This window comes from Geotrypetes seraphini, chromosome 2 (genome assembly GCF_902459505.1).
Source record: "Geotrypetes seraphini chromosome 2, aGeoSer1.1, whole genome shotgun sequence".
NCBI classification, from domain to species: domain Eukaryota; kingdom Metazoa; phylum Chordata; class Amphibia; order Gymnophiona; family Dermophiidae; genus Geotrypetes; species Geotrypetes seraphini.
Genome location: NC_047085.1, coordinates 56,755,739 through 56,816,686, shown reverse-complemented (window position 1 = coordinate 56,816,686; position 60,948 = coordinate 56,755,739). Strand labels below are relative to the sequence as shown.

Here is a 60,948-nt window from a genome sequence, read left to right as displayed (position 1 = left end):
ATGTGATTTTCTCTTGTTCTTAAGTGTCTGGTTATTGTGGGAAAGTGTGGTTAACCATATCTATGATATTCTCTTTATCTGAACCTCTAACATTCAAATACTGTGTTTCCCTGAAAATAAGCCCTAGCATGATTTTCGGGAGAGGTCTTAATATATCCCCAAAATAAGCCCTAGTTGCAGGCAGCAGCGCTTCCCAACCCCCATGCACCCTCCCCTTGCCGAACCTTCCATCTCTTTCTCTCACCTTCCATCTCTCCCACCCATGCTAACCGCGAGACCGTCATACCATTACCTTCTTCCAAACGGTAGCATTGCAGCAGTAATCTAAACTGAGAGGGGACAGGTTTAGAACAAATGCTAGGAAGTTCCATGTGTCAGCCACCAGAGGGTGGCTGACACATGTAACGCGCTTCCAGAGGTTGTGATAGGCCAGAGCACATTACAGGGGTTCAAGGAAGGTTTAGATAGGTTCCTAAAGGATAAGGAGATTGAGGGGTGCAGATAGAAGTAGAGGTAGGTTATAGAAATGGTCAGGAACCACTTCACAGGTCATAGACCTGATGGGCCGCCGCGGGAGCAGACCACTGGGCGCGATGGACCTCTGGTCTGACCCGGTGGAGGCAACTTCTTATGTTCTCCCGCCGGGGCATTTCTCTGCCGCATTACTGATATCATCAGCAACACCCCGACGGTAGAAGGCCCGAAGCAGCTCATTTAGATTGCTGCCACAATGCTACCGTTTGGAAGAATGTAATGGTATGTCAGTCTCACGGTCAGCATGGGGAGAGAGAAATGGAAGAGGAGGGAGAATTGGAAGGGTCGGCAGGGGTTTGGTTGCGCGATGGGGGCGGGGGAAAGGGGATAGAAAGATGCTGTGGGTTTGTGATGGGGCATTGTTTCCCCGAAAATAAGACACTGTCATATTAATTTGGGGCCCAAAAAATCCACTAGGTCATATTTTCGGGGAAACACAGGTAGTTGTTTTTGGTGCTCATGGATTGCATTTAGAGATGGAAACTTATAAAAGGCAATTAACAAATTTACCCTTCTTTTACAAAAACGTAGTGCGGGTTTTAGCGTCGGCAGCGGCGGTAACTGCTCCGACGCGCATAGAATTCCTATGAGAGTTGGAGCAGTTACCGCCACTGCCGGTGCTAAAACCTTCGCTATGTGTTCGGAAAAGAGGGGGGCTAATAATCTTCCTATGCCCTCTAATTCCAGGGCAACCTTTCAAATGAAAGAGACTCGATTCATGCGCATTTTACATTACGTAGGAATTTAAACCTCTGTATTGTATTTCTCCTCTCCCGCCTTTCCTCCAATGAATGAGGTTAAGGAGATGCAGAATCATATCTGGCCTCAAACTGAATAAACAAAGTCTTAATAGTTTCTATTTATTTTTGTCAAATTTAGCACTACTTTTTTTTTTTTTTTTATTGAACTTGAAATCGATTTCTACATGTCTCAAGCCCGCTATTCAAACACACTCGTCACTTTAACAGGTACTGCTAAATTTCCAGGGTCAATATATAAAGCAATTTAAGCAGGCAGGAGAGGATCTTTCCCACTTGAATTGCTCTGTGCAGGCCAGGCACTAACATTTAGCAATACTTAACTGAGCAGCGCCACTGACTATTGACTCTGGCAAGCTAGTTTGTAAGTAGGCCAGAGAGAAGCACTCCAGAGGTGGGGGTCAGAGAGAGCAGGTGTGCGGGCACTGGCGATATTCAGTGCCTATGCTTACATAGCTAAATAACCAAATAGGACCATATAAATGGCAGGCTTACCTTTCTTCATTTAGCTATGCGGGTGCCAGCCCGGCTGTCAACCAGCACCTGCACCACCTTGTTTCCCAGCCTAAGCGTGTCGGTCCTCCCTCCCACTCCCTGGAAAATGCCAAACAGTTCCTGCACCACTCCCATGCCTCCTAGAACATCAAGACTCTCCTTCTTAGGATTGTGGCAGGCTCACCAGCCCAATTTCTGGTGATTTAGTGGAGCAGTGGGCTGGGGCAATGCCCATTCGCTTCTGCTTGGGGTGGCTGCCTTCTTAAAATGGCTACCACAACCTCTAGTGGTACTTCGAAGTTCTGCGAGGCTGCCACTAGATGAGCCCATCATGATCCTAGGGGGTGGAGGCTTGATTTTCAGAGGGGGGGGGGGCTGGGAGGGAGGGAGAAAGGAAGACCAGAAGGGGGTTTTGGAATGGCCAGAAATATTCATTTGGGATCCGGCTAATGTTCTGCTGCGATGTTCATATAAGTGTCTTATGTGGATCCCAGCTGAATATCAGCCAGGAGGTTTAGGAAGATTCAGCATGGTCATTTCAGCACAACCATGTGAAACGGCTGCATTCAATTAGCAGAGTTGCCTTTGCAGCCCTTTCAGTACACCCCCAAACACCCCAGTAGCAACTCAGTTTGTTAGGGGGGAGATGTCCCCCAAGCCCCCTAAACACCCCAGTGGCAGCTCCTGCCCCAAACAACACTCCAGCATCAGCTTTTTCAGTTCATTTGGGAGGGTCATTCCCCCCAAACAACACCCCAGTGGTAGCTCCTTTGCAGGAGGCCCCTCCAAACAACACCACAACCCCTGCAATATGGCATGGCTCCCTACAACCCCTCCCCCCCATAAAAGGAAATGACCCTGTCCCCATCTGGCCCAATGCAGCCTGAGGAGGATGGAGACAGAAGATGGATCCAAACACCAGGCCTGGGAAACAGCTGCAGAGTCAGAGTAAGAACAAGATGATTCAGCACAACCGTTTCATTGCTACAATGGCTGCGCTGAATCATCCCATTCTACAGCCAGGACCCATATAGGTCCAACACAAAACAAATTAGTCCTAGATATTCAATGCCAGTGCCCAGACATGGCCCATCATTGAATATCTGGGACTAATCCTGCCTGCGATGGTCAGTGTTTTTAAAAATTTGCTGAATATTGACTGACTAGGAGAATGTTGACCGACTACAAATTAAAGCATTGTAGCACATGTTAAAAAAAAACTGATATGAATTAAAACTTTTGTTTAAATGTGTGAGATGAATTGAAAGAAAAATAAACTGAAAATCCCAGCTCCATATGACTCAGGGGCAGATTTGAGCCAGGAAAGGAATCAATCCCAAGTTCTTCTACATGGCAATTGCACTGATATCTTTCCCCCTCCCCTCCCCCCCCTAAAAAAAAGTTCATGACACAGTTGTACATAGTTTATAACACATTTTCACATAATGAAGCAAGCACTTTAAAAGGTCATTCATTAACCTGAATGGAAAAGAAGTGTACAAATAAACAAACCTAAAGCTGCAATCAGATTTTTTTAATAGTGTTATCCTATAAACCGTAATGTATAGTATAGTATAGTATTTCACCCTTTTAATTCGGAAAACTATACGTTATTCACCAGCAGCAACTGAAGAGGTAAAATATCCATTAACAGGCCTCAACCTCACAGCAGTTATCTTGGCTTGAATCCTTGCAATAGTTCCATAAAAAATGTATGAATGGATAGTGTTTCAGTAAAACGATGTATTAAAATCACTATCATACTAATTATTCATGGTGAGTATCTTCCTCTGCTAATGTTTGCTCTGCAATATTTTCATTTGCTCCAGCTTTCATTCTGAAATTGAAGGAACCGTACAGTTTTGCAGATTCTTGGGAAGACGAAAATCTATTCCTTTTGTACAGTTCTCCTTTCCACATTGATGCCATTAATAAACTAGATAGCACTACCCCACCAAGGGTTAAAAAACACAGCCCAGCAATCACACACCTATCTAAATGGGCTCCTATGTAAGCACTTTTCCTCTGTAGCTGTTCCATTTCTCGAGCCGATATCGTATTTGGATCCACATTTACATCGCGTGGTACTGCATAGGAAAGTATAACTAGTAAAATCCCTGTCACCAGAAATGTTACCGCACTAATAAACCCGTAATCTACAGATTTTCCAGCAGCTTCTGATATGGTTTCATCCTCTGACATCATGGAGAGATCGTGCATCCCTTCTAGCTGGGTTTCTCTACAGGAAGCATCATGGGGGGGCAGTTGACAGCTTCCAATAGGAAGTGAGGGACTTATAAGCCCCACGTTGACATTTTCATCAATGTATGTAAAGGAGGTCTCTAGTTCCTCAGCACAGCATACGTTCTTCTTCTCTGAAGGGCAGAGATCGCCAGTAGGTCCTACCCATTGCGAGGATATGCACTGGCTCTCGCGGCAAAAGGTCGATCCACTTGTTACAACTTTCTCATCATATTCATAGCAATTATTTAAACTCCATTCCACGTTGTTACACACATCAGGTTTCCCATCACCTTTAGTGATATGCAAAAGCTCCACACCAGCCATTTAAAATGCTTTCACACAACTGTGCTAAACAGAGTCATCCTCTGGGAACTCTGTGGAAACATAATAATAAAAAAGAATAGTTCATTTTCTCATAACATCAGTAGGAGCTGCAAATAATGTCAACAGGTTCCATCTTACAGACATAAACAGTATCAGTAGCATAGTAAGGGGGGGATGAGGAGGTGGTCTGCCCCGGGCGCTATGTTGGTGGGGCCACCAGCACCTCTCCTCCTCTTTGCCCCTCTGCCTCTTCCCCCTCCTCTCCTCACCACGTGCATGCCCCCCTTACCCATACCTCTTAGTTGTTCACCGCCATGAGCAGCAACTCCGTGTTCCTCATGACTGTGTCATGCTGATGTCACTTCTGGGTGCCGCACACAGGAAGTGACATCAGAGGGAGAGCCACCAGGGTCACGAGGAGCACGTTGAACTTGTTACTCACGCCGACGAACAACTAGTGGTACGGGTGAAGGGAAGGCGGGCAGACACGCAGCAGGGGAGAGCGGGGAAGGAGTGGGGGGGCAGAGACAAGGGCAGGGGAGGGGTACCTCTTATCTTCGTTATGCCACTGAACAGTATAATTTAGGATGGACAAGTTAAAAGCTGAATGCTGGAAAATAAAAAGATTTTATTGTGAGTGAGAAAGGAAAATAATTTGCCCAACTCTGACCAACAAACCTGCTTCTTTGTCAGCATCTGCTCATGTCTGGGTACATGGTTAGATTCAGATTTAAGTGATGAATCACAAGTTTGCTGAGTAATTGCCTCTACTTTCACTAAACTACATTTTATTTGTTAGATACATTCTTTCTTCTCTATTGATGATTTATGAAAGACAAAATATGCCTACAAAATATGTCAGCAAGTTATTTGATGTAAAGCAAGGTTTGAGAAGGTGACTCTCTTTACATTGGTTATCTATGTCAACTCGAATAGAGTTCAAAACTCTGTTTGTCTTTTAAGATACTTCACAGAATATGCCCACATGTCTTTATCTGCTCTGATTCACTTATGGTTTCAAGTTTATTAGGATTTTATATACCGCCTATCAAGGTTATCTAAGCGGTTTTTACAATCAGGTACTCAAGCATTTTCCCTATCTGTCCCGGTGGGCTCACAATCTATCTAATGTACCTGGGGCTATGGAGGATTTAGTGACTTGCCCAGGGTCACAAGGAGCAGCGCGGGGTTTGAACCCACAACCCCAGGGTGCTGAGGCTGTAGATCCAACCACTGCGCCACACACTCCTCAGCACAACTTAATAAATTTGATATTCTTAGGCAGTTGGTAACTCAACTGTTTGGGGAGGCTAAGGTCTGGTGGGATTAGGGTGGGGTGGGATAAGCAAAACTAGGGCAAGTTAAAATCCTTAGAGGTGGGTAGAACACCAACGTGAGCAGTAAAAGGACAGTATGGACACTTTTAGACACAGCAGAGAAGGACCCCTTCTCTGTGTACTAACTGTATCCTCCTAGTACCTCTGTTACTGATGGTACTGTACATACTGAATACATCCCAGGAATAATGTACCAAAAAAAAAGAATCTGAACATAAGAACTGCCATACTAGCACAAGCCGTCAGTCCATCAACATAAGCCAACCCTAGCTAGATCCCAAGTAGTAAAACAGATTTTATGCTGCTTATCCTAGGAAAAATCACTGGATTTCCTAAAGCCATCTCAATAATGGCCTATGGACATCTCTTTTAGCATAGTATCCAAATCTTTTATAAACCCTGCTAAGCTAGCTAACTTTACCACATTCTCTGGCAACAAATTCCAGAGTTTAATTGCACATTGTGTGAAGAATCACACAATCAAAATAATGCACGCCAAATAATACAAAATATTGAGCAGAATATTATTTGCAGTATTCTGGAAATATGTATATGAAATGACTTTCACACTTGGCTCCCAGTCAGCCCTAGCTCCCCAGTCCAGCATCTTCCTATTGGTTATAGGAACAATGGTGTTCTGCAGCACTGTTACAGAAACCTTGTGTTTACTGGCAATCATAAATTTACCTATTAGTGTTTTTTTGGTAATTTGACAAATAGACACCAGGCTTCAGCTCTGCTAACCTTTAGGGCAGTGTCCTGCACACTTTCTCGAGCTGCAAAGCATTTGGAAATACGCAGGCGTCACCATGATGACATCACACACGTGTGATGTCATCACATCGATGTCGGCACATGCGTGAAGGCCCTTCAGACGGGCCCTGAGATGCCAGTGAGGGGTGCCAGCAAGGAAGAGGGCTGGAGAGAAGGAGAAGCGCCGGCGCCGGCTGATTGCCTACAGAACGTGCCTCTCACTGCGAGAGGCACATCCTGTAGGCAGTCAGCCGGTAATGATGCCTCTCCTCCTCCCCAGTGTGCCATGGCACACCTGAAATCTCAGGAGATATTTTAATGTTCCCCGGCACACAGTTGCGATACAGTTCTATAGGGTGATGCATGTTCCCCTCTACTGTGCAAAATACAAAAATAAGAATATAACAAAGGAACATAAGAATAGTCATACTGGGTTAGACCAATGATCCATCTAGTTCAATATCCTGTTTCCAACAGTGGCCAATCCAGGTTACAAGTAACTGGCAGAAACCCAAATAGTGACATCATTCTGTGCTACTGATCGCAGGGCAAACAGTGGCTTCCCCCATGTCTGTCTCAATAGCAGACTAAGAACATAAGAATTGCCATACTGGGACAGACCGAAAGTCCATCCTGTTTCCAACAGAGGCCAATCCAGGTCCCAAGTATCTAGCTAGAATCTTGGAGAGAGCGAGAACCAGAAGGCCTTGAGCGTGCGCAGATGCTCAAGGCCCAGACAAGAGGCAGGAACTTCGTTCACCGGCACCGGTACGTCCTGTGGGCTGCGTGCCAGTGCCAGACGGGGTAAGGCTGAATGCTGTTCGAAGGGGGGGAGGGGTTTGCGAGTGGGGGGGAGAGCAATGCCGGTTCTCAGGGGGGGGGGGGGTAGTGCTTGCAAATCAAGTCAACGCTTGGTTTGCGAGAATGTTTTGCTCGTCTTGCAAAACACTCGCAAACCGCGTTACTCACAAACCGAGGTTTGACTGTAATTAGAAAAGGTAAATGGCCAGAAAACAAAGGTAAAAAAAAAAAGAATTTTAATTTTAGGAATGAATTAGTATGGTAGTTGTGTTAATGAACGTTAATAAATACAAATAAAACTTAAAATGGAAACTAAGATTATACCTTTTCGAGGCCAAAACCTCCTGCCTCAGGTCTGGTTAAGACAGTTTAATTCCGTTATGGCATCCTCTCTTGACCTGAGGCAGGAAGTTTTGACCTCTGAAAGCATTAAAATTAGTCGAATATAAAGATATCACCTTATTTTCCATTTTGTTTTATTTGTATTTTTAATCTTTGTTAACATAACTACCACACTAATTCATCCTAAATTAAAGATAAATTTATTTTTTCTCTCTTTGTTGTCTCGCCATTTACTTTTTCTAATTATGTTGGTCCCAGTCTCTGGTTTCTGCTTTCCTTCATCTGGGTTCCCTGCCCATTTGTCATTTTCTTCTCTCCTTTTTTTTTCAGATTTCTTCAATTTATTTTTCTGCCCCTCTGTCAAGACTAAATTAATTCTTACTATCCCTCTTTTTTACTTTGTCTACCTACAGATTTCTTTCTCTTTCCAATACCCTGGCTTTCTCCTTCCTCTTATTCTCCAGTCTTCTCCCCCTTTTCCATCCAGCATTTTATCTTTCTCACCCTCCCCTTTTGTCCAGCATTTCCCCTCTTTCTTTCCCTGTCCTGCTCTCCCCATTTTCTCTCCTCACCCTGCTATTCAGCATCACCTCTCTCTCCATTTTCTATCCAGCATATCCCCTTTCTCCAACCTTCTGCCCAGCATCCTCTTTCTCTACCACTGTTCCATCCAGCATACTCCCTCTTTCTTTCCTCCTTCCATCTGATATCTTTATTGTTCCATCTTACCACTCATCTTCTCTCTCTCCCTACCCCTCTTCAATCTCTCCCCTACCCCTCTTTCTTTCCTCTCTTCAATTCATCAATTCCCCACTTCTATCCAGCAGCCCTTTTTTCTCTGTGTACATGCTTTTCCCCTAGATTTTTTAAGGGAAAAGCATGGCGTAAAGTCTGCATAAATGTTGCATTTATGTGCAAAGTACAAAAAATTGCCTTCAAAATGCAAGCGAGACAAGCTACACAGAGGGTTTACCCTCTCTCCTCATTCTGCTGCCTCTTCCTCCCCTGTGTTCCAGCAGCACTCCCATTCTTCCAGTCAGCACTGTTGAGAAAGGTTGTTACTTTATACTTAATCGAGGGCTCAGCTGAAAAAAGGTCACCTACAAGAGAAGGCACTGTAAATGTTTGTTCAACGGCCCTTGAAACATAATACATCTTCTCACACTTCTGTAAGGGGAAATAAAGAGAGAGCACAAACATTTTTGAGCAATTCTTATACAAGTCTTTTCAGACAAAAGAGCAATACAAAGTTCCCCCGTGAATTTGCAGTTTGTGAATCGCGGACTCACTCATTCGTGGTCTGCTCCGACCGCCTCTTCCTGTAGTAAAGTCAGGCTACACCAATCAGGAGCACACTGCAAGTGATTTTCTTCACCCGCCAGTGCTCCAGCTGCCCTCTCTTGCCTCCCCTTTGACAGGCGAAAAACCTCATTCACGGTTTGTCAAAATGCGCAGGGGTTCCTGGAACAGAACCCCCACGAATTTGGGAGGAGTACTGTACATGACTGCTGGATACCTTTTGGTTTAGAAGACACAGGTGCTTATTTTAGAAACCCAATTCATGTTTTAGATGTCTCCAGTGGCGTAGTAAGGGGGGGGGGCAGTCTGCTCCAGGCGCCATCTTGCTTGGGGCACCCCTCCTCCTCTCCGCCCCACCTTCCCACTTCTACCCCCCTTCCCACTCCTACCACCTTCCCACTCCTACCTACTCCCGCGCCCCTTCCCATCCCTCTCGCACCTTTTTAACTTCGACTTCAATGCTCTCTCTGACATCACTTCCAGGACCCACCACAGGAAGTGACATCAAAGAGAGCACCGAAGCCAACGCAGTCAGTAAAATGGTGGCTGCTTGCGCCAAAGTTAAAAAGGTACGGGGAAGGGGCGTCCGTGCGGCCAGGGGGGGGCAAGGAAGAGAGTGGGGGAGGTGTGCCACCGCCCCGGGTGCCGCTCACTCTCACTGTGCCACTGGATGTCCGAAAATCGGCATTTAGATATCCGTGTTGCAGTATATGGACATCTGAAAATGCAGTATGCCCGCATAGCAAAGGGAAATGGTTTGAGCCTGTTTGGGTGGGACATGGATGGGCTTAAAATATGCAGGAGAAGGAATCTCCATGTCTAGAAAGATGAATTCTGGGTTCAGGCTTGCCACTGTTTGCATTTACCCTGTGTTATCTATTAAAAAAGAACACAGAAGTACGAAGCTTGTATGGTACACGTAGGGAGTGTACTTAGCATCTGTACTGCATGTTCTATACAGGGAATGCTGAGCCCCCATAACCATCAACACGGAGTTGGTACATCCAGACACCCTCAAAACTCATGACCCCCACTTCTGGCTGCCCCCTGATATATCCAAAGTCCCATTCTGCTCCCATTAGGTTCTTAACCCCCTCCCAACACTCTCCCCATGGTTCATCTCCCTCCCAATCCTCCTCCCAAGTTCTGACCCCCCCCCCCCGAACCTTCCACCTGAGTTATGATCTCCTTCTTGCCTCCCAATTGAATCCCAATTCCCCAAAAACCAAACCCCATTCCAGAAAAAAGTGTGCCACCCTCCATGTCATACTTTTACCCATACCTCCCCTTCCCTTCACCCACTTGGGACCTACTTCAGATGCAGATCAGGCATCTCAGTGGTCCCAAACACAGCAATCCAAAATCGTAACACATATAGCTATGAACACATACACACACACACACAAAAATGCTCTTAAGGGAAAGCATGACAGTTCCAGAGGAATAATTATCATACTATATTAGAAATAAGCATCAACAAATAGCTTAGTTGTAAGCGATGTTTTGTTTTTTTAATGGAATATTCCACACATAATCTTATTTGACCAGAGAATGGACAATGCAGGAAGAGGCACACCCCCCCCCCAACCCCAAGCACACACACAGAAAACAGAGCCTGAAGGAGAAGAAATCAGAGTAGCACACCCCGATCAGGAGTACAAGAGACATCCATCCAAATATAGAAGAAAGAAGATGAAATACAAGCATGTGGAGTTCATTGACCGTCATAGAAGTTTATAGGAATTGATGCAGACCGCTGTGCATTAAACTATTGACTGCATGGCTTCTAATGAGCTTTCCAACAAATTGCTGTCATGCTGAAACCATTGCAGTTATCTACAGCTCACTGAATAAATGCCCCCCCCCTTCCTGTCAGTGTGTGAGCAGTGATTGGATCATGCACTCACAGGAAGGCGGGCATTAAATAAGAAGTTATTGGTGGTTTGTATCCCTCCAGTCCCACAATTCCTTGCACCTTGACCCAACTTCCCTCTATTTTAAAATAAAAATTCCCGAATAGCAGTGGTACAGCCCTCTTCCCTTCCCTTGACCCATCCCTCCTCCTCCTGAATTTAAAACATCTAGTCTAGTGCCCCCTCCTTTCCCCTGACCTAATTCTTCTTGCTATGACATTAAAAAAAAATCCTGGGTTTCTAGTGGTACCTCCCAAATGTCCCCTCCATACACACCTAGCATACCTTGAAGAGACAAGAGAGTTGCCCGCTCACTACTGCGTCTGGCGCTGCCATCTTGGAAAATGACAGTACTTGACCCTTCCCACTGCTAAGTGGGGTAGTCTGCCAAACAAGGGACATTTTCCTTTATTTAGTAGTCACTGTCAAGAATACCTGGTGATAATTTTCTTGGGTTGTGCTCTCTTTAAAACTAGTCTGCTTCAGGGCAGACTAATACAACAACATAAGTAGGGTGTTTTGTTTTTTTATTATTATTTCAGCAACATTAACAAGTATAGACTTATTAAGGTAAATCAGAGGAAAATAAATTTCAAATAAAGTAGGAGAAAAAAGAGTCCTTTACTATTCATTAGACCACTATTTTAATGTACTGTACACTCATGTGATTTCATCCCAACTAGCTACTACATCAAACCTATTTCTGAATCGCTCCCTGCTAACACTTGTATACTGCTGTGCATGGTAATTTTCACTCTTGCTTTAATGGAAAGCTAGAGCAGTAGGTCAACAGAAGCCCATGGAACAACCAGCAAAAAAATAAAAAGCCATCTGGCAATCCAGAGAGACTGGGAAACAGAGTTTGATTTCCACTGCAGTTCCTAGTGACTCTGGGCAAGTCTCTTAACCCACCATTGGTCCAGGTATAAAATAAGTACCTGTATATATGTAAAATTGCTTTGATTGTAACCACAGAAAGGCTGCATATTAAATCAAATCCCATCCCCTTTCTGACTTGAAAAGCAATACAGAGAGAAGAGGCCAAAGGCAGAATAGGAGGGGGGGGGGGCAGAGAACAGCAGCACAAAGAAAATAGACAAACATACAAGATTAGCAAAGAAGGGCCCAGATGCACTAAAGCCAGCCTTCGTCGCTAAACCCGTTTTGACAGCTTTAGCGATGATCACATTTGCCGACCCGATGTACAAAACAGCTCCCCGTGTATTTTTCCCCTTCGATCGCCCATTTTCCGATCCGGCCCTGCAAATTAACTAATGCAAACTAGCCAAGTGATTGATGCACTAACATCGCTTGGCTATGTACAAAGATTTTTTTAAAAGCAAGGGTTTTAGCGATCTGAAAAATAAAAAGACGGGTTTACCTGGGGTTTTTTTTTTTTTTCCAAAAAATGGCACACCCAATGTTTTTGGTAGACATTTTGCACTGTTGGAAAGATAATTTTAAAACAATTAATACTACGAAAAGTAAGGAATGATTAGAAATGTTCATACTATGAACCAATTTTCCTGAAGTTAAACCATATAAAGACTTAAAAACAAGACAAGCCATCTTAATAGAAATGTTAGAGCCAGAAAAGCATACTGAAGGGATTGGCAATCTGCAGACATAAAGTGGAGAAATCTAAGCGAATTTGCTGAGTAATGAGAATCTCTGTTCTGTGCCTGGGAGAAGCAGTGCTAGATTTGAAGAGTCTGTGGAGGACGGAGCCTCAGGGACTGCTTTCAAATACAGCAGTGAATTTGGAATGCTGCATTACTTAGAACTCAATTCAGTTATCCTCAAATGCAGCACAGTTTCATTTTTTCACTTCACCGTCCTGCACATTTTATGTTAGTCAATTTGACAACCTGTTTGGGAGCTGGAGCAAACACTAATCCCTCAGTTGAATGGCCATGCAGTAAGAATTTATAATCAGGAAAATAAATTGAAAACTTGGGATTGTCCCTTCATTTGTTTGTAATTTATGTGTTGATTTTGTAATCTGTATATGTTAGAGCAGAGGGATCATGTGAGGATATAAACATATATGCAAATCTTTCACACCTAGATATTCAGCAGGTAGTGGTTAGCGTTTTGCTGTCTACCACCAGATTTATTCCTGAATACTCAATGCCCTGTCCAGGCTTTTGCATTAAATATTCAGGATATTTTGAGCTGGCTAACACAGAGCTAGTGAAGTCAATATTTAGCCCTTGACTGCATAAGCCGTCAGTTGGTGAGGCTTGGCGATCCCTACCAGCTACAGCAAGGGAGATGCTCATTTTGAGAGAGCCTAAGCTCAAAGTGGGAGGCCCACCTCGTCTCATGGTTATGCCAGATAAGTGTTCAAAAGTACTTGCCGAGTTTAACTTTTTGTGGTTTCCAATTCAGTTTTGGTATTCATATTCTATTTCTAATTTGTGATCCATTGTTCTGTACTTGTGTTTATCTTTCTCTGCCTTGTGCCCTGGGTCAAACCTTTCTGTTCCCCTCCATGCAGCATCTCTCCCCCTCCCATACAGCATCTCTCCCTTCCTCCCCTCCATTATTATGTGCAACATTTCTTTCTCTCTCCTCATGCACCATCTCTCCCTCCCCTCCACCCTTTATCCAGCATTTCTCCCTCTCTCTTCTCCATGCATGTCTCCCTCCTCTCCACCATATGCAGGATTTCTCCCTCATACCCCTTTCTACCTCTTTGTTGCAATCCTTTCCTCTTCTGCAGCCCATGTTCAACAATTCTTCCTCTCTCCTGTCCCCCTGGGTAGCAGTTTTCCATCTCTTCCTCCCAGGGCTGGTTTTAGACATGCTGGGGCCCAGGGCAGAAATTGAGGAGGGGACCCCTCTTCTACCTGCCCATCTCCCATTTTCCCCACCCACCTTTAAATTAGTTCTTCATACACAAAAGAGGCAGACCTTCACCAAATATAGAACAATGGATCACAAATTAGAAATAGAAATATGAATACCAAAACTGAATTGGAAACCACAAAAAGTTAAACACTATCAGTAGCAAAACCATGAGAGGAGGCTAGGCCTTCCACTTTGAGCTTAGGCTCCCTCAAAATGAACATCTCCCTTGCTGTAGCTGGTAGGGATCCCCAAGCCTCACCAACTGATGGCTACTTCCTCCCCCTTCAACTTTCCAAGTTGCTGCTGCTGCCTTCCCTCCTTCCTGCCCCCATTTGGCTTTCATGCATGCATGAAAGCAGTGGCAGCTTGAGAATATTGTAATTAGCTGCAAAGTTTAGAGATTTCTGGTTGCTAGACTGGAGGAAGATGTTTTCAGTTGGCAGGGCTTAGATTTCAAGAGAAAATGGGATATTCATGTGGGATCTCTGGGAGAGTAAGAATCAGGGAGTGAATCATTGGTATGGGCATACTCGATGGGCTATGGCCCTTTTCTGCCGTCAATTTCTATGTTTCTATGTTTCTATCCCCACTAGCTCAAGGTGGGGAGAAACTTTGGTGCCCATCCACTAATTTTGGGCTTCAATCCTTCCCCTGATACAATACAAAAATAATTGTGATGCACATATCCCAAAGCTAATATATTCCAGTTAATAAATTCAAAATAAAACAATTTTTTCTACCTTGTCTGGAAATTTTGTTTTTCCATCATCTTGGTTCCAGTTTCTCTTTCTGATTTTTGTCTATCTTCTACTAATTCTCTTTCCAGTGGCTGCTGTCTGTTTTTTCTCATCTTCTCTCTTGCTCCATTTCCTCCTTATGCTTGTCTCCATCATATTGTTTTTTCCCTTTCAGCTTTCTTAACTTTTTCTTTTTTGCCTCTGTCCACTCAAATCTTGCCTTCTTTCTCACCCTTCTTCTTTTAAAATGTTCAGCTACCTCTCAATTCTCCATCTTCTCTCAGTCCCTAGCTCTCCCATTTCCCAGCCTCCTATTTCCTTCTATCTACTCCCCATTGCCACATTTCTACCACTGTACTCACTTTTTCTCACTCATCTTGTCATCTCCCTTTTGACCTTATCCACATGGCTCACCACTTTCAGAATCCCCCTCCCTCTCTCCACTGGTCAAGCTGTCCCTTTCTCTCTATCCTCTAGCATCTTCTTATCCCAGCTTTCTTCCCTCCTGCCCTTCCATAGGTCCATCTCTCCTCCTCTCTCTCCATGGTCCAGCAGTTTGGTCCCACTATTTTCTGTTGTTGTTCTTTCCTCCCCTCATGATGCTGAACAATGAGATGGAGGGGGAAAAAAAGAGATGCTGCATCTCTCTCTCTCTCTCTCTCCCTTCCACCCTCAGGCCTAATATTTCTCCTTCCCTTCAGGGCCGGATTTAGATGAAAAGAGGCCCAAGGCTATTCCACTTATGAGGCCCTTTCACCTCCCATTTTTAAGTTTGTAAATTACATGAGAGATAATAAAATACACCATTACTGTGATATATATCAATATGTTAAATAAAACATGTTGTTATTGGTACTAACCTTTATAAAAAAATGTGACACGGATAATAAATAAAAAAAAGTCGAGAACACTTATTTGGACATTTATTCTCAGCACCATATATAGTACTTGTAACAATAACTAATCCATTGAACCCCCCCACCCCCCTCCGATGCCAGCCTGCCTGCCTCCCATCCCCCTTCCACTGAAACCCCCCCCCACCCCCGATGCCAGTCTGGGCCGCCCTGTCCTGACGGATCCACGTTTTGCCTCTCTCCCCGCGGGGCTGGGCTTTGCCCAGCTGTTTCCGGACTGACGTCTTTCCCTCCCCGATCCTCCTCCCAGGGCGAGAAAAAGAAAGGGAGAAACCGAGTCGGCGCCCCGTTGCGACCGGAGCCAGTTCCGATCCCGAAGCGGAACCGAGGTAACCGGGAAGCGACTAAAACCTGAACCGGAGGCAGGATCGGACCGGGGACCGGCGCGCGCCCCCACCCGGGGCTGAGACCGATTCCCCTTCAGAGCCGGGAAAGGGGTGGGGGGGGAGAGAGGAGCAGCGGGATCCGATCCGGAGCTGGAGCACGTGTGCAATTCGGATTCCCCACCCCCAGCTGAATTTTGATGAGTCGCTGGCACAGGCGCCGTGAGGAGTGACACAGAAGCACACCTCACGCCACCAGGACTCACGATATTTCAACAGCGCATGCGCGCTCTAGGATTTTATTATTTATGATATAATCATGAAAATATAAAATAAAGCACGTAATATACATTTTAAAATATGCAAATTAAAACATATGTTAAGAACTTACTTAGAATTCCACTAAATGAAGATATTGTAAAAAAAAAAATTTTTCAATAGTCTATAAACACTTCACTAAAGTATTGAACCTACTGAACTCAAAAGGCGAGAATCAAATGATCGTGTACGCAATCCTAAAATAAGAATCTTTTCTAATAACATTAACACGTGTTTCATATTATTGAAGTAACACGAATATAACCAAACGTCGGGATATCAATAGGTCTGTTCGTTTGTCTGTTCCAATCTACACCAATCTGCACTTTATTTATGCAAGAACAAACCAGAGCTTAGTAGCATAAGGCACGTAAATATTTGCCATAGCAATCAGTGAACGTATGAACTATACTTTGGTGCAATCTAGTATATACAAACGAACAGGTCATAGAAGGGGTCAGAAACCACTTCACAGGTCATAGACCTGATGGGCCGCCGCGGGAGCGGACCGCTGGGCGAGATGGACCTCTGGTCTGACCCAGTGGAGGCAACTTCTTATGTTCTTATGTAATAGACCCAATGAGCCGAACGCGTTGATCTTAACCAATACATTTTAATGTTTGTTTATTAGTCATATGCGTAGAATTTCTCCTTATTTTCGGTTCAGTGTTTTAGTGTTCACTGTTTTTAGAATAGTGTAATTTTAATTTTGCTAACAATTTGAATGTAGGCCCCTCTTGATCTTGAGGCCCTAGGCTGAAGCCTAGTTAGCCTATAGGAAAATCCGGCCCTGCCTCCCTTCCATCCCCAGGTCCAACTTCTCTCCCTTTCTATTCCCAACTGCCCCATCCCATATCTCTCCCTGCCTACTTGCCTCCCTCCCTTCCTCCCCCAGGTCCACCTTCTCTCCCTATCTCTTCCCAACAGTTCTCCCTTCAAGTATCTCCCTCATCCTCCACACCACCTCAGGTCCATCTCTCTTTCTCTGTCCTCTGTTTCTGGCCCCATAAGTTCTCCCCACATGCCCAATCTGGCACTTCTTTTAATACCTTCCCCCTTCATCCTTACAAAAAAAAAAAAAAGTTAGTCCAGGAGGATTCAACAGCCCAGCATGTTCTCACCCCCGTCCCCCCTTCTCTCCTCGCTGGTCCGATATCGCTCTCACCTTCTGTCTTGCCGAAAAATCAGCTGGTCTCGGCAACGATTCAGAAACTTTGCCCGTGGTTCTCCTCCCTGCTTTCCATCTTCTGTGGTCTGTCTTCAATGACACAACTTCCTGTTTCCACCCGGGTGGACTGCGGCAGACGGAAAGCAGGAAGGGGAGCCAAGGGTAATGTTTCTGAATCACTGTCGAGGCCAGCGGATTTTTCAGCAAACAGAAGGTGAGGGTGACATCAGACCAGCATGGAGAGAAGGGGGAAGACATGCTGGGCTACAGGGGACCCCCAGAGACTTAGGGCAGCTGTCCTGTTTACCCACCTCAAATGCCGGCCCTGCTCTTTCCCAATGTGCAGCACCTCCCAATCGAATCGACCTCCCCCCCAATCAGCAGCAGTAGTAGTGGCCGGGCCGTTAGAAGCAGTTGCTATGAACAGGCTGTTTGTGGTCTACTCCGCCAGTGATGCAGCAGAGAGAAGGCCCTACCAGCGAAGGCTACAGGTAACCTGTTTAGAGCATTGCTTCTAACAGCTCAATCACTGCTACTGCTGCTTTAGGAGGCAGCCATCATGGAGAGGTATGTCAGGTCCATCAACCCAGCTGGTAGAAAGGAAGGCCCTACATCAGCACTGCTGGAAGGGAAAGTTCACTGACCATGACTCCAAGGCCAGGAGCACACCCTCATGGTCTGCATCTGGGGCGTCCCGCCCCCTTCATTACGCCACTGACTAGGGGACACTCAATGAAATTACCGTACATGGAAATACCTTTAAAACAAATAGGAGGAAATATTTTTTTACTCAAAGAATAGTTAGTTAAACTCTGAAACTTGTTGCCAGATGATGTAGAAACAGCAGTTAGTGTAGCTGGGTCTAAAAAATGTTTGGACAAGTTCCTGGAGGAAAACTTCACAGTATATTGTTGAGACAAGCATAGGAGAAGCCACTGCTTGCTCTGGGATTGGTAGCAAGGAATGTTGCATGAGGGGTATTCAATAATTTATCTACCTTGGTAGGAAAGAAAGAGTTTTCAACATTTTTTTGTTTTATTTTTCAATAGTCTCTTAATAGCTCCAAACACATCATCCATTTTTCTTGCAATGACTTTAACCCCTTTGAAACAAATTAGTCTGTTTGACCTTCAAACCAGTACATCACAGCTTGAAAACGGCTGTCCACAGAGAGATTTCTTCAAAACTTAGAATGAGGGAGCTAGATCAGGACTACAGGGTGGATGGTTCAGCTGCTGAAACCCACATTCTCGGATGGCAGCCTGCGATTGCTGTAACATGTGCACTGGTGAATTGTCATGAAGAAACAACACACCTGCTGCGAGTTTTACTCGTCTTTTTTCCTTGATTGACTCCCACAAAGCAATCATTGTGTTGGCTTAACTCTCACTGCCTATGGTTGTTCTTGTATGGCATGAACTCCAGAAGCAAAAGTCCTTCATCATCTCAGAAGACAGTTGCCATGACTTTGCCTGCAGATTTTTCTGTCTTGAACTTTTTTGGGGTGGGGGATGACTTGCGCTTCTACTACATTGACTCCATTTTGGACTCAGGATCCCTGTGATGGACCCAAGTCTCATCTCCAGTCACCAAATGATTAAAAAAAAAATCACTTGGTCTTAACGGAGCATCTCCAAGTTCTCCTGACAGCACTGGAGCCTGGTAGCCTTCTGTCATGGCATCAGCTTTCTTGGAATCCATCTTACAGTAATCTTGGACATGCCCAACATTTCATGAATTATTTTCCAAACTGTACCTGCCGAGATGCCTATTTGGCAGCTATCCGACAAAATTAAATCCTTGACTTTCTACCCCACTTAAGCTGCTTGCTCAAAAATTTTATTTTGTAGGATGATGGGGCAGACTCACCATAAACTGCAGTCATGTGTTCCTGGATCTCCTTTGGCTTTTTCACTTCTTTTGTAAGAAATTTTTATCACTGAATGGTGCTCCAAATCTAGCGGTTTCTTACTTGATTCGTATGAGGACTCTCCTGACATCCTGTCTCTTGGAATTTTAGACTTGCACTGAGCCACAACTGTGCATGAGTAATCTTGAGACATGTTTCAGCACACTTGCAACTTTCATACTCGGGTAGATAAATTATTGAACACCCCTCACACTACTTGAGTTTCTGCCAGCTACTTGTGACCTGGATTGGCCACTGTGGAAACAGGATACTGGGCTAGATGAACCATTGGTCTGATCCAGTAGGGTTATTGTTATGGTCTTACTTTTATAAAGGATTGAAACCTAGTTATCCTGATGAGTCAGTTCTTATTAAACTGCTACTGACTATGACATAGCCTGAACAAAGCTTAAGCAAAATGCAAGGTGCAATGAAGATGCAAGCAGCAAATAGCAGTCATCATTGAAGAATTCTACGTATCTTAGCAGTGCCCCTGGAAAGCGGTAACTAAGTGAAATGCTTTCCACTGTAGACAAGGAAGCACCAGCCTGTCTAGGCTGTTTTCTGATGAGATGGTTTGCTGCTGCCCTCCTGGTAACAGATTGCATTTTAATTTAAGCTTGTGTTCCATCTTTTCTGGCTCAGTACGCTCCTGCCAAATCATAGCAAACAAATTCTAAAGAAGATAAACAAGTTGGAGGAAAGGAAGACATTCCATAGTGGTATCAACCAAAAATTCATCGGCTAAAATCCTGTTTTCAACAGTAGCATAACCAGGTCACAAGTAGCCAGCAGTATCCAAAAAAGCAGGGCCATTCCTTATTGTGTACACCCAGGTATAAGCATTGGCTTTCCCAAGTTCATCCAGGAATAAGAAGTGGCTTTCCCAAGTTTACCTTCAGGAATGTGTCTAAACCCTTTGCAAACCCATGTCATCTAGCAATAACTTTCACGCCTTAAACTGTGCATTGAGTGAAAAATATTTTCTATGATTTGTTTAAAAATGTCTTCCATCGGCTTCATGAAACATCTTCCATTCTTCTTATATTATTAGTTTTATTCCCCATTTACCAGTTTCACTCTGCTGATGGTTAATATCTCAGCATAATATTCCCAGCTCACAGCCACGCTTTCTTTGCTCTTTTATATAGATTGGTTTCAGCTCGTGGGTGTAAGCAGCATGAAAGCTGCTCATCAGTGATCACAGATAGTCAATGCCAGGGCATGCATGGCTTCTGGCATTGAATATCTGAGTATCAGCTGTCACCCAGACGTTAACTGGGCACCAGTTAGTATTCAAACCGGTGCTCCATTAACTTTAGTACATAAACCTCCTCTTTTACTACGCCATGGTAGAGGTTTTTCCCACAGTCCAGAGTGCTTTATGTGTTCTATGTTGGCATGAGCTAACTGGTTATCACAGGGATAACACGTGAGCCCTCACCACTTACAAAATAGGCAGTGGTAAGTACTCATACGGTAATTTTTTTAAATGGCTGTGTGTCCGTGGCAAGAAAACAAAGCAAGGCAAGTTCGATGTCCATTCCAACAAATACCAGTTTTATTATGTAAGTTTTAATCCCAACAAGGATCCATCAGGGCATCCCTTGGTACTTGACACAGGCAATGACACTCTATCGACCACTTAGAAACTTACGGTCTGAAGGGACGATAAAACTAATTGACAGATTTTTAGAAAGTACATTACGAAAGTATACGAAAATCTGCTATTTCCTTAGCAGGGGTAACTTTATGGAGCAATTTAACTGGACCACTGAAAGCCCTTTTGGATTTCCAAAAATTTAAGAAGACATTAAAAACCACCTTATTTATGAAAGCATTTAATTGATTGTTTAGAGAGGTCTATGAAAGTATCACCAACGATATGCAACTGTTTATATTAGAAAGACTCTAACTTGAGTCTTGAGCTTATGGTGGGGTGTTATCCTTTGGATTCTGAGGCCATTGTTTGTAATTGTGTTGGTTCACCGGTGGTCTATTCGGCACAAGACTGAGTACTTAAGACACATGAAAATATTGTAGTATAGTGATAACAGAGTGTCTTACCTTTCTATATTTTGATACTGTTTATGTTATGTAACTGTTTTCTGAACGTAATTAATGTTTTGTTATTTGTCAGTATAATCTTATTGTATGTGCCTGCACTTTATGATTGCATTTTTGTAAACTGCCTCGGTATAGGCAGTTAAGAAATTTTTCTACATAAATAAATAATAAATCCTAGTTTCGGCATACAAATGTGCCTTCCTCAGGGGACACTAACCCCCATCTTTTACAAAGGTGCTCTAAGCTTTTTAGAGCACGCTAAACACGCGCTAAATGCTAATGCGTGCATGTTATCCTATGGACGCGTTAGCGGTTAGCACATGCGTTGATTTAGTGTAAGCTAAATCTGCGCTAAAACGCTTAGCGCCCCTTTGTAATAAAGGGCCTAAAAGATAAGAATATATTAAAATCATAAAGTGAACATGCACTGGATTGCCAGCCAGCATCTGTGGCTGAAGTGTCCTGCCAACTAGAGAATGACACAGTGGCAGCTACCTGCGGGTAACCGCGGGTAACCCGCCGAAACGGTTGGGGGGGAAGAAGTGCTCACTGCAGGCATGGGGACAAGGCCATCCAACGTCCCGTGGAGCGGTGAAGGGCCTTGTCCCTGCAGTTAAGGGAGAGAAGGCGCACAGTCACCGATCATGCGTGGCCCCATCCCTCCCTCCCTATGGTCAAATCAATCTCCCTCCCTTCCCTTCACGGCACTTTCGTAAAAAACTTACTGAAGCCGGCAAAGCCTGACTGCCTGCAGTCGCGTGTGTATGGGTGGTTGCGTCAGAGGAGAAGCTTCCGCCCACAAACACGCAACTGCAGGCAGGCAGGCTTCGCCGGCTTCAGTAAGTTATTTATGAAAGCACCGTGAAGGTAATGGGGAGGGAGGGAGGGAGATAGATTTGGCCGAAGGGAGGGAGGGGGTCACATGTGATCGGTGACTGCGCGCCTTCCCTCCCTTAAGTTTCAATTCTTTACTAACATGCCGTGAAGGTAAGGGGGAGGGAGGGAGATTCCCAGGCCGCTGAACGGCGGTGAGGTGGCGAGAGGGAAAGGTGGATGCTGCAGGGACGGGGCGGTGAAGGGGACAGCGGTCCAATGATGGAGGACAGATTTTTTCCCCTTGTCATTCTCTACTGCCAACTTAAGCACTGCTCTGGCAGCACAGACAAGATTCGCGAGGAGACCTCTTCAGCTGGCGGGGCTTGGCATCCCTGAAAGCAAAAGGTATACTTAATGTAGTGGGTTGGAGGGGAGGTGGAGAGAATACCTGGCCCCCCTCAGTCCACCATTGGGCCTCCTCCCATAGACTTCTGGCCATGCCTCTGCTTACCATGTGGGAAAAATTCATGTAATAGCACTCTAAGGATATAGTGAACCACAGCTTTGTAAAAGGACTCCTAAGTATGCAGAAAATTGTGTGCATTAATCCATACAATCACTTAGGTTGAAAAGTTCTAATACACATTTAGAAAAATGTTTGGTATGGGAAAGAGAGCAAAAAGTCAGATTTCTACAAACAATAACAAATTATTATTCATAATGACTGGTGTTGCCATTCAACAAATTACATATAATTGGAAAAACTGGAGTAGATTAAATTATAATTTTTAGTGGAATTCCTTATGTCATATATATAAAATGGAGAGATTTCTGGCAATACAGCGGGGTAGTTTCAAGAAATTTCAAGATGTTTGGGAGCCATTAACAAAATATTGTACTGATTAGATGAAATTTTCTTTTCCCTTAAATTTACAAATTCAGTTGTGAGGGAAGGGGAGAGGGATTTTATAGTTATGTATTGTATAAGTATTGATTATTTGATAGGTAAGGGGGGGAAGGGTGGAAGTTAAGTATTTATCACTGTTACCATTGATGATTATTAAGTGATATAGATATTGTTAATTTGTTTGGACATTTTATCACACTTATTGTAAGTTTGAAAATGAATAAAGAATTAAAAAAAAAAAAAAATGTGTGAAATGAGCTGACAAAATGCCCCAAAATTTGGAAAAAAAGCCAAACGAACTGAAAAATAATCAAACAGTTCTGACTTGTGCCCATTCTGTACTGCTTCCCACTGCATGGCTCCTCTTTCCTACCAGCGAGTTTGAGACCTTTGCTGGCACTGGGTGCTTTCTGTACCACCATACAGGTCTCCTGCAAAGAATCATATGGGTACTCTTCCTCAGTGTGAAATTTTAGTTTCAGAAGCACCTGCATTTATATAATTAAAGTTTTATGTTTAAGGGCAAACAGACAGACAGAACCTTGATAATAGATGCTATTGCTGGTATTTGAGGTTTTATCCATAGCAACTATTTGGAGCTAAGAGATATTCTTGACAAATAGAAGCCAAAACTATGATAGCTTTTCTAACACCCTTCTCTTTACTCCAGAACCAGTCAACAAGGAGATATTTACTCACAGTTGCACAGATTTTACTGGCCTTCTAGAAGCTTCTACATCTGGATGAACTTCTCATTCAACAGACAGCTTCCATTATGCTGTACTGGAGGAAGCGTGTGACATATTTCTTCTGTGCCATACTACCTTCTGTTACTTTACTCAGTCAAAATCCATACATTGAATGTAAATGTAAAAGAACTGGAAGGCCAATAATCTCGAAGGTTACCATTTCAGTCCATTCCTTGCTTTTTCTAATATAGCAACATAGTAAAGATAAAGATCAGTGTGACCATTCAGTCTGTCATTAGAACATAAGAATAGCCTTACTGGGTCAGACCAATGGTCCATCCAGCCCAGTATCCTACCTTCACAGAGGCCAATCCAAACCACAAGTATCTGGCAAAAATCCAATTAATAGCAGCTTCCATGCTACCAATCCAGGGCAAGCAGTGGTTAAGTCCATAGTCTATCTCAACAGCAGACTATGGACTTTTCCTCTAGGAACTTCTCCAAACCTTTTTTAAAACTAGCTACATTAACCACCCTTACCACATCCTCTGGCAACGCATTCCAGAGTTTAACTATTCTCCGAGTGAAAAAAATATTTCTTCCTATTGGTTTTAAAAGTATTACTCTGTAACTTCATTGAGTGTCCTCAAGTCTTTGTAAATCTTGATGCAGCTCAGGTACATTAGATAGATTGTGAGTCCACCGGAACAGACAGGGAAAAATGCTGGAGGACCTGAATAAACTCATGTAAACCGTTCTGAGCTCCCCTGGGAGAACGGTATAGAAAATTGAATAAATAAATAAATAATTGATCCACTTATATCCATTCTATACCATTGAGGATTTTGTACACTTCAATCATATCTCCCCTCTTTTCCAAACTGAAGAGTCCTAACCTCTTCAGTCTTTCCTGAGAGGAGTTCCATCCCATTTATCATCTTGGTTGCTTTTCTTTGAATCTTTTCTAGTGCTGCTAAATCTTTTTTGAGATAAGGAGACCAGAACTGAATGCAATACTCAAGTAGAGGTTGCACCATTGAGCAATTCCATTGAGCATTATAACATTCTTAGTCTTGCTTACAATCCCTTTTCTAATAATTTCTAGCGTTTGTTTGATTTTTTGGCCAAAGCCGCACTTTGGAAGGTTTCAGCGTATTGTCTACGATGACACCCAGATCTTTTTCTTGAGCGCTGACCACCCAAGGTGAACCCTAGCATCCAGTAACTATGATCTGGATTATTCTTCCCAATGTGCATCACTTTGCATTTGTCCAGTAAAGTAGTTAGAGTTGCTGCTCCAAGCAGCCTACAGCCCCCCAACCCCCTTCCATCATGCCTTTATAAAAGTACAAAATTTCATATAACTGTTGCTTTGACCTGAAATATTCTGTGCATACAGGAGTTTCTATTCTCTTGCCATTTAGGGATCCTCTGTGTACGTCCCACTGTTTTCTTTTTAAACGTCATCACTGTTTTTGTCTCTTATCACTTTCCCTAAAAGGGCATTCTAAGCATCTGCCTCCCTTTCTGTGAAAAAAGCATTTGCTGTACCGTTCCCTCGGGTTTTTGCAGCCTAAATGCATGACCTTGCATTTCTTAGCATTAAATTTTAGCTGCCAAATTTCAGACCAATCTTCAAGCATCACCAGATCTTTACTCATGTTATTCACACCATCTGGCATGTCTACTTTATTGCAGATTTTGGTATCATCCGCAAAGAAGCAAATTTTACCTGACAACCCTTCAGCAATATCGTTTATAAAAATATTAAAAAGAACAGGCCCAAGAACAGAACCTTGAGGCACACCACTGGTAACATCTCTTTCCTCAGAGCAATCTCCAATGATCACTACCCTCTGTCGCCTTCCACTCAACCAGTTCTTGACCCAGCCCGTCACTTTGGGTCCCATCCCAAGGGCACTCAGTTTATTTATTAGATGTCTGTGTGGAACACTGTCAAAGGTTTTGCTAATATCTAAATACACGCACATCCTCTATCCAATTCTCTGGTCACTCAGTCAAAGAAATTGATCAGATTTGTCTGACAAGACCTACCTCTAGTGAATCCATGTTGCCTCCAGTCCTGTAATCCACAGGATTCCAGAAACTTGACTATTCTCTGTTTTAAAAGTATTTCCATTAAGTTGCTTACCATAGAAGTCAGACTTACCAGCCTGTAATTCTTACTTCTTCCTTACTTCCACTTTTATGGAAAGGAACCACATCCGCCCTTCTCCAGTCCTCCGGTACCACTCCCGAAAAGGTCAGTCAGCAGAGCTACCAGAACTTCCCTAAGTTCCTTCAGCACCCTAGGATGTACACCATCTGGCCCCATCGCTTTGTCTACATTTATTTTAGCTAGCTGCTCATGAACACAACCATCTGAAAATTGATTACTCCTCCATCCCTATTCACGTTTGTCTTCTGCGGTCCCACACCCGGCGCTTCAGCCTTGAACACAGAACAGAAATATTTGTTAAGCAATTTGGCCTTTTCTTTATCAGCTTCTACACATTCTTCCTCTTTAGATGTTATAGCCAGTCCTAGATCAGCAAGTAGGTTCCTGGAGCAACCTAGTGAGTGGTACAGTGGACTGTAGAGATGAGAACCCAGGCCCAAATCCTACTCTTAACTACCACACTTATGGTGGATTATGCGAGTCTTCCAAAACACACCCAAATTTAACTGTACCTACATAAAAGTGATACCTGCAGGTTAATTGGTGTGGTATACAGTTGGGTCCGGTGAGTTTTGGAAGGCTCACCATACACTATAAGGAGGTTATGGTGAAATGTGCACCTGGGCCTGTTCATATGAAATTCACTACTCCACTGCTCTATTAGGATATACATGTGGCCAGTCTATTAAAAACGCTGGCTGCTCCTACATCCCAATGGATTGTGTTGTGCCTTTCTCTTTTGGACATTTTTTTTCTGTTGTGTTTTTTTTTTTTTTTAAATGGTTCAAAAAGATAGATGCACTGAGGACAAGCACTTCTAAGAAATGGCCATTTAAAAAAAAAAAAAAAAAAGATTTTTCTGTTTCGAATATGGCCATGTCTGCGACTAAATTTTTGCGTGTGTTCCGCAAAACATCCAAACTCAGATTTGGACGTTTTATTGAAAAATTTCCTCCACATTAAGGCCCCCCTTTTATCAAGCCACGGAAGTGCTGATGCCATGGGAAATGGTCCAATGCTCATTAAATTCCTATAACCAGACTTTTATTTGTTTTACTTATTTTATTTTGTTTTTTTATTTTTGTTAAGTTCTATTTACTTTTTGCCTTAATCTCTATTTTTATTTTTGCTGGTTATGTACATACACATAATACTTTTTTCATTTTTTTGCTATTTTCCTAGGCACTTTTTGCTTAGAATGTGAGCCAGTTTGGGACAGAGAGGGAAGTTTCCAAAGTGCCTTAACACAATCCCCCCCTTTTACTAACCCGTGATAGCGTAATTTAGCACAGTGATCTGCGCTGAATGCTGTGTGCTGCTCCCGACACTCATAGGAACTCTATGAGTGTTGGGAGCAACGCGGAACATTCAGCACGGCTCCCTGTGCTAAAAGCCGCTATCACGTTTTAAAAAAGGGGGGAGGGGGAATGTAATTTATGTAATTGTATTCCGCTTAGCTTATAAGAGGAATAGAAATGGTAAAAATAAATAAATAAATAAATAAATAAGAATTGGAGCATTTCCAACGTCGGCCTGTGCTAAAACGCTTCATAAAAGGGGGCCTAATTGTTATTTCTCCTTTAAAATCTCTCTCCCTTTTTATTGTTACATTTTTATTGTTTTAATCTTGTCATTTAAAATTTTCTGATATAAAATTTTCTGATATAAAAAAAGAGGATGTCTCTTGTTGACAGTTAATGGTTGTGAAAATGACCACTAAAGAATGAAACTGACTAAATTTTAAAAAAATTATATACCTCCAATGTTCTCTACATTAGTTATAAAAAAAAAAATATATCACCTTTGTGTAAGAAGCACAAATATTACAACATCAATATAGCCCATTTCACTTGCTCAGTCCCCTTTCATTCTTGATCTAAAAAAGCTTCCCTCTCAGCTATTGACTTTCTCTGCATTATGGAGCAACTGTCAATTACGCTGGGCGCTGCCCTACTTAGAAACGTCTGCTGGCAGCATCCCAAAATGTTGTCATCTCAAGTCACTGTTAAGAGCTGAAGAATGATCACAGCGCAGGAAATTCAAAATGAGAGACTGGCTTGCACATATGAACAACAACAAAATATATAGTAAATGTGTGGAAGGGACAGGACCAGAAAGTAAAGGTGAAATTTTTGAACAGCTAAACACATCTTCATTTTTGCTTCTTCACAGAATGCGATAGACTCCACTGGAAAGAAGACAGCACAGTTACTTACCGTAACAGGTGTTATCCAGGGACAGCAGGCAGATATTCTTTACGCATGGGTGATGTCACCGACGGAGCCCTCGGTACGGACCTTTTTAACTAGAAAGTTCTAGTTGGCCGCACCGCGCGTGCGCGAGTGCCTTCCCGCCCGACGGAGGAGAGCGTGGTCCCCAGTTAGGATAAGCCAGCTAAGAAGCCAACCCGGGGAGGTGGGTGGGACGTAAGAATATCTGCCTGCTGTCCCTGGATAACACCTGTTACGGTAAGTAACTGTGCTTTATCCCAGGACAAGCAGGCAGCATATTCTTTACGCATGGGTGACCTCCAAGCTGACAAAGAGGGAGGGGGGATGGTTGGCCATTAGGAAAATAAATTTTGTAACACAGATTGGTCGAAGTGTCCATCCCGTCTGGAGAAGGCATCCAGACAGTAGTGAGTAGTGAACGTGTGAACTGAGGACCAAGTGGCCGCCTTGCAGATTTCCTCGATGGGCGTGGAACGGAGGAAAGCCACAGAAGCAGCCATAGCTCGGACTCTGTGGGCCGTGACAGCACCTTCCAGTGAGAGACCGGCCCGAGCATAACAGAACGCAATACAGGCAGCAAGCCAATTGGAGAGCGTCCGTTTGGAGACAGGACGACCTAGACGGTTAGGGTCGAATGACAAAAAGAGCTGAGGCGATGAGCGGTGAGCCCTGGAACGGTCAAGGTAGTAGGCAAGGGCACGCTTACAATCCAGCGTGTGCAGCGCCTGTTCCCCAGGGTGAGAATGGGGTTTAGGGAAAAAGACGGGCAACACAATGGACTGGTTGAGGTGAAAAGCTGAGACCACCTTAGGAAGGAATTTGGGATGGGTACGCAGGACCACCTTGTCATGGTGAAAAACAGTGAATGGTGGATCGGTGACCAGTGCATGCAGTTCGCTAACCCTCCTGGCAGAGGTGATGGCAATTAGGAAAAGCACCTTCCAGGTAAGAAATTTGAGCGAAGTTGTGGCAAGAGGCTCAAAAGGAGGTTTCATGAGGGCTGATAAAACCACATTCAGGTCCCAGACTACTGGAGGAGGCTTCAGAGGTGGTTTGACATTGAAGAGGCCTCTCATGAATCGGGAAACCAGTGGATGAGCCGTGAGCGGTTTTCCGAGGATAGGCTCGTGAAACGCAGTGATGGCACTGAGGTGGACTCTGATGGAGGTAGATTTGAGGCCAGCATTGGACAGCGAGAGCAAATATTCCAGTACAGTTTCCACCGCTAAAGAGGTGGGGTCATGATGATGCCGTAGACACCACGAGGAGAACCTGGTCCACTTCTGATGGTAACATTGGAGGGTGGCCGGTTTCCTGGAGGCGTCCAAAATGAGACGGACAGGCTGAGATAGATTCTCTGGAGAGGTCAGCCCGAGAGAAACCAAGCTGTCAGGTGGAGCGAAGACAGATTGGGATGTAGCAGAGATTGATGATGCTGTGTAAGTAGAGTAGGAAACACAGGAAGAGGAATGGGCTCCCTGGAGCTGAGTTGGAGCAGGAGGGAGAACCAATGCTGTCGAGGCCACCGAGGGGCGATGAGAATCATGGTGGCCCCGTCCTTGCGGAGTTTGGACAAGGTCCGCAACATCAAAGGAAGTGGAGGGAAGGCATACAGGAACCGATCTCTCCAATCGAGCAGGAATGCATCTGGGGCCAGACGATGAGGAGAGAAGAGTCTGGAACAGAATTGGGGCAGCTGATGATTGTGAGGTGCTGCAAAGAGGTCCACCTGCGGAGTGCCCCAGCGAGCAAAGAAGGAGTGGAGTGTTGGAGGGTCCAGCGTCCACTCGTGAGGTTGAAGGATGCGGCTGAGATTGTCGGCCAGGGAGTTCTGTTCGCCCTGGATGTAGACCGCCTTGAGGAAAAGATTGCGGGCCGTGGCCCAAGTCCAGATGCGTAGAGCCTCCAAACAAAGGAGGCGAGATCCGGTGCCGCCTTGCTTGTTTATGTAGTACATGGCGACTTGATTGTCTGTGCACAGGAGAAGAACCTGAGGACAGAGAAGATGCTGGAAAGCCTTGAGGGCGTAGAACATGGTTCTGAGTTCCAGGAAATTGATGTGATGATGACGCTCCTGTGGGGTCCAAAGTCCCTGGGTGCGTAGATCTCCTAGGTGAGCACCCCACGCATAGGGGGATGCATCCGTGGTGATGACCATAGAGTGAGGGGGCAGATGAAAGAGCAGACCCCTGGAAAGATTTGAGGAGTTCAACCACCATTGGAGAGATTGCTGAAGAGATGATGTCACAGAGATGGGATGAGAAAGAAGATCCATAGTCTGTGACCATTGGTTGGCGAGAGTCCATTGAGGTGTGCGGAGATGGAGACGTGCCAGAGGGAGGACATGTACTGTCGAGGCCATGTGACCCAGGAGGACCATCATCTGTCGGGCAGGAATGGACGGATGCCTGAGGACCTGACGACAGAGATGGAGCAGAGTCCACTGACGATCGGAGGGAAGAAAAGCCCTCATTAGTGTGGTGTCCAGAACAGCCCCGATGAATTGAAGTCGCTGGGTGGGAAGCAGATGCGACTTGGGGTAGTTGATCTCGAACCCCAGGAGGTGGAGGAGAGAGATGGTGTGATGAGTAGCCTGCAGCACAAGTTGAGACGTAGGTGCTTTCACCAACCAATCGTCCAAGTAGGGGAACACCTGGAGGTTGTGAGACCTGAGGAAGGCCGCTACTACAATAAGGCACTTGGTGAATACCCTGGGCGATGAAGCGAGGCCAAAGGGTAGCACTTTGTACTGATAGTGGCGGTAGTGCACCTGGAACCGCAGGTAGCGACGTGAATTCGGATTGATTGGAATGTGAGTGTAGGCCGCCTTGAGGTCCAGGGAACATAGCCAGTCGTGTTGAGAAAGAAGAGGGTAGAGCGTGGCAAGGGAGAGCATTCTGAACTTCTCCTTGACCAGATACTTGTTGAGGTCCCTGAGATCGAGAATGGGACGGAGGTCTCCCGTCTTTTTGGGTACCAGAAAGTAGCGGGAGTAGAATCCCTGACCCCTTTGTTCTGGAGGTACTTCTTCGATGGCATTGAGAAGGAGGAGGGATTGAACCTCCCTCAGGAGGAGGGGGGTTTGAGATGAGTGTGAAGCAGACTCTACGGGAGGGTTGTCCGGAGGAAGAGTCTGGAAGTTGAGAGAGTAGCCGTGGTGGATGATGTTGAGGACCCACTGGTCCGATGTGATGACCTCCCAACGGCTGAAGAATATGCTGAGGCGACCTCCGATTGGTTGTGGAAGAGGCAATGAAGGTGGAAGACTGGCTATGCCCTGGAGAGAAGAGTCAAAAGGGCTGAGAAGGCTTTGCAGGTGGAAGAGGCTTGTTGGGTTGATTGGGCTGAGAATGAGCCTGGGCATGGTGCTGTTGCTGACGGGGCCGCCGAGGTTGTTGAGAAGGCGGATTGAGTGGCCTGGCTGAGAACCTGCGTTGATAGGAGGATTGAGGTCTGTAAGGTCGAGCAGGTGGAGCCTTTTTCTTCGGCTTAATCAGGGTGTCCCACCTGGTTTCATGGGCCGAGAGTTTCTGGGTGGTGGAATCCAGGGACTCTCCAAAAAGTTCATCTCCGAGACAGGGGGCGTTGGCCAGACGATCCTGGTGGTTGATGTCCAAGTCTGAGACTCTCAGCCAGGCCAGGCGGCGCATGGCTACGGCCATGGCAGAGGCCCGGGAGGTGAGCTCGAATGAGTCGTATATCGAGCAGACCATAAATTTTCGCAACTGAAGGAGGCCAGAGATGTGTTGCTGAAAGAGTGGAACTTTGCGCTCCGGGAGGTATTTTTGGAGGGCTGACAGCTGCTGAACCAAATGTTTCATGTAAAATGAAAAATGGAATGAATAATTGTTTGCCCTGTTGGCCAGCATGGCGTTCTGGTAGAGCCTCTTGCCAAACTTGTCCATGGTCTTACCCTCTCTGCCAGGAGGGGTAGAGGCATAGACACTGGAGCCCTGAGTCTTTTTTAAGGTGGATTCAACTAGAAGGGACTCATGGGGCAATTGAGACTTGTTGAACCCTGGTATAGGGATTACACGATAGAGGTTGTCCAGTTTACGGGGGGCCCCCGGTACCGTAAGGGGGTTCTCCCAATTCTTGTAAAAGGTCTCCCGTAGGATGTCATGTACGGGGAGCTTGAGGAACTCCTTAGGAGGTTGTTCAAAATCTAAAGCCTCTAAGAAGGCTTGAGATTTTTTTGAGTCTGATTCCAGAGGAAGGGATAAGGCTGCAGACATCTCCCTGAGGAACTTTGAAAAGGAGGACTGCTCAGGTTTAGAGGTGGCATCGGGTGCCGATGGATCCTCATCAGATGAGGAGAGATCCTCCTCGGTACCGGGGGGGTACTCTTCCCATAAGTCTGGGTCCCGGACCTCTGGGTGTGCATGCCGAGACACCGGGGTGGAAGGTGCGGTATGGTGAGTCTTGGATAAAGATTTTCCAGAGCGCACCGAAACGGTACCGGGAGAAGAGGACCGGCGTCGATCCCGGTCCCGGGAAGTATGGTGCCCTGCCCGGTCCCGAGGAGGATCCGTCGTGGTATGGGAGTGAACCACCGGATGGGTATGAAGTTGCTCAGCCGAAAGAATCGGCATGGAGGTGTTGATTGGTACCGATGGGGTGGATACCGGGGGCTCGGTACGGGGCTCGGGCCGGTCTGGTACCGAAAGGAGCGGTGCCAGGATAGTGGGTAACAGATGCTCGAGCTGACGCTGCAACTGTTCCTGGAGTTGAACTTGGAGGATGGCCGTAATACAGTCGTCCAGGGGTGGCACCGGAACCGCTTTCTTTTGCTTCGGTTCCTTAGGTGCCGCTCCACGCCCCGGCGATGAGGAGGCCGATGACGAGGCACTCACCGAAATCGGGGCGGAGCGCTTTCGGGGTCGGCGCGAGGCCGGCAAGGTCGGTGTCGCCACTGTGGCTGGTGGACGCTCGAGGGAAGGGGGAGGCTTCTTAGCCGGCTTACCTGGCGCCAGAGACACCGATGCGGGGTCGGGCGGTGTCGAAGTGGACGGTGCCGATTTCTGTGGTACCGCTGTCGATGCCGAGGAGTCCATCGTCGACCCGGTACCGAACAAAAGATTTTGTTGGATTTGTCTGTTTTTAAGCGTCCGCTTTTTAAGAGTGGCACAGCGGGTGCAGGAGTCTGCCCGATGCTCCGGACCCAAACACTGTAAACACCAATTGTGTGGGTCAGTGAGGGAGATCGGGCGTGCACACCGCTGGCACTTCTTAAAACCGACTTGCGGGGGCATGAAGGGGAAAACAGCCTCCGCAAAATCGAACCCCGAGGCCTGTATAATGGCAACAGGCCCCGCCGGGGCAATTCGAAAAAAGGGGAAAAAAATATAAGTTTTTTTTTTTTTTTTTTTTACAAAGCAAAGAAAAAAGAAACCCGAAGGCAAAAAAGAAGAAAAAATGGAAAAAATCACGAGCGGGAAGGCAAAAAGTGATTTCAACGGCCGTTGAAAAAACACACGCGTCTTCTTCGCTCCGCGGAAACGAAGAAACTGGGGACCACGCTCTCCTCCGTCGGGCGGGAAGGCACTCGCGCACGCGCGGTGCGGCCAACTAGAACTTTCTAGTTAAAAAGGTCCGTACCGAGGGCTCCGTCGGTGACGTCACCCATGCGTAAAGAATATGCTGCCTGCTTGTCCTGGGATAAAAGTTATGAGGGTAATTTTTTGTCATTTTTATTACCTAAAAGTATATGTGGTGCAAGTCGGTGTGAATTTGTACAGCGGGCAAGGTCAGGGATGTATAGTAGGCCAGGGCATTAGCAGATTCCTTCCCCCTCCCTTTTTTACAAAACCACAGAAGCGGTTTTGTGCACAGAACGGCATACTGAATGCTCTGCACTGCTCCCAACACTTATAGGAACTCTATGAGTATCAGGAGCAGCGCAGAGCATTCAGCACACTGGCCTGCATTAAAAACTGCTTTTGCGGTTTTGTGAAAGGGGGAATTATTTACATATTTTACTTAGCAGATCTCTAAGCTATCATATCACAGGGCAGTCAGAGCCACCTGCTTAGAAGCTGCTATAGCTCAATAAGTAAAAGCCCTCTGTTCCTCTTTCAGAAGTCATAAGTTACATTCCCAACCACCTCCCCAACACATATTTTAATTGTGGCATTCTACCTTGCAGGTGCACCTTGATGATCTCACAATGAGGTCACCATTGTGCAGCTGCAAACCTCCATTTGCAATGATGTAGAAGCCATAAGGTCTGTATCTGTTTTTAAGCTTTTGCAAATGAAGTTTATATATGTAAATCTATATATTTTTGTCATGTGCTTTCTTTGCTTTCAAGAATGAGCTGATTGGAGCACTGTTTAGTCAGAAAAAAGGGTAACTTTTTAGCAAGAAAACTAAAGCTATGTATTTCATGTGCTGTGCTTCAGTTAATGGATCTTTTGCTCTAATTAGCAAATAACATTGCTGTTTGTCCACAAAAATAGGTTTTGCATGCAATATATCCATTTTGATGTGCCCCATTTAGGAGGTGCCTTATTAAATATATTTTGAGCTTAATAAAGCAAAAATAAAAACCCAGAGAGCTATTTAGCAGATCGCATTAAGGACAACCAAACTGTGCCTAAGTTCCGAAAGAACGTCCAAAGAATGCCTAAGTTCTGTCCATAGAACTCAGATCTATGTGAAGCCCAAACTAAGCTCAAAAGTAGGCCTGGTTTTCAGTCGCCTACAATATAGGCATGATATGGACACCTAGGTCGCTCATTGTTATGCAAAGAATGCCCAAATTGAGTCATTGCCCAAACCATGCCTATTCCACGCCCAAGCCTATTGAGTTTTATACATGGGCATCCATGAAATTTTGGCTGCATCTACAAAGTGGCATCTACGTCCTTTGGACCCCTAAGTACCAATTATCACTTTTAAGACCCTTAATTGGCTCATTAACTACTTAGATTGGATGCCTAAAGCACGCCTAATGTTAGGCATGACTTAGGAGCCCTTTATAGAATCGGGGCCTGAATGCTCAGCACAGAGCATTCAGCTTGCCGGCCTGTGCTTAAAATCGCTATCGCGGTTTTGTATATGGGGGAGGGGTTAGATTTTTAGTGGGAGATTGATTGCATCTATTTTGTAAGATATGACACAAATACAACATTGACGCCTGCTCTTGAATGGCATAATGCCCACTCCTTCATTCTAGGGGCTATTGCTACTGGGTTTCCATTAGTATTTTATAAAGTCGCATAGGCCATTATTTTAGTTGCCCTATTTATGATTTGCAACCACATCAAATATAATCACATCAAGTATAAGAAGCTCGTAGATGTTTCCAACTACTGGAGCTTGGTGGATCCTCAGATTACTCACGTATATAACTCTAAAAATTCAGCTCAGCTCTTCAACATTCAAGATATTGAAGGGAACTTACTTAGTAGAGAAAGAGAGATTGTTTACCCTCTCCAAGGTGAGGAGAATGAGAGGGCACTCGCTAAAGTTAAAAGGGAATAAATTGCGTACAAACATAAGGAAGCTCTTCTTCACCTAAAGAGTGGAAGAAAATTGGAACGCTGTTCTAGAAGCTGTTATAGGGGAAAGCACAAGATAAGGTTGGATAAGTTCCTACTGGAACAGATCATATGCAAGTAAGGCTAGACTCAAATAAGGCACTGGTCTTTGACCTAATGGCTGCCACGTGAGCGGACTTCTGGACACGAAGGACCACTGGTCTGACCCAGCAGCAGCAAATCTTATGTTCTTATGTTTTTATGTTATTGATCCTCAAAGGTTTTTTTTTATTTTCCAATTTTTCATATTTTAAAACTTTTCCCATGTCTCATAAGTTTCTTAATTGTATATATGAGCTTCTTCAATCAAACTGCTTATATTCACTACTTAGGCTCAAACATGCAATAAATAGCTTATTATAATAACTTATCTTCAACTGATCTTATTCACACCACCACCTCTCCCAGCATGAATTCATGTTTCATCCAGTTCATCAGGGTTGAGGCGATATATTTACTTCACGGCAAACTTTTGTCTAGCAGTTTGATTGAAAAAACTCATAAATACATGAAAAAGTTAAAAAACATGAAAAAAAATTGGAAAATAGAAAAAACCATTGTGGATCAATGAAGAGCTGAGCTGAATTTTTAGAGTTATATACTCTAACAGTAATCTGAGGATCCAGTAAGCTACAGTAGTTTGAAATATCTATGAGTCTCTTACACTTGATGTGAACGTAAGAACACAAGAAAAGAATAGCCTTACTGGGTCAGACCAATGGTCCATCAAGCTCAGTAGCCCATTCTCATGGTGGCCAATCCAGGTCCCTAGTACCTGGCCAAAACCCAAAGAGTAGCAACATTCCATGTGATCATATTTTATGTGGTTACATAGTTATATGGCTACTATTTACAGTAGACTCTCAGTTAACAGGCACTCATGGGGATTGATAGATGCTGGTTAAGTGTAGTTTCTGGTTACTTGAGAGTTACTATTAAAAAATAGGCCTAACTAATACTATACTATACCATAAACTGTTTCAGACAAACTACCAGACATGTGGTAGGCAAAGTGTGGGCATACTCAGGTTTGGCCTGCAAAGTTTCACTTAAATTTCTGCCAGAAATTGATTTTATTTTCATTTTTATTTAAAGTATTACAGTATTTCTTAGATTTTTTTTTTCTGGTTGCTTGAGAGTTCTGGTTAATTGAGATCCAGTTAACAGAGAGTCTACTGTAGTAAATAGTGTTTTGAACTACAGTATTAATGTTTTGCAAATAGAAATATCAACATTTAGGTCTCCTTTTACGAAGCCGTGTTAGCGGCTTTATCCCACGCACCTTTTTAGCACGCGCTAACCCCCACGCTAGCCGAAAAACTACCACCTGCTCAAGAGGAGGTGGTAGCAGCTAGCGCGGAAGGCAAATTAGTGCACACTATTACGCGCATTAAACCGCTAACGTGGCTTCATAAAAGGAGCCCTTAAATGTATTTTCTAAGTAAACCTGGAAAACTCACTTTTCGAAAGCTTGTATTTATGTGTTAAAATCTGAACTACAAGCATTTGACAAGGAAGCATGGTTTAGGTTTCGTGTGGACAGGGGCAAACAATGCATACATGTGTATTGCCCATTTCAGAAGGGGAATATATACAGTATCATGTCTACGGTCACTGAGATCAGAATTTACAACTGCTCCTGGGTATATATAGATTATGGAGAAGCGCTTATTTTGGGCAGCACTCTACAGAAGAATCAGTGGAAGTCAACCCCCTTAATACCCCAGGGGTTTTCTTCCAAAATCAATTCTGCTGAATATTTACAGGCTCTGTACTTAATTGGGAGCATTTAGAAATATAGATTTCTAACTTAACAGATATGATAAAGGGAATTGAATGATTCCCCTATGAGGAAAGGCTAAAGTGGCTAGGGCTCTTCAGCTTGGAGAAGAGATGGCTCAGGGGAGATATGACAGAAGTCTATAAAATACTGAGTGGAGTGGAACAGGTAGATGTGAATCACTTCTTTACTCTTTCCAAAAATATTAGGACTAAGGGCATGCAATGAAGCTCCTAAGCAGTAAAGTCAAAACAAACTAGAGAAATTATTCTTCACTCAATGTGTAATTAAACTCTGGAATTCACTGCCAGAGAATGTAATGAAAGCAGTTAGCTTAGCAGGTTTAAAAATGGTCTGGATAATTTCTTTAAAAATCTATAGACCATTATTAAGATGGACTTCGGAAAATCCACTGCTTATTTCTAGGATATAGTAAAACAGATTTTATTCTGCTTATGCAATCTTGCCAGGAAGAGAGTGTGGTGTAGTGGTTAGAGTTACAGCCTCAGCACCCTGACGTTGTGGGTTCAAACCCCATACTGCTCCTTGTGACCCTGGGCAAGTCGCTTAATCTTCCACTGTTCCAGGTACATTAGATAGATTGTGAGCCCACGGGGACAGATAGGGAAATGCTTGAAGAATCTGTATGTAAACTGCTTTGAGTGTGAACCAAATTGTGTACTAATATATACCAGGCTCTGCACCCTGTCTCCCCTTCCCTGCCAGGCTGTTCATTTCATTTTTCATATACACACAATACACACAGCAGATATAAATTATCAAAACTGACACATTTTGATCACTAAATTGAAAATAAAATAATTTTTCCTACTTTTGTTGTCTGGTGATTTAATGAGTCTCCTTCCTTCCTTCCTTTCTTTCTTCACACAGGCCCAAGAATTGTCCCTTTCTATTCCCTCCCTCCCATGTCCCAAGTTAGTGCCCCCTCCCACTCACTGTCTTTGTTCTTTGACCTACCTCCCTCCCATGTTCCAACTTCGTGTCCCCACACTGCCTTCTAGTCCATGTCCTTCGTTCTCCCTCCCATGTCCCGAATTCGTGCCTCCTTGCCCTCACTGCCTTCCAGCCTTTGTCCTTCATCCTTCCTGCTGCGCCAGAAACTGCCTTCCTCCCCCCCTGTGCGCTGAAACCTGCCTACCCTCCACCGATTCCTCCTCCTCTGGCCCCGGTCTGCCGCCGCTGCGCCACAACTCAAAGAAGGGAAGGGAAGGGCCAACGTGCAGCGATTGCACGTCGCCCTCCCACAAGCCTTCGCCCGACGTCAGAACTGACGTCAGTTCTGATGTCGGGAGAAGGCTTGTGGGCTAGTGACGTGCAATCGCTGTACGTTGGCCCTTCCCTTCCCTTGAGTTGCGGCACAGCGGCAGTGAGCAGGGAGCAGGAGCAGTGGTGGTGGGAAGCAGCAGCGGGTTGCAGTCAGCCCGCATATTCCCAACGAGTGGATCATTTTAAAAAGGTACACCGGGGTGGGTGTTTAAAAAAAAAAAGTTACCTTCGCTTCATAAGACGCATTGAAATTTCCACCCAATTTTGAGTGAGAAAAAAGTGCATCTTATGAAGCAAAAAATATGGTAGTTGTTCCCACCACATCCATGTTGCCAATACATACATATGCACTCCTCCAAGTATTTTTAGAAAAAAAGCTATAAAATTCTACCGGAACTGCACTTGACTTAAGAACATAAGAATAGCCTTACTGGGTCAAACCAATGGTCCATCAAGCCCAGTAGCCTGTTCTCACCGTGGCCAATCCAGGTCACTAGTACCAGCATCTCAAAGAATAGTAAGATTCTGGAAACCCCAATGAGAGCAACATTCCAGAGTAGAGAGTTGCGCGGGGACAGAAATCCCACCCGTCCCCACCCGTCCCCGCCAAAATCCCACCCATCCCCACCCGTCCCCGTGAGGAATCCCTCCGTCCCCACCCGTCCCCGTGAGGAATCCCTCCGTCCCCACCCGTCCCCGCGAGGAATCCCCTCCGTCCCCACCCGTCCCCGCGAGGAATCCCCTCCGTCCCCACCCGTCCCCGCGAGGAATCCCCTCCGTCACCATCCTTCCCTATAAACTTCAGAAATAGTTATTTTATTTAATTATGCTACTGAATTAAAGGCTCTGGTAGAGACCCATTTACAAATAAGCAAAGAGACTATTAATTTGGAAATATTAATTGGGAAGAATACATACTTTGTAAATGGGTTTCTACCAGAACCTCTAATGTAAATATAAAATATAAATACTCAGCTGATGAGAACCCACAAACTGTCAGCTGAGGACTTCCTTTGCAGTTGGCCTGGGGTCCCTTTTGCCAAGCTTGGCAGGCAGCAGTAGCGTCCCTGAGTCACAGATGCTGGCACCTCAGTGGCTCATGGATGCTGCCAGCGACTGCTGCGCTTGGTGGAGGGGAGTTCTGACCATCTCTAGAGGAGGTCCTCTGCTGGCGGTGCTTGGGGATCCCCACCAGTCACAGCAAGGGCCAACAAGTACTTCAACACTGTAGAAATAAAACCAGAAATGCATTTCCTTTTCTTTTGAACACAAAACAAAGATATCTGCCATATACATTTCCCAAGGCAGATGACTCTATGCAATGTCACCTCGGTAACAAAATACAAAAATAGACAAATACACCCCCTCCCTTTTTACTAAACCACAATAGTAGGTTTTAGCACAGGGAGTTACGCTGAATGCCTCGCGCTGCTCTCAATGCTCATAGGCTCCCTGCGCTAAAAAACAATATTGCGGTTTAGTAAAAGGGAGCCATAGTGCAAAATATAGACAACAGATATAAATTCTCAAAACAGACACATTTTGATCACTAAATTGAAAATAAAATCATTTTTCCTACCTTTGCTGTTTGGTGATTTCATGAGTCTCTGGTTGCACTTTCTTCTTCTGACTGTGCATCCAATCTTTCTTCCTTTCTTTCAGCCTCCTGTATGTTTCCTCTCCTCCAGACCTCATTCTCTCCCCCAACTTTTTCTTTCTGTCTCCCTGTTCCCCCTTCTTTCTGTCTCTCTGTCTGCCCCCTTTCTTTCTTTCTCCGTGCCCTCCCCCAAGCCACTCGGTTTGCTGCCACCGCCATCGGGGAATAGTCCCCAAGCCACCGCTGTCCCAAGCTTTCCCTGCAGAAGCGTCGCGCTGACCAGCATTCCGCTCCCTGACGTCAATTCTGACGTAGGAGAGGAAGTTCCGGGCCAACAAGGCATTTCTCCTCATTCCATCCAGCCTGAGCCCCATCTCTCCTTGATCCAGCATTTCCCTTCTGTGTCTGTCAGAATTACCATTCCACCTATTTTCCAGCATCACCCTTCTTTGTGTCCATCTCACCTATATCCCTATCTCACCACTTTTTCAGAATCTTCATTTGTCTCTGTCCTTGTCTTTACCCCATATTCACCATTTGCCCTTTCAATGTCTTTATCTCCCCCCCACACACACACTTTTTCAGCATTACTTCTATGTCTCTATTTCACCTCCTCTTCATGTCCCCTCTGTATCTCTATCCTTATTCAGAAGGTCCTGCTTACCCTTTCTCTTCTTTGTGTCACTATCTCCATTTTCAGCTTTCCCCCTTTTTCCTTTGTTAATGCACCCTGTAGCCAGAATCTTTCCACCCTCTCTCCACTCCGGCCCAGCCCAGTATGAAATATTTCCTTTTGTTTCTCTCCCCTCTCTCTTCTCCTCCCTCACCCACGAGTCCTGCATCTGGCCCTCTCCCTTCTACCTGCACCTGGCAACACCCCCCTGCTCTCTTAAGCAACTCGTCAGCAGCGGTGATCAAGACAAGCTGCCGACATCGAGGCCTTCCCTCTACGAGTCCCACCTTTGTGGAAATAGCCATGTTGAGCAGTGAGCTCAGCACGTACACAGATGAAAGCCTTGCTTGCTGATTGGTCCGGCGGCCCCGCCCCACCGTGCCGCCGGACCAATCAGCAAGCAAGGCTTTCATCTGTGTACGTGCTGAGCTCACTGCTCAGCATGGCTATTTCCCGACGCGGGCATTAGGCTGTTTTTTGTCATTTCGGGTGGGGGATGGTAGCGGCAGCAGCAGCCTGAAAAAGAAATCATCCTGGCCGGGTTCGGTGTCATGCTCCGGAGCTTCTACAGCCTTCCTATCTCCCTCTCCCTTCTACCTGCGGCTCTCTTCGGCAACTTAGCAGCAACGATCGACACAAGCTTCTGGCGTCGGGGCCTACCCTCTGCGAGTCCCGCTTGTTTCAACTTCCTTTTTCCCGACGCGACGCCAGACTTGCATCGCCAGAATTTAGGTAGGTTGTTTTCATCCCCGTGGGAGTCCCGTGGGCAAGGGGGCGTCCCCGTGGGAGTCCCGTGGGTCAGGGGGGCATCCCCGTGGGAGTCCCGTGGGCCAGGGGGCGTCCCCGTGGGAGTCCCGTGGGCCAGGGGGGGAACCCGCGGGATCCCCGCGGGACCCGCGGGATCCCCGCGATCCCCGTTCCCGTGCAGACCTCTATTCCAGAGCTCTAATTGTGATGTCATAATGCCTCAGTCAACAGTGCCTCAGGGCCAACCTCATCAGTGATGTCACAATGGCTTAATTGTCCTATACTTGGCTCAGGTAAGAACATAAGAACAGCCATACTGGGTCAGATCAATGGTCAATCAAGCCCAGTAGCCCTTTCTCACGGTAGCCAATCCAGGTCACTAGTACCTGATCAAAACCCAAAGAGTAGTAACATTCCTTGCTACCGATCCAGGGCAAGCAGAGACTATCTCAGTTCTGATTTCTCTGCTCTATCTATTCTATGCACCTTAGTATGAAATTATCCACTTTCTGTTTTTCGTTCAGTTTTTCAGAAATTAGGCAGGTAGGCACTTGTGAAACTGCTAAGCATCTATTGAGTTCTGTCCCCAAAGCCTTGCACAGGCAGGGCTGGTAGATGAATCACTAATGCCTTCCTGCTTTAGCTTAGCTCTTATCTACAAACTGCCATTTACCATTAGCAGGAAGGCTCCTGGAGATGAGAACACATACCCGGGGTGGTTTGTGTCTTTGGTACTATGAGTATGTACTAAATGATAGCATGAAAAACAATGCAAGGGATGAAATGAAGGAACTCTTACTATTTAATTGTATTACTTTTTCCACTTACTTCTACAAATCTGAACTGCATTATTTATTTACCTGCAATTTCTAACAATTGTTTGATGCATTAATGAATCATTCTTAAAGCAATGTTGTTGCTTTAGCTTGTACAGTCTGGGTGATAAAATGTCACTGTATGTCACTATTTGTGTACATTATTACTTGCAAATTTTTATCTGTGGTAAACCATTTTGCAGCCCACAGGGAAATGCGGTAAACGTCAATATACAAACATCTGGTGTAGTGGTTAGAGTTACACCCTTGGCACCCTGAGGTTGTGGGTTCGAATCCCACACTGCTCCTTGCGACCCTGGGCAAGTCACTTAATCCCCATTCCCCAAGGTACTTTAGATAGAGTGGGAGCCCATCGGGACAGTTAGGGAAAAATACTTAAGTACCTGAATAATTTGTTATCCGCAGAGATTTGTAGGATATGTGGAACATAAATAAATAATCTAGTCCAGTGGTCTCAAACTCAAACCTTTTGCAGGGCCACATTTTGGATTTGTAGGTACTTGGAGGGCCTCAGAAAAAAATAGTTAATGTCTTATTAAAGAAATGACAATTTTGTATGAGGTAAAACTCTTTATAGTTTACTAGCTGATGCCCCGGCGTTGCACGGGTATTTAATTATAGCAATAACACTGTAAATGGATTCAAATAAAGATACTTTATAGTGGTGAATGAAATTATTTTTTTACAGCTTTATAAAAAGTACAATATTCAAATTATAATGTGAAATATTTGACAAAATGAATACAATACAACTAACGCAAAACTTGATTATAAACAACATTTTTAGTTTCACCTCCAGGAGCAAGAACATATAAATTCTTGGGTGAACCCACCCTTGAGCAAGCAACATAGAGTTGTCCATGGGAAAAACAGGGGGATCTTAAATCCACTCCACAGTATGTAATAGTCTGTCCCTGTGATTTGTTGATTGTGATAGAGAATGCAAGTCTCACTGGAATTTGCAATCTCTTAAACTGAAAAGGAAGATCTGTTGGAATAAGTGGCATCCAAAAGTTTCAGTATTGATTTAAACAACTCAATATGTGGAAACTCAGGTTGAAAAGAAACTCCATGCAGTTTTTTCCCGGTTCAGAATGGAACCTGTGTTCCTAGTTCAGCATATGTGAGTACTCATGTAATGTAATAACATTATGAACTGGGGTGCATGAAGGAAACAGTTACAAACACAGTTAGAACATACAAACTCTATAAGTATGGTGTCCGTGGTAGAATAGAAACGATGTCCCTAGTGGTTATAGTGTCATAGAAAGTGTTTTATAGTTGGAATTACTGTGAGAATGGCAGCTTTTTACATTTTTTCCATTGACATGAATGGGTGAAATCTGATTTTCTGTTTGTAGCTCCGCCCATGTGTGCAGGTGGGCCGCAAGACCCCCAGAACATATCACCCCAGGTAGTGAGGGATCTGCATACCAAGTTTCGTTCAAATCGGTCAAGCCGTTTTTGAATTACTGTGAGAATGGCAGCTTTTTACATTTTTTCCATTGACATGAATGGGTGAATCTGATTTTCTGTTTGTAGCTCCGCCCACGTGTGCAGGTGGGCCGCGAGACCCCCAGAACATATCACCCCAGGTAGTGAGGGATCTGCATACCAAGTTTCGTTCAAATCGGTCAAGCCGTTTTTGAATTACTGTGAGAATGGCAGCTGTTTACATTTTTTCAATTGACATGAATGGGTGAAATCTGATTTTCTGTTTGTAGCTCCGCCCACGTGTGCAGGTGGACCGCGAGACCCCCAGAACATATCACCCCAGGTAGTGAGGGATCTGCATACCAAGATTCGTTCAAATCGGTCAAGCCGTTTTTGAATTACTGTGAGAAAGGCAGACATGAATGGGTGAAATCTGATGTTCTGTTTGTAGCTCCGCCCACGTGTGCAGGTGGGCCGCGAGACCCCCAGAACATATCACCCCAGGTAGTGTGTTATAGTTGGAATTACTGTGAGAATGGCAGCTTTTTACATTTTTTCCATTGACATGAATGGGTGAAATCTGATGTTCTGTGTGTAGCTCCGCCCACGTGTGCAGGTGGACCGCAAGACCCCCAGAACATATCACCCCAGGTAGTGAGGGATCTGCATACCAAGATTCGTTCAAATCGGTCAAGCCGTTTTTGAATTACTGTGAGAAAGGCAGACATGAATGGGTGAAATCTGATGTTCTGTTTGTAGCTCCGCCCACGTGTGCAGGTGGGCCGCGAGACCCCCAGAACATATCACCCCAGGTAGTGTGTTATAGTTGGAATTACTGTGAGAATGGCAGCTTTTTACATTTTTTCCATTGACATGAATGGGTGAAATCTGATGTTCTGTTTGTAGCTCCGCCCACGTGTGCAGGTGGGCCGCGAGACCCCCAGAACATATCACCCCAGGTAGTGAGGGATCTGCATACCAAGTTTCGTTCAAATCGGTCAAGCCGTTTTTGCGTGATCGCGGTACATACACACATACATACCTCCGATTTTATATAACAGTGGTGCCTCACACAACGAACTTAATTCGTTCCAGGAGCAAGTTTGTTATGCGAAAAGTTCGTTATGTGAAACGCGTTTTCCCATAACAATACATGTTAAAAAAAATTATTCGTTCTGCAGCATAAAATATGCTAAGATGACATAAAAAAAGATAAATTTGTCAAAATGGTGAAAATGGTGGTCTTGCTGAGGCCAAACTCTTTGACGAGGTCACACTGTTTTACCCCACATTCACTCCTTCTAATTATTTCCCGTTTCATTTCAACAGAAATCACCTTCCTGCTTTTTTTAGAAGCCATGATATATAAAAAATATTGAGTTTATCTTAAAAGGACGACTGTATACAGTGAGAGAGGGCAGAGTCTCAGCGGCAAAAACTGGAACTTAACTTTTCTTTTTTCTTTTTTTTTCTAGCATCGGGGAAGCGGCGAGAGTAGCTCCGCCCCCCCCAACGCATCAGCAGTAGGCGCCGGGCCCCTCCATAAAAGGAGGCGAGCCGACGGTCCGCCACTGCACAGGGAGCCAGGCGAAGGGCTGTGAGAGAGGGCAGTTAAGCGCAGTGACTAACGACTGCCTGCAGTGCCTGCGCGGAAGGATGCAATACATCGGCAGCTCGGGCGACTTCGTTGTGTGAAACGAAGTTCGTTGTATGAATCAAGACATGAAGTTCGTTGTGTGCAGCGTTCGCTGTGCGAGGGGTTCGTTATGCGAGGCACCACTGTATATAGATAAATCTTTCCTATTGGCTAAGTCTTAATAATAATATTGTCATTTATAGCTAGAGACATATGATCAAGAAACTGTTTTATTTTACTTCCGTCATTATGATAAACATACCGAGGGCCTCAAAATAGTACCTGGCGGGCCGCGAGTTTGAGATCATTGATCTAGTCCTTCCTTAGTAAAAGGAGTGTGTGGCACAGCGGTTGGAGCTACAGCCTGAGCACCCTGTGGGTTCAAATCCCATGCTGCTCCTTGTGACCTTGGGGAAGTCGCTTAATCCCCCACTGCCCAGGTACATTAGATAAGAGTATGAGCCCACTGGGACGGATAGGGAAAAAATGCTTGAGTACCTGAATGTAAACCACGTGGGCTATAAGTGGTATTATGGTATACTCATAATAACTCATTTGGAATACTGTGTGCAATTCTGGAGGCCACACTACCGAAAAGATGTGATGAGAGTAGAGTCGGTGCAACGGATGGCCACCGGGATGGTCTCGGGGCTCAAGGATCTATCGTACGAGGAAAGGCTGAAAAATTTGCGGCTGTACTCACTCGAGGAACGTAGGGAGAGGGGAGACATGATCGAGACGTTTAAGTATATTACCGGCCGTATCGAGATGGAAGAAGAGATTCTCTTTCTCAAAGGACCCTCAGCCACAAGAGGGCATCCGCTCAAACTCAGGGGCGGGAAATTTCACACCAGGAAATATTTCTTCACCAAGAGAGTGGTTGATCCTTGGAACGAGCTCCCGGTGCAGGTGATCGAGGCAAACAGCGTGCAAGAATTTAAGAGCAAATGGGATGCCCATGTGGGATCCCTTAGAGGGTTAAGCCAAGGGAACCTGTCACCAGGTAGTGGGATCCCTAGGATAGTAGACTTGGGGGTGGGTCAGTAGAGTGGGCAGACCTGATGGGCTATAGCACTTATCTGCCGTCATCTTCTATGTTTCTATACATACTAAAATAATAAATAAAAAGTAGTGAATGCAGAATATGCTCATAACCTGCTTTCTGGAGGAGTCTTTGGGCTCAGAAAAGAGAGTTCTTCATATTATTGCCATACTCTTAATGTTTTAAAGTTTGCCTCTGCTTCCAAATGGCTCTGTAGGAAGGGTCTGGATTTACTGCATCTCCAGTTTCAGCTATGTTTTAACAGCAGGAGATAGCATCTCTTTTTTTTTTGTTGTTCATTATCTCTGAATTGCTACAGATGCCATATTCAGGACTGTAACCTGTTAGGGGAAAAAAATATCTGCCTTCATAAAAGTTATTCATGAGCTTGCTTCCCTTTACCGACATAGAGCAGCTGAGCCCCTGCACTTAACTATGGCCCTTGGGATGGAGAATTTGTAAGAGAAAGTAAAGGCAATAAACATGAAACCAAAGGCAACTCATCAGCCAAGGGAAGGGCAAGCGCGGGGGCAAATGCTAGGGAAAGCGATATGCTTCATGGCATTTTCAGAAAGGCTGGTATCTTAATGCATGCTGCTTCATTTTTTTTCAATCAAGTTCCTTATATTCAACATATGTTCTAAGTATTACTTCTTTCCCTGCCATGCCAGTATTTTCTGCATGATATTGTAAATGCAAGTCCATTATTCTAATTTGTATTTTATCTATATCCCATGTATTAGCTTGTTGTGAAGCGCCTAGAACTTTTTCGGTATGGCCCTATATAAGAATAAAATTATTGTTATTATTATTTCCCCCCCTATTTAAAGTGCTAAATTCTTTCACCCGCTGACTTTATCAATGATTTCCTGCTTCTGGGAAGCAGAATATGTTCTCATATACCGCTCCTTACTCTGTCTACTGCATGATAAGGAAGCCCTGGAGCAGCAGGTTGCAAGTGCAAACACAAAGAAAACACAGTCCATTGCAATCAGGACGTCTGTGATTATTCATCAGAACAAATCTAATTGGTTTGATCAAGCCCTTAAATCTGCAAGCCTCTTCTAAAGAAACGTGGGTCTCATCATAAGTAAAACAGGGTGGTCATCACCTGCAATAACAGTCATTATCCTAGAGGGGGGGGGGGAGGAGGAGGAGGACAGTTCATTGCTTCCTGTCACAAATAAGATTGGACTCAGATGCACATTTCATTCAGGAAAAGGAACCATTTCTAAAGTGGATGAGCCCTGCATTGTCTATGGAAACGGGATAATCCTAGGGAGGGGAGGGGGAGGGGGAGGGGAGAAAGCAGTTCTGTATCAGTAGACTGCAGGTTTGATTAAGAGCATTTCTAATTAAATTACCGCCCAAAGACATCCGCATGCACTTTTCCCAAGCAATTAATTTAAAAAAAAAACAGAAACTTGCAGGCGATTTCTGCTTTCGATCAAGCACATGTTCGCTCGCAAGTTTAAAAAAAAAAAAAAAAAAAACCACGCACAAATACGGCACTGCTCTAAAGCAGAAAGGGGTTTTTGCAAACAGATTTCCCCCCTACATATGATATATTTAACCAATATTTCGTACTGATTTACGCATTTCTGCAGCGACAAAAATCTTCGCACGTTTGCCTACATTTAGGACTATTTTTCTGCCACTACTGCACATGATAACAGAAAAGATAATATTCATGCCGTGCTCACGTTCTCCTCTCACCGCGTACATTGCTAAGCCTTTTCAGCGCGAGGGTTTCCCACAAATACGTACCCTTTGCCTTCATTCAGCAGATGACGGGGCCGGTCTGCAACCTGAAAGTCAGAGAAAAGCCAAAGCACTTGTAGACCTTGCCGAGTCCTCAGTCCTGGCTGGGCGGGGCAGGGAGCGCTTCATCCTGGGAGTTGTAGTGTTTCGTCAGTGAGAGGGGCTGGGCTTTCTGTTGTCAGGAAGACAGAAGCACAACTGAAATCGATTCCCCTCAGTTTCTAGCCTTGGACAATGAGAATTCCTCGGCTCATTAGGCGTTAGCATTTTGCGAAGGGCCAGACAAGTTAAGACTAAAATCTTTTTTTCTTTTTTTTTTAATCTTTGCAATCGAGTAAACATCCTTACATTTCTTCTGAGGGAACGTTGAAAAATTTAACTTTTCTGATAAAGATGACAGAGATGGAAATACAAAATATAGCTTTTGGACATTTCCATTTTAATGAGGAGAAATGTCTGTTGGCTTAAAGATTTCTTTAAAACTGAGCCATCTGCTTTGCACCACCTGTCTCTTCAAGTGCAAGCAAAGAGAGTTGCATCTCATTAACTATAGCTCATTCTTAGAAGGCAAGTATAGATCTAATGTATATAGGACCACTGCCTGCATGGCTGTAGGGGCTGTGACACACAAGGGCTCTTGAACTCCACATGCAAGGGTTCCATAACTCCAAAATCTTCCGTTGCTTTATAGCTGGCTGCTAGTGACATGGATGGTAAACTGTCAGCTATGACCCCCAAATCTCTTTCAAGTTCCCAGATTTTTCCAGGTGGAAGGGTGAGAAGACAGGACTACAGAAACACTCAGGACTCCAAAAAAGTGCTTATGGAAAGTAAACTGTCTTGGAAAGTAAGGGCTCCTTTGAAAGTGCGCTAGCGTTTTTAGCGCGCTCTACCCCCCCCCCCCCCCCCCCGCGCTACATGTAAAAACTAGCGCCAGCTCAATGCTGGCATTGGCGTCTAGCGCGTACGGCAATTCTGCGCATGCTAAGCATGCACTAAAACCGCTATCGCAGCTTAGTAAAAGGAGCCATAAGTGTTGGGGGACAGTGCCCCTTCAGATCCAATATAACCTTCCCACTTCTATTTTTATTTATGTTCCACTGTTAAATCATATACCACAATGGTTCCTTATTTTTACCAGTAGGAAAAAAGGCTCAGATCCCCGTCCAATGTCAGAATGGATCTTGTTTGTCATATACTTTAAATTTTTAATCTGGATATAGTTAACTTCAGATCACTTTTGTATCACAGTTCAGTCTGTACTTTTATTAAAAACTCAAGCAAAATTGACTTATCTTATTGTTGAGGGCAGTTCTCATTCCCACAGCTCTGCGGCTCAACTATATATGATGTTCTCTGAACTGTGATTAGAATCCTCTGCTGCCTTCCTCCAATGCCCCTTCCTCAGTGTTGAAGATACACTTCTCCCTCTGTATTCGCGGTTTCAGCAACCGCGATTTCGATTATTCACAATTTTTAGCTTGCTGGCTCCTCCCCCCAAATTACGTCAGCTTGCATAGAGAAATTACTGATTCCAAGCGTTTACAGAGAAAATCGCTGATTCCCAGCACTTTCTTCACCGTGCTTTGCCTCTCCTTAGGGAACAGGCCAAGTCTCCCACCATGTTATTTGTGGTTTCACCATATTCACAAAGGTTTTTGATATGAAAAAGTTTTTCACAGTTTTTCTGTATTCACGAGTCTGTTAATCCCCTATCACAGCGAATACAGAGGGAGAAGTGTACTAATGCTGTATTGTCCTCCACTGCCAATATAACTCCAATCCATCCAAATCTGTCCAGCTACAGCAGTGTCTCTCAAACTGTGTGCTACGTGTGTGCCCCGGCAGAGTGGTGTGCCCCGAAGAGATTCTGGGTGTGCCATGAGAGATTCCAGAATTTTACTTTATTTTTAAAAATTTCCTTCATAAGTATACACTAGAATAGATGACATGTATGTCGCATAGACAAGAGTCTGTCAGTGTTATGAGTGTCTGTGTGCGTAAAGATACAACTGCCCAGACAAGCATCATTCTTTGAAACGATCGGTCTGTGAAAATTAACGGCAAGTAATTTTACTTTTATTTTTTCATGCAGTAGCTATACTAACTTGAGCAACAAACCATTCAAAGCTTTGTTGATGTTTGAATCTTCTTATCTTTGCAAACTTGGATTTTCAGCTCTGATAGAATTAAATCGAGAAAAAAGAGAACGATTGCAGATGGTGGATGATGAAATGCGTGTTTGCGTATCAACTATCGAGTTGCGTTGTGAGTTAATTTGCACTCAAAAACAAGCACATCTATCACATTGATTAGCAGTTCTATTCTATCTGCTTCGATTTCACCATTGTTACATAGCTTAAAGAACTTTAAATAAATAACTGTAAATAAAGAATTTTAAATAAATAACTCAAATTTAATTTTTTGTTGGTTTTGCAATTTTATAATTTCAATTACAGTAAAACCTTGGATTGCAAGTAATTTGGTTTGCAAGTGTTTTGCAAGACAAGCAAAACATTTTATTAAATTTTAACTTGATATACAAGCAATGTCTTGCAATACAAGTACTTAGAGTATACACATATAACAACAGAGCCAATGGTTCTTCTCTCTCTGACACTGCAAGTGTGTAGTGACTGTTCTAAACGAGCAAAGTCTTGCAATACGAGTACATGCAGTATACACATGTCACATCATCACAACTGAGCCGATGGTTCTTCTCTCTCTGATGCTGCAGGAGTGTAGGGACTGTTCTAAATGTGCGAGGTCTTGCAATACAAATACGTATAGTATTTTGTATTAAAGTTTTTGGGTTGTGGAACGAATCATCTGAGTTTCTATTATTTCATATGGAGAAATTCGCTTTGATAAACGAGTGCTTTGCATTACAAGCATGCTTCTGGAACAAATTATGCTCGCAAACCAAGGTTTTACTGTATCATGTGCCACAAAAAAACATTTGCTCCATTTAGTGTGCCGGAACTAAAAAAATATTTGAGAGATATTGAGCTACAATGTGTGCCCTGATCATAGCTGGACAGATTTGGATGGGCTGAAGTGGGGCTTTGCCGAAAGCTTCAGTAGTTAGAGAACAAGCCCAGTCTTGGACAGACTTCTACGGTCTATGCCCCAAAAGAAGGCAAGGACAAATTAAGTTCAGATATGCATATGTAGCATCGCATCATACCTTATGCTATGAGTTTTATCTTGTTGGGCAGACCTGATGAACTGCTGTCTTCCACCATGTTACTATATATGTTACTATAGCGTCCTTTTATTAAGGCGCGCTAACCGATTTAGCACGCACTAATCAATTTAGCGCACACTAAAGATTAGCACACGCTAAATGCTAATGCTAATCAGTTAGCATGTGCTAAATCGATTAGCACGCCTTAATAAAAGGACCCCTATGTTCCCTTCCTTCCCCTCCCCCCAGTGCTAAACTGATGTTTGAAGTAGAGGTCTGCAGGGGAATGGGGATCGCGGGAATCCAACGGGACCCCCCTTCTAGCCAACGGGACTCCCACGGGGATGGAAGGCTTTGGAAGCAGGGTTCATCCATATAATATAATGGACACATCAGTCTTAGTAAAAGAGGGGGTTTATAAGTTAATTACCTGAACAGAAAACAAAAAAAGGTTCCACCAAAGAGATTCCACAAGGTAAACAGCAGCGCAAACAAAAAAGAAACTGTGGAATTGATGATCCTGTCAGAAGTAATTGCTGCTTTTTATGGGGATGGGTGGGGACGGAGAGGATCCTGATGGGGACGGGTGAGGACGGAGAGTATCCTGGCGGGGACGGGTGGGGACGGAGAGGATCCTGGTGGAGACGGGCGGGGGTGGGTGGGATTTCTGTCCCCGCGCAACTCTCTAGTTTGAAGCAGTCAATGACCTGCTTTGATCCCCTAACCACTGTCTTTGGTGTAGAATATTTTTTGTCCCAAAAGAATGCTTTAATTGCACAATACACAATGGAGCTCATAATCAAAATTTTTTTAAAAAGCCCAAAAAGCCAGATCGTCCAAGTACCTAAATGTATCTAAAACCAGCTTAGGCCTTTCTCCTGCCTCTAAACGCCTAGAGCAAAAAGAGGCGCTTTTAGAGGAGGGGAAAGGGCAGAAGGTGGGCCGACCTGGACCTAGTCGTAAAGCAAATATAATCAAAACCTTGAACAGGTTACCTAGTCGGAACTTAAACGTTTTGACTTTGACCAAGCCAAAACAGGTATAAGTTCCGAAAAGGGGCCGCTGAGCTGATCGCGGCTGCTGCGATCAGCTCAGCGGCCCCAGCAACCTGTCCACCCCCCACCGCAACTATTGCAGCAGGAGAGATGCCTCATCTCCCCTGCCGCAATCCTCACCCCAGTGCCACGGTTTGCGGCACTTCGGGGGATCGCTATCGCGACAGGAGAGATAGCCAATCTCTCTTGCCATGATCCCCTCCCCGAACCAATACAGGCAGGAATGAGCCCAACCCCTCCTGCTCAACCCTCCTGCAATGCCCCCTAAGATACGGGCAGGAGGGAGCCCAACCTCTCCTGCCCATGACGCACCTCCCCACAATAACCCCCCGAACCCGCGATCGGCCCCCCAAACCTCTGATCATCCCCCGAACCTGCGACCCCACAACACCCCCCTCATTCTCTCACCCCCCCCTTACCCCAGACACCCCCCCTTACTTACAATTAGTTGGACGGATGGACGGGTCCCGAGCCCGTCTGCCCGGCAAGCCCGCCATCACCCGAATGGCAGGCCCTAGGGCCTGATTGGACCAGGCACCTAAGGCCCCGCCCACAGGAGGGGCCTTAGACACCTGAGCCAACTGGAATTGGCCCAGTTGCCTTAGGCCCTTCCTGTGGGTGGGGCATTAGACACATGGGGCCAACCCAGTCCATGTGCCTAAGGCCTTGCCTACAGGAAGGGCCTAAGGCAACTCTGCCAATTCCGGTTGGCCCAGGTGCCTAAGGCCCCTCTTGTGGGGGGGGGGGGGGCCTTAGGCGCCTGGCTCAATCAGGCCCTAAGGCCTGCCATTCGGGCAATGATGGGCCTGCAGGGCAGATGGGCTTGGGACTTATCTGTCCATCCAACTAATTGTAAGTAAGGGGGGTGTCAGTGTCAGGGGTGAGAGGGGTGAGGGGGTGACAATGAGGGGCGAGGGGGGGCCAATCGGGGGTTAGGGGGAGTGGCCGTGGGGGGGGTGCGTTTTGGGCAGGAGGGGTTAGGCTCCCTCTTGCCCATATCTTAGGGAGGTTACCGGGGGTAGGACTGGCCCCTCCTTTGCCTAAAAGGTCTTGTTTTGGGCGTTTGGAACTTAGGCTGTTTTTTGGTTGCTAATGTGCTGTAAGTGTAGACGTAGTGGTGGTCTGGGCGTTTAAACAGCTGAACGTAGAGGTAGGTCATTCTAAAAAAAAACACCTCATTTTGGATGTTTTTTTTTGAGAATGGACATTTTCCCTGCTTCTACTTTCAGTGTTTAGAGCCTTAGGTCAAAAGGGGACTTAGATTTTTTTTTTTATTATTATGCACCTCCACATATTTAAAAAAAAATAATTAAAATATCAAATGTTCGTACAGATTTGGCCATCTCAGCGCACACTTAATTACCTAACACTCTTATACTGCTTAATAAAAGGAGCCCTAAATTTGGTAGTTGGTTAAATCTAACTGGATAAAATTTTGCCTTCCATCAAACTGGCTAAATTTGTCCTGCTAAATACATGATATGCATAATACAACTGAGCCAGAAAAGGACAAGGACAGAGATTTCCCAGTGTAGGTTTTGCATGTACAATGTGCAACAAATTCCATCATTTTTGTATTAACGTTTTCACTTATTTACATCATTTGATGACACGTCTTATCATAAAGTTCAAAATCTTTAGTTTAGAATTACTCATTCTAAAGGCAATTGGGTCAATTTTCAACTGGGAAGTCCAATGATGTTCTCTAATTCACCCAAAGTGCATACTGTATGTACTGAAGATTAGGCACATTATCAACAGTGGTTTATGTTTGAAAGGCGATTCTTTAATCAAGGCCCCTGCTTCTACATACCCCTTGTGCATGCAAATGTCTTGAATCCTAAACCTTATACTTATGTGGTTGTGTACACACACATAAATGTTAGCTTGGTGGCTAAACAGGTATTCTTAGAATAACACTTTGATTACACAGTGTATTTTTGCAAGGAGGACATAGAGATGAAGCAAGGGCTGGACATGGATGGTGCTCCCACTTATGTATATACCTTCTAGAATACTGTATCCCTGCCACATTTAAGCACCCACGCTTACACCAGTTCTAAAGCTGATGTAATTGTAGGAGCTTGTTAGGTGCACTGATAATGGGTTATACTAGTACTAGTCTTTAGGTCCGTTACATTAACGGGTGCTAGAATAGATGTGTGTTTCTGTCTTTCTTTATTTCTTTCTCTCTCCTTGGCCGCTGTCTGTCTTTTTTTATTTGTCTCTCTCTCCTTGGCCGCTGTTTGTCTGTCTGTCTGTCTCTCTGGCCCTCTGTCATTCTTTCTGTCTGTGTCTCTCCCTAGCCCCCTGTCTGTCTGTCATTCCCCTTTCCCTCTTCCCCTGGTCCCCTGTTGTGCCATGCCTGCCTGCTCCGTGGCCCCCTTCTGTTCTCCCCCTCCCAGAGCAAAGCATGATTGCTGTCTGCCCCCAGCACACCCCTCCCCCAAAGCAGCCCCCTTTCCCTCTCGCCCTGGCTCCCTGCCTTCCTGTATTGTTCCCGTTCTTACCCTCCCTCCATCCCGGCTTCCTGGTGTCTTCTGGCCTGCTCCTCTTCAAAGCAGCCTGAGGATCGCAGCCGGCTGTAGCGAACCTCGCAGGCCGCTCTCCACCTCGGTAGCACGTTCCCTACCGTGGTGGAGAGCGGTCTGCAAGGTTCGCTACAACCGGCTGTTATTCCGCAGCAGGCTGCTTTGACGAGGAGGAGCGGCGGCGGCAGCGATTGGTGAGTGAGGGCGGGAGGGGGGAGTTGCCGGTGTGTTCCCTGCCTCGGTGTTTGAAAATTGAATTTGGCACGGAAACAGAGACCACGGTGGCAGGGAACACAAAATCCTAAATGCGCATGCGTGCATAGGGTTTTATTATAGAGGATTCTATCATGGAACCTAGTTGCTATTGTAGCGGGATGGGCCATAGGTAGCACCACTGCAGGTAGTTGTGAGATAGAGTGGTAGAACACGGGCACCGCACTACAGAACGAATCAAAGAGGTTATCCACACAATGGAAGACTAGATGATGAAACACAAACTGAAACTAAACCCTGAAAAACCAAGTTCTTTCTTGCAACCCCCTTAAACCTGAATGAGGAAGACATCATGATTAGGGGTAAAACCCTACCACTCCAGTCCACTTTTAAAATCCTGGGACACTAGATCGAAAGATGACTATGGAAACCCAAGTAGCTACTGTAGATCGCAAAGGCTTTGCAGCATTCTGGAAACTGTGATCCATTCGTTCTTACTTTGACGCCTTTCCCTTTTAAATCCTATGCCAAGCCCTGATTCTCATAAGACTGAAGGGAAGAAGTATATTTTAGCAATAGCAGGGTAAGTGGACGAGTATCTAATATATCAATACCTTTGTTGTGCAAGAATGTACAACAGCATGAGAACTGTTATAACTACAAAAATAAACTTTTGTATCAGTGTGTTAAAATATGCTCAGAGACCCGGAGACCTTGTGAGATGTTTATCTCACAATTAAAGCCTCAGTGACCTGCATATTTTGAATTTTAATTGAAAAAATAACATTCAGTCATAAACATCAAAATAAACTTAAAAAAATGCACCTTATCTTAAATGTATCACATTTGAGGGGTTCTCACACAGATTATGTTTCGTTTTCTGCCTCAGGAAAAAACCCCAAAAGGCAAGGTACGGGAGTATAGCTCTTCAAAAATTCCACACACTGAAAAACCGCACGTTATGCAGCCACAACTATGGTGTCTTCTGTTCTGAAAGCTCAGCATGCTAGACTACTGCAACCTCATCTATCTTTCATGCCCCCAGAAATACCACAACAGACTCTGAACGATACAGCACACAACTGTGCGCCTTATCTTTGAAATAAGGGAAACCAACCATGTCACACCTGACTACAAGCAACTGGCTCCGATCGAGGCCTGCTCATTATTCAAACTGGGCTGCTTCATGTATAAGGCTGTCTATGGCTTCCTACCAAACTACATGATGGAAGTATTTGAGTTTACTTCCCTGGCCCGCCTTTTGCATTCCAACTCCATTTTCTCCTACCCCTCCCTGCAAAGTAGGCTGAAAAATGCTTAGGTCACAAAACTGTTATCCTACCAAGCAGCTCACCTAAGCCAGGAATTTCTCCATATTCTTCATCATACATGCATTTTAGGCAAAACTTAAAAACATACCTTACCTGTTCAATAAGTTTCTAGCAGAGCGCTAAAACCTGTGCTCTCGCCAAGTATTACTCGCTCTTCCCCCCAGATGATTATAAATGCTCTATGCACAGATACATCTAATACTTACTTGCCCCCCCCCTTTGCTGCTTGCATTTGGGAATCCCTATCTATAACTTCAACTGTATTTCTTCGTATTAATTTACCGTGATTGTATCTGATGCTGATCTTGTCTTGCTCCTAAGCTGTTTGTATTTGTATCCTCATCGCTTATGTATAGTCTTTACTTAGGGGGTCTTTTACTAAGGCGCGCTAGCTGATTTAGCGTGCACTAAATGCTAATGCATTTATAGAATATAATTTTTGTTAATCACATTCAACTGTACTGTGTATCTTGATATACAAATAAAAGTTTATGTTATAATAAAGAAAAAGTGAAGACAAATCTCTGAATCTGCACCAGTCTTATATCAACTCACCTTAGGTTTGGATCTGACCACAAAAATACAACCGAATTCATGCATTGCACTAATTCTTCCACAATTCCAACCTTCTTGTAATTTACATGTAAAAACTTGGCTAATTCGGTTTAGGATTCATAATGTCCAATTCAATTAAAAATACATTTCCTGACATTCTAATAGCTAAGTAATGATCTCAACCATTCTGATAATCCATATCCTGGATCTGTAAAAGCATATCGTCTGTACATACACAAGCTCCTTTTTAAGCTGCTTGCTGGTTTGAATGAGCAAGCAGCTTAAAAAAATTGGAGGATAGTGAATGTTAATAAGCCCTGAAGAAACGCATGTGATCGAGGCCAGCAGCGTGCCTGATTTTAAGGCCAAATGGGATCGTCACATGGGATCTATTCACAGGGCGAAGGTAGGGGAGGGACATTAGGGTGGGCAGACTAGATGGGCCGTGGCCCTTATCTGCCGTCTATTTCTATGTTTCTATGTTTCTTTTGACCGTGAAACGTTGGCTTGCATCTAAATATCACTTGTTTCCTCACAAATTTAGAGCGAGAGTTATTTCAGTCCTGCAGTAAGAGTTAAATGTGGTAATTTGCACATTCTCTCCGGAAGTTTTTTAAGCCGATGATGTTGGTGGAGGAGGATTGAGCATTTATGCTCTACCCTAAGAAAACCTGAGGCTTTTTCTTCCGTTGAGAGTGGCTCTCTAAATTAAAAGTGGAGTAATTATACTGAATATTATGGAATTTTTTCCTCCACCCTCCTCTGATGACTGACACTGCTATCTCCCTTACCCTCCAATGACCAGCACTATTATACCCCCCAATGACTGACATTGCTATATACCCCCCCTTCCCGATAACTGACATTACTATCCCTCCCAGTGACTGGCACAACTACCTGCTCCCCACTGCCCCAGACCACATCGCTCTTACAGTCCCGATGCTCTGGAAGCCCATGCCAGCGCAATGTGTTAGGCTGAAGGGCCTTGAGCGTCTGTGAATGCTCAAGACCTGCTGGTTCCCTCCCTCTCTGGGATTCTTGAAGGGAGTCCAGCAAGCCTAGAGCATGCGCAGATGCTCAAGGCCTTTCAGTCCAGCACCCAGTGCCAGTATTGGCTTCCAGAGCATCAGGACTGTAAGTGCAATACGAACATAAGAATAGCCTTACTGGGTCAGACCAATGGTCCATCAAGCCCAGTAGCCCGTTCTCACGGTGGCCAATCCAGGTCACTAATATCTGGCCAAAACCCAAGGAGTAGCAATATTCCACGCTATCGATCCAGGGCAAGCAGTGGCTTCCACCATGTCTTTCTCAATAACAGATGTTAGGTCTAGGTCAGAGGGAAGCTGGTAGTGGAGGATAGGAGTGCCTAAGCCACTGTTCTTCAATTCTCCAGTGCTGCCAGTGGCCTACTCTGTACTTTTCTTTTGCTGTGGTCCACCCACCTCTGAAGCAACTTCCTGTTTCTGCTTGGGAGGACCACAGCAAAGGAACGGTGCAGAGGAGGCTGCCAACAGCACAAGAAAATCACTACCGCACCAGCGACCTCTTTGTAATTTTCTTGGTGAAGGGGGCTTCAGAGCTGGGTGAGGAAAACATTTGGTGGAACCAGGGGGGTGGGGTGGAGGGAGGAAGAAGGGAGAGATGCTGAATGGGAGAGGCAGAGAGAAGAGGAACGGGGTCACATGGATGGAAGGGAGAGGAAGGAGATGGTGCAAATGGATGGAGGGAAGGGGAAGAGATGGGACACATAGATGAAGGGAAGGGGAAGAGTTGGAAAGATAGATTTGCGATGGATGCAGAAAAATGGAAGAAAACTTAATATGAAAATCAGTGCCAAAGATGGATGTAGTGCAAGAGGTGAAGAAGGAGAGGAAAGAAACAGCAAATGCATGAGGCCTTGGAAACAGAGTTAAGAGCACAGAAGGGACAAGGTGATCAGAAAAATAAAATTGCCAGGTAACAAAGGTAGGAAAAATGTTTTTAATTTTCAATTTAGTGATTGAAATATGTCAATTTTAAAAATTTACATCTGTTGTTTTTATATTTTGGAAGGTTCAGGAAGAAATGCATTTCTTTCTGTTTCTCTCATGGTGTGCTGTGTGCAGAGTTTGGCATATTGGGGTTTCGTTTGTGTACCAATAGTACTTTGTGGGTTTGTATTTCTGTATGTGTGACTGAGGCCAGGTGTTTTGGTGGGGTTAGAAGTCCTGAAACTTTGGTTGGTGTTGTGGCCCCAAGTAGGAAAATATTTGTCAGCCCTTCTTCAGCTTTTTTGGATTCAAAACAACCCCAACTGAAAAATTAGTGATTACTTATGGCATGATCTCTGACAAACGACACTCGCATAACCCAAATTTCTAACCTCGGTTTATATTTGAGTCAACCTTTTTTCTTGGGGGGGGGGAAGATTACCTCAGTTTATATTCGAGTATATACAGTACTCTGTAAGTCAATTTTCTGTAAAACTCATATAATTTGAAGATAAGAGTGGTTTTAACTTGAATATAAAAGTTATTTGAGAAATCGATGGGACCTTGATGGAAAATGCTGATACTTAGTCAGAACTGTTTTTAGACCTCTTTGTGTCTCATTTCATTGTATATAAAGTGCTGATGTCATTTGTTACTATCATTGTTCCCAGAAGTGTTGCTTTCTGAGATCATTTAAACTGATTGCTTTGCCAGATCATTAAAAAAAATAAAAATGTTGCATTATTGCTTGTTTGTGAGTTACATATTTTTTGCCAATTAGTAAGACTATTCTTGGTTTTAAAATTAAAATGTAGGCACCATCTCAAAAGATAAAAATTAAGGGCCATGCATTTTGTATGACAGAAGATTTAATGACAAATTTGAGAATCCAGAAAGCCAGTTTTCATAAAACAGGCAACAAACAAGAAAACTGTAAACACAATTTAAAAAAAAAAAAAACCAAAACATATATATATATATAAGTATTTATACTCTGGAGACCATTTGGCAGGTTCTACAGAGGCTTGATGGCAAGTTAACTAAATCGACACAAGAGGTACTTTTATCAAGGTGCGGTAGGCGGTTAACGCACGGAATACCGCACGTTCAACTGCCTGCCATGCTAGTCGCTAATGCCTCCATTGACGAGGCGTTAGTTTTTAGGCTTGCCGCAGGGGTTAGCGCGTGATGAAATGTCCGCGCACTAACTCCCGTAGCGCGCCTTGATAAAAGGAGCCCTTAGTCTTTCAAGGAAAGTAGACAATTTGTCAAAAACTATAGAACTGACCAAACATGATTCTGCTGAATAATTAACATCTGTTAAAGTTGAATTAAAAGATTTAAAAGATATAACAACAACCCTGGTCAGAGATAAAATTCATGTTCACTCCAAACTGGAACAATTTGAGAATTTTAATAGGAGACTAAACTTACGGGTACTAAATTTCTCAAAATCACCAGCTTTAAATGCCTATGACTACTTCAAAACATACTTATTGGAAATTCTTAAAATTCCTCAACAAGCTATTCCTCCTTTTAACAAAATATATTATATTCTTACTAATCTGACTAAGGCTGATGAAGAAGAGAACTTGTTGTTACAAAAAGATTTGACCACAATTTTGGAGGAATCCCTTTCCGATGTAAAGGAAAAGGGGACCCTTCTAGTCTCCTTTGTGTTTGAACAAGATTTAAATCATATAATGAAACTGTACTTTCGGAATTTGAATCAACATTTTTCTGGACAAAGAATCTGGATTTATCCGGATGTATCCACGATAACACAGGATCGCAGAAAAGAATTTCTTTCTATGCGTAAAGAAACAAAGGAACTGGGGGCATCTTATTTGTTAGCATA

The 60,948-nt window shown here is 44.4% G+C and overlaps 1 protein-coding gene across 2 annotated transcripts; it reads right to left on the bottom strand.

Moving 5' to 3' along the window:
* Window positions 1–3,306: 3,306 nt before the first annotated feature.
* TMEM74 (transmembrane protein 74) lies at window positions 3,307–48,398 on the bottom strand. Of its 2 annotated transcripts, XM_033929783.1 has the most exons (3): window positions 48,252–48,335; window positions 12,182–12,243; window positions 3,307–4,405 (listed from the first exon to the last, which is right to left on the bottom strand). In XM_033929783.1, the coding sequence occupies exon 3, from the start codon at window positions 4,353–4,355 to the stop codon at window positions 3,555–3,557; it is 801 nt and encodes a 266-aa protein (XP_033785674.1). In that variant the 5' UTR covers window positions 4,356–4,405; window positions 12,182–12,243; window positions 48,252–48,335; the 3' UTR covers window positions 3,307–3,554. The 2 variants fall into 2 exon arrangements, with proteins under 2 accessions (XP_033785674.1, XP_033785673.1); XM_033929782.1 differs by lacking the exon at window positions 12,182–12,243 and having other exon boundaries at window positions 48,252–48,398.
* Window positions 48,399–60,948: the final 12,550 nt, after the last annotated feature.

Coding starts and splice junctions, on each gene's coding strand:
- TMEM74 (XM_033929782.1), bottom strand. CDS start 4,355: ATGGCTGGTGTGGAGCTTTTGCATATCACTAAAGGTGATGGGAAACCT.